Below are 72,089 nucleotides of genomic sequence, written 5' to 3'. Positions count from 1 at the left end.
GTAGACTAGACTGGGCAGCTGTGAGGTTGTCGGTCACGACGATGAATAGTGTCACACTTCTTTGAGGTCTTTGCCTTCTTTAAGGCCTGCACTCGCTCCAACTTGGACCCCTCTGTATCCGAGCAGACTAACATCACTGACAGGTGTTCTGCTGCTGTTGGGAAATGCGCCTCTGCTACAGACTCACCAAGGAAATAAACCGGAGTCTGTGGAGGAAAATTTCATTTCTTCCTCAAATTCTCCCAACATTACCCTGCAGGATTAGAACACAGTCCAATTGCAGTAGATGCCAGTGAGGGCTAATGTTATTTCACTGTGTGTTTCCAGTGGCTGACAGCTAGGACTGACATCTCCCCTAAAGATTTGGTGACCTCCATTCTTGCCCAAACCTGTCTAAACATACTATCTTCACATTGTTCCAGGGGTTAGCAATGTGAAGCAGCTGTTTCCCTGTATATGAGTTCAGTCTGAGCTTCACCCTACAAACACCCCCGCACTCCCCTCTTTTCTCACTCCCTCTCACACACACAGATACAAACACATAAAAACACAGCCCGTCATGCTCTCGTACTCTTTTCAATCAGCAGGCTTTGTCTCCTGACGTATGGCTGCTATGACCACTAACAGAAATCACTGCTTCAAGTCAAACATCATTATGACCTCAACACTGGAGACAGTACAGTTAAATGTAAACGAGTGACACTGAAACAGAACAGACAGTTGAAGTTAAAAACATATCATATGTGAAAAGCGATTGTCTATTTTTATTTATCAATTAATAAAACAAATAAAATGCACGGGTGTAACGGATTTATCATAACATTAATAACAGGTTGTGACACCATGCAGTTAGACTTTTTTCATATTTCCCTTTTCACAGCTTTTATAGCAACAGACTAAATGCTGTAATGTTTTTTTTTCAGGCTTCACATGTTAAAATATCTGCTTCATAATGTTTCACGCCGTGTGGTCCCTCAGGTTCTGTTGCAATCCAGCATGAATTCATATTAAATGTGACTGCATCCATCAGCACCTCCCTGGCAGCACAGTTGTCTGGCTCTCGGTGTTTAATCTGTTAAAGTGCACCCTTGCCTTTTTTCCATGACATTGAGAGTCTGAAACTGGCTTTGAGCTGACATCATATTTGAGGATCAGACTTCCATCGACACGGGCATACTCATATCTCCTTGTTTTATTGATGCTATGACTTTACGGTTACTGAGCTGTTGCTGCTGCTGTTTTTTTGCTTTTTTTAAATCCTCTCTATTAAAATTGTTCTAAGTGGTAAAAGTGAGAGATGTATATGCTAAACTGGACCATAAATATGCAACCGATTGGTTGCATATTTATGGTGATTAATCCATTTTCAGCGAGACAGTTGTTTTTTATTAGCAAAGTTGTATTGATTGGAGATTAGACTAAAATTTAGATCATCTGCGATCGGGCTCATGCATGTAAACAATACAGTTATGTCAACTACAAGTGCACACAGAGTGCAGTCCGCTGTCTTGCAGCCTTTATGAAAGTGATCCAGTTCTGCAGCAAACTGTTTCTTTTTTTTTTCTTAGCCTTGTCTCCACCTCTCCACCAAGTTTCAAGAAATTTGTCTGTAGTTTTTTTTTTTTTTTTATATAATCCTGCTGACAGACAGACAAACGGCTCTGAAAACATCCCTCCCCTCGGCTCAGCCTTGACAGAGGTATTTGCAGTTCAGTATACATCAAATATAAGAGAGTTATAAAAGAACAGGAGAAAATGTTTTTTTCTGACACAGAATACGTAGTTCTCTTCTGGCTTCAAGCCAGTTACTGTAGATGCTTAAAGTAGTTATAACGATGCTAGTATAATATCATTTATTTCCTATGAAGCTATTCCATATTTCTAGTTGATACAATACAGCTGACACTGTACTGGATTTATAAAAAAAAATAGATTTCCATTATTATTTAGAAACTTCCTGTCTCTCTCAGAATGTGATGCAGTTCAAAGTTTAATGCGCCTTAAATGTAACATTCAAAAATGAATACAACGCTGTGACCGTTCATCCTATAAAGTATCCCCAAAATCAAGATAAAGTGGAATCTTGCAGATTGTCCATTTAAGAGTTTGCTAAACTATTTAGGTACAAAGAAAATAAAGTGAAAATGGAAACTCTCCTCAGCAATTCCTCTGTGTTACATTTAGATTCTTTGTATTGACATCTGCAGAAAAAAAGGAGCAACTGCCAGTGACGTGATTAGCCTAAGCAATGCTGTAACAAGGAGAGAAAAGAAAGCGGCAGTAGCTGGTACTTTAAAGTGTCAGAGTCTTTGTAGCAATGACTAGTTTATGATGCTGATGTCAAGCATCACACTCAATGAGGCCTTTGTCCCAGGCTGAGACCAGGGCAGTGGGAAAACTGCCCACTCTTAGTCGGCAGGCCCATCCATCTTTCCATGAGGCCTTGCCGTCCCCTTTGCACCAAAACTCTTGTGTATTAAAGATCTCTTGGGTTAATGCGCTGGAAAATTGGCTTGCATTTTTATTGGTGGAGGCCAGCTAAATGAAAGAAAAACAACTCATGGAGGGTAGAAAAGGACGAGAAAAATATCTGGAGGAATGATTGTAGAGGGCAGGCCCCCAAGACTTGTTTCCTGTGACTTCGATAAAAGAGAACCTTGTGTCTGACATGCCAGAGATGATATTGTGCTCGGGCTGAGTGTAGCTCCATCCATTTATCATTACCGTCATAACCAGTGGTTGTTACTGCTGAAGTATTGACCCTGGCCCAATGTCTGTAATAGGACATTAGAGATAAATCTAAACAGAACAGCGGCAGAAACTACACAAAAAGGCTTTATTTTCATCCTGCTTCACCTCAGTGTTCAAAGATTATAGTTAAATTAATGAGCCTTCTTTTTTCTATCTCGTATGCTGTAAATCTATAAAATTCAGCACCACCCGATCAGAAGTTTACCTCCGAGTGTCTTATTGACACACGCATATTGCTTGTGTCACCCACTCCCTCTCATTCGTTTTGATGAAGCAGCTTAAGTCAGACCTCAGCACGGAACACATCAGTGCGATCAATGAGTGTGGAGTGACTGACCTACTGGACACGTTTATGGGTGTGGGAGGCTAATTAGGAACCACTTCCCAGGCTTGGAAAGACAAGCCCTCAGAACAGCTGCTGGTCAGCACTGGACTCCCATCCCTGGGTCAAATAGGTGGCAGCTCGTCACGGACAGTGACACAGCTATAGGTCTAGAGAGGCCAATTTACTTAATGGCTAGCCCTGGGGCTGGGGACTCCCAGTATTTCTTTACTTGGACACTTGTAGATGACAGTGCAAGAGCCAAAATGATCCACTTTATCACAGCCGGTCTCATAGGAGAGGCATGACCAGAGCCGTTTTGCTGGAGAATCTTTTGTCTTTAAAAGTAAATTTAATGAAGTGCGGTGCTGAAAGTTGTGCTGGAAAATTATTCACAAAATTGTTTACATTGATTTAATGCTACATTAAGCTGTTTAATGTTTAAATGCACTGCAGTAGTTCAAGGCAGATCTTTTTATTTTTGGTCAGACATGGTCACTGACATCAGCAGTCTTCACTGTAGTGCTTTTTTTCCATGATTATGCCCCCGGGGGTCAAAATACTTTAGTCCCAGACGTCTCTTTACACGCAGATGTTACAGTAACACAGGCAGGAAATCATGCCTAAACAACACCTTTGACCCCACATGTCAGCTGATCCACCATCACCTCTTTTGAAATAGACTCTCAACTTCTATAAATTACCAGATTTTCCCACCGTGTCCCCCCATTCATTTCGTCTGGCTCCAGCCATTTTCCACTACAGACCCCGCGGTCAACTAATAGTGATTGCACAGTTGCTGAAAATCTGTCCCCTTGGGTTCACAGAGGTCAAAGGGCTCACACCAGGGTCAGAGCCTGTCTTTATGTCTCTTCCCACCAAAGGCTTTGTGATGAATAGAGAGCCCCAGGAAACAAAAGCTTTCAGCAAAGACAAGCAACTTTGCTCAATACATCAGCACCTCCACTCACTGCCGCCTCCCTGGTAAAAACACACTTTCTAACTGACATAATATGAGATTGAGGGGGAGCAACGTCTACAAAGACGTTTAAAGGCAGCAAAGACGAGAAGTGAAGACAGGAGAAAATGGATCATGCAGCACAAGCCAGTGCAAAAAGAAAACACAGGCATGGAGCTGAATTTCCTCTCATCATAAAATACTTCAAACTTCTTGCAGATATAAATGTATGGGTGCACTATATTTACCATTTCTATAAGCAGTTTGTGTGCATTATTATAGCTTTCCAGCTGAGAGATTTTCCTCTTTTGGAAAGAAAAGTTGCCAGTATCATTTTTTTTAACACCTTTTCTTCCTCAGCTTGTTTTCCCTATATGGCTGCATTTGACCCTTGTAAAACTGTATCAGTGAACTAATAACCAGGCTGCTCTCTAATCTTCTGCCTTTGTTCCCTTCTCCTCTTATAATGTGTTTCAGATTCCAGAGGTTGAAACTGGCAGGGAGATTTTAAGCAAATGGCATCTGGTTAAAGGTCAGATTCGGGGGGCCCAGTGGGTGAAAGGTTGAATAACTCCAAGGAAGGTAGTGACCAAGTCTTTGGGGAGATGTTTTAGATCCTGCGATCACTTTAATCCTTCAAAATCTTAAATAGAGACGTTTTGTAGTGTGGATCATTAAGAGTATTTAGAGAATAATGTGTAAACTTTAAAAGTCAAATAAAGCTTTTGTAAAATGCTTAATTTACTCACTTATATATATACGTATATATATATATATATATCAATTGCTGACAAATGACTAATCAGTCCAGATGCTTTTTTTATATATATATGTGGTCTTTCTTCCTATTGGTTTATTGTTTTTACCCAGCTTTTAAAAATAAGTGAAGGAAGAAGTTTGCTGAAGGGATCACAGTCTGGAGTTCAAACTGCAGGTGTGTAAAATTGAACATGCACTTTTCTTCTAAATTAGGCATTGAGGGCTTGGAGAGAGCGATGGGGAAATTAGTGGAATAACTGGTTGATTCTAACCAGATGATTGCTTCAGTTGGACACCAGAGACTTTTCATTAGGTCTCTAATTTACAAGCCTCCCTCTGCATTCCAGCCCGTGGACCAACTGCCCCAGGTCTTAAAGACCTCCTGTAGCCTTTGCCCCCTGCAAAAGTTGCTGCCAAAGCCGTGCACTTTGAAAATGTACAAATTTCATTATGGTGGAATTTAAACTTTCAGTTTTAAAGGAATCAATATTTTAATTTCTTCACGCAGCAGTATTCTGCATAATGATAATCACCAGGCAGTAAAGACATCTTAATCAGCCAGGTCTGTATGTGACCATTATATACTGTATAAGATGAAGCCATTAAAGCGTCTGTCGTAGGAGTTTACTGCAGAGGTCACCCTAAAGTTCTTTTTAAACAGTTGCACTTTTGATCTTTTGTTCCTGACAAATATAAACACAGAACTGGAGAGATGCAATTATTATTTTTTATAATCCAGCAAAATAAAAGGAAGGTTTGCAGAGAAGACTGACTATCAACCCAAGGTCTGTCACGGTACCTTCACTGACGTCCACATAGCAATGCTAAGCCCACTCCTGTCACCAATGCACATGTTACATACGTTCTATTTATTTATAGACTCTGCTAAAATATTGTGGACCTGCTGTCAGATTTTTCCAAGGGCGCACAGACTGTTCCTCCGACTCGAACATCACCCCGGGTCGCTCTAATGGCTGATGACATAGAAACCTTCAACCGCTGTTCACAATGTTTTCCCCCCGTTAAAAGTTCACTTTGATAAATGAACACGAGTGTCACTGAAACTGCTACACTGAAGGAGACATCCATAAAGTGTGATCTGGTACAAATTAGGCTGCAAAGCTTTCCGAATCCATCCTCTGCAGTTTTTCTAAAATCATTTTCTTTTCTGGAATTCTGGTGTTTGTAAACACAGGGGTGGATGCAGACGGGCCATGTGCCTCCGCTAATGATGTTGTAGGAAGGGAGGGAACACTATGGGAGGCCCCATGCTGCTGCTTAACTCTCTCTTAGCTGGCAGGTCATGTGTGATTAAGAGGTTTGTGTTACCTGGAGCCCTGCTGAGGAACTTTTCCCTGGAGGGGAGTTTGTCCCATCCACCTAATCTGAAGAGGCCACGGATGGATATAGCGCCATTTACCGGTAGTTTTATCACTCTTTTCCCCAAGGGAACTCTCTCAGGCTTCATATTCAATTTAGTAACCAGACAGGAGCTTACTCTCCATCGTAGATTAAATGCGGTTTATATGTTTGACAGGATTTTGCATTAACAGATAAATTTCCTGTGTGAGGTAAGTTTCAATAGGTTGTGTATTAAAAGGAAAGAAAGCACACATTTCACTGGCATGGGAAAATGTAAATATAAGAATTTATTAAGATTTAAGAATGAACAAACTTATTTAAAATATAAAAACGCACAAAATTATGCATGTACACTATTACAACTATCCATCTGCAAACCTGCCAATAGGTTCCAAGTGAACATCCAGAAAATGCTTGTGCTCTGTTTTTTTTATTGACTAAGGATAATAAATAGTCTTCAAATTGTCCCTGAAATTGTGTCCAACAGTGATTACAACTGGCATCACGCTGTGTTTGTGTGCAGTGGAGCAGGGGTGGAGATGAGTGGGGGTGACGTTGGGGGGAGACGGAGCCGAGACAGTAGTGGGTTAGGAGGTGGCACGCAGGACAAAGAAAAAGTATCACAGAGAGAGAAGTATAAGCATGACCATGCTCCTGTCCTTGTTTGTGAGGTGATGAATGAGAGGACTGCGCCGCGCTGGAGGCACTGTGCTGTTTGAAAGTTGTTGTAAAAGAAACAAGCAACAATAGTCCAATCCGACAAAGTCCCAGAACCACCGAGCATACTGTCACTTTCAGAATAATCCATAGTTACTGCTCAGGTTGTGTAACTTATGATTTGTTAATGGTATAGTATATTGACAATCATGTTTAATTTGAGAAGCATACAATAGAAGATGTATGCCTGGAAATGGTTAAAAGAAAAAACATATTGGTCCATTAATGTCACATTGCAAACAAACAAAGCTTGTTTACATTATCTGTTATCTGAGAAATGCAAAAATATAATTTATTTAAAAAAATGCACAATCTTCAGTGCATAAATGTGCGTAAATTTATGTGTTCAAACCTGATTGCCTTAAAGATTGCACCTTTAAAATGTTGTGCAATCTCACCCTTTATTTAGCTTCATCAGCTTGTTTCAAATCCACGTGTTTAAATTCTAAGCACACCTCTTAAATGTATGCTCTCATTTGTTTTACTTGTCTTTTCCAAAGGTTGAACATTCTTACCTGTCTTTTAGGGGCTTCAGTGTTGAACAATGAATTGGTTCAGTGTCACAGGGCTAAAATTTAATGATCACTCCAACCCTGCAGCCAGACCACCTCCGCTAGTGCCAAAGTGGTTGTTGTTCAAATAGAGAGCACTGAGGAGACAACTGATATTGTCAGCATGTTGAGTTGTTGCAGTGTTCTGAGTGGGAGAGGGAGAACCAGGGGAGCCCCAAACAGGACAGGGCCGTGAGTTCCGCCAGCTGCACCCTGTCTTTGAGGAGGGGATGAAGAGCTTCTCATTGAGGTTGGCAAACGCTGGCTCGTAAACTTTCCCCTGTCTCTCCCTTTGATTTTCCTTGGACATCTGCCTGGCCCTCCCATCAGGAATGTGCAGCAGCTGTTTGCTGCAAGTGTCTTCGCCGTGTGAACTCGGGCTTGTGCACGGGTCCTGGCTTAATGAATTGAGCCAATTCAAACTGGGTCGCCTGGGACACTGGGCCCTGGTGCATAACTCTGCTCCTGGGATGACAAGCAAAGCTCAGGGAAGGAGGCTGGGAAATGTATATTATAGAGGTTAACCATTTGCCCTCATACTGTAATTGGCTTAGATTGTCTAGCAACCGGATTTGCAAGGGCAGAACCTGCGCCATGCTGCGGTGCAAAAGTTCAGCTGCAGCCGACACGATTGTCTGATCTTGTGTGTGTGTGTGTGTGAGAGAGAGAGAGAGAGGGAATGTGTAAACACAAGTCAAATGCATGGACAGACAGCAGATACACAGTGAGAGCACAGCAAGGTGTGTGTATGGCTGATTTAGCTTGTTTGACACTGTGCGCGCTACACTGCAGTTTGTTGTAGAAATGGGTGCACGGGTTGCACTAATAAAAGCCGTGAAAGCAGGAGGATGTAATTGTGAAAGGCTGCAACAATGTGTTACTATAAATGCAACACAAAATCAATGTTTAATCCACTGAAGCATCATAAGTGATTTTGTTATGAGTCAGTTATTGTTGATGGTTTTTATTATAACATTACTCGTCTCCGGGCGTAATTGCCATAGGTATCTTTTTCTGCAAACTAATAAACTTTATGCAGTTATACGAGACACAGCATTCCACCGCACAAAAAGGAATTTTCTGCGCCAAAGAAAGGTCCAGACTTTACTCACAATGCTCATCCAGACTTTAAACTAAGAAAGACAAGAGGATTACTGATAATGTGGGCAGTCTTCATTCAGGACGAGCTGGCAAACATGACTGAGCTGACTAATGGGGAGAAGAATCTGATTCTGCTTGTTTGTTTGAGGGATGAGATTAAGGGGAGTGAGAAGACAGAATTCAGCGAGGTAAATAACACCAAGACATTGCCATGTTTGTCAAGCCAGTGAGGCCCTGCCTTAGGAGTATCTGCATCATTTGCTTTATTATAAGCAGAGAATGCTTCACTCAACGCTGGTTGAAAACTCTCGACTGCCAACTTTTAAAAAAAAAAGTACAAACGTGAAATTTCCTGGAAAAAAAAAGAAGCCTGAATAATGATGAGCTCTCCATGTTCATTTGTGTTTAGTCTTGCCATTATGTTTTTTTCCTTGTGTATTCCTGTGTGACTGGCCACGCAGCGCAGTAAGGGGAACTCCATGAGCCATGATGAGTTGTTTAAAATCTAATCAAAAACTAACAAGTCCCTGGTTATTTGTTTCTGCCTCAATACTTGAGAGTTCCCAGATGTTGTGGAAGGTAGGGAGTCGATTGTTTATACAGCGGCGAATCTCTTCCAAACACACACATTCTATCAGCCTTCATGGCTATCTATCAAGGGAGGCACAAGTTACAGTTTTTCTGGAGTCAGGCAGGCACAAAAGCCCTTCAGCAGCAAATTACAACTCCCACCCCACCTGCTGAAGCCAGCGTGCTGGCGGCGCAATGTTCAGACGGTAACCTGCCTCCGATCGATCGGTTGTTGTTGCAGCTGTGCTCTGGTTGATGGTTTATTTAAGCGGCTCCACATGCTTGTTGAGGGGAAGGCAGCTGAATACATAAAACAGCTCTCAGAACCACTTTGTGGTCCGGCTAAGAGTAAATGGAATAATAAAAACCAAATGGTTTCATCCCATGTTGTAGGCTCATAAATCCAGGAAGTTGCTTCTTACCTTTATGATCCAAGGCATGTAGCATGTTAGGTTTAGTGGGATGGGTACTGGGACGACTTAGCAGTATTCAAGCACCTAATATAGATAATAGTCTCTGTTTCATCTGCATGAACCTATAATGTGCTACATTTAAAGGAATCCTTAAAAATGGAGCACACAGTGACATCAACTGATGTGCATCATCTGAAAGAGTTTAAAATAATTTACGATCTCGATGATTTAATAGCATTTCATTTCGGTAAATATTGCAAGCCTCATTTCAGCAGTTGTTTTTAGTTCTTTCTTTCTGTAAAGAAATCATAATAAGCGGGAATATCAGGTCGAAAGAGAACTGTAGTAGCAACCTCCATGTGCAGCCCCGAGTAATTTAAGTCCTCTGTTTAGTCAGCTAGACTTCAAGGTCAAGCCTTGACTCTCTTCAGAGAGGTCAGTGACATCCCCTGTCCATTCACACTGTTTCCTTCCCTTCAGCCAGAGGGGAGGATGTATCCCTAACTTCCTGCTGCCATACACACAGACAGGAAATTAGTAATTTGCTGTGCTATGCCTGACATTTCAAGCGTTCAAAGTTACATGCTGCAGGACTGTAAGGCTTTCTCAGCTTATTCCGCTGATACGATATCAGTATGTTTTTCCTAGTGCAGTTACTGTTAATCATTTAAAATCAAGTGATCCCTTTTAAAATAGTATTTATACCTGCTGATAACTGATGTTGGAGATAAAGCAGTTTATAAACCCGTCAGAGGTTTTGTAAACAGCTGATAGCATTCAGTTCCTACACATTTGAATAAACAGCTCTCTTGCTCTTTGTTTATTTTTGTATTTTTTAGCCAAAAAATGGTCTTATATGACGATAGGAGTTGCAAAATGAACAGAGCTGCAGTGTAACATTTAACTTTGGTTCTGGAAATTACATTTAAGGTGTTACACGATCAACTCTTCATGCTTTTTTAACACTTGGAAGGACACAGGAGTACCTTAGCCGAATAATAGGTTTACATAGGGAGGGAATTGCACTGAAAAAAAATAAGTGGAAAAAGTCAAGGGTAACAGCATCTCAGAGTTCAGTAGAGTAGAGTAAGCCAGAGCTGCAAATCCTCCAAAACCACTGCAGTAAAATTACAAGAACCCTTATAACAGTGACTGTTCTTATATTCCTAATTTGTGACGAGGCTCATGGGTACTCAGGGATTTTTTTTCCCATCCAACTTACCAAACTGACCAGAAAACTTAATTTGTCACGAAACAAGCTGAAACATTTGTAAATGATCGTCAAAACTCAGCCCCGTTGTAAAATATGCTGTAAATTATTCAGATTACTACTATTAGGAAAATTAAGAACACACTCTTTATCTCCAGGTCTGTCAGTCAGCAATGCTTGGACAACTTTCTGCCATTCTTGCATTTTACAGGAGATCTACTGAATACGTAGAATTAGAAATACAGTCCTGACACAGGCAAATCTAATTGTAGTTTTTATGGACCCTTAAATTGAATAAAACCCAGAAACCCACAGTGGACGGTTGTTCATCTCATTTTAAAAGTTACAATCCATAATTTTTTTGCAATGTAGTTCAATATTCTCTACCAGACTATGTATCAAAATCCCTGGAAAATCACCCCAGGCTTTCATGTCAGAGTAGAGAGAAGGGATCGTGTGAATGGGAAGCTTTATTGTGATTTTAAGGTAGATTTAAAACTTTGTGTAAACGGTGTTCATTTTGTGACATCTGGCTGCTTTTACACGCTGCGTGCTATCATTATAGACTCTCTTTGAACTCCCAACACTTAATATACAGCATAGAGTCCCATGAACTGCCTCTAAAATACTGCCAGCACATTGTGTCAAACAAATAGGAAGTGCAAAGTGTGCTGCCAATTTCAAAACCCTGCAAATATGAGGGATTTCATAACCTTTTGTTGTCAGATGTCAAGCAGCTCCAGTTGACTTTTGAGGCCCTTGGAAACAACAAAGGTGAGCCTCAGAAAAAGCCAGCCACTCCGGTATTGTGGATATTTCTGTAAACTCCCAGGGGTCCGAGCTTGCCCCAGAAATGGCTGAGGACTGAAAAATGTTGTCGGAGCAATACTGTTTATGCAGAGCACAGGCTCATTGTGAGGAGACGGGGAATGTTCAGAAAACAGTTTGGCCCTCTTTTACTCCAAGATATTTTGGCCCACGTTTCCCCGAGAATGACCTGAAAAACAGTAACCTAGATTCTAATATGCAATTAAAACAATGCGAGACAATGAGCCCAGGAATAATAATAATAACAATAATAAGAGCTGGTGCCACATTTTTAAATGAGAAGTCGTGCAGCCTTACATACATGCTCATTTGTTTGATGTGTAATATTAAAACATGGATTCAACTCAATCATGCACAGAGTGGATTTTGTGTACTTTTGGTCTATTAATGCATGTTTGTTAAGCTTAAAGTGCATTACACTGTGATAAATCACCGACTGGTCCAATTTAAAACGTCTGCAGACCTAAGTTATATGGTCATTATCTGCACAACATAAGGAATATATCTCGGCAGAAGTTTAAACCCACGTCATTGTGTGTTCAGGTTCACAGAGGAAGTGCTCCATAGATGCTCACATGTATAAACAAAGCAGTACTTCCTCATGTCATTTCAAAGGATTTCAAAGGATTATCATCATGTTTTCTTCATAATGTTTGCATGAAACATTATTATGTAGTCACTGGTCAATTTTGAACATCTTTCCAGCGTGTTGGTTCACATCATAACTCTTCCTGTAAAGTATAAAAGAAAAAGTCCGCAGTCTGTTTGATGAATCTAAAGTGCAGAGAGCATGTGTGACGTACACGCTGTATATATGCATTTGACATTTGCATCTATGTTTAATTTTCTGACAGTTCAACTGCATGATAACACTTCCACATCTGGCTTTGGGTTCAATAACACATCTGGCTTTGAGAAACATTCTTAAAACAGCGAGTAACCAGTAATTACACTCTTAAAGACGATCCAATCATCTGTTCGCCTCTTTAAGGAATTCTACGCAGCACCCCTGGAGAAAACTTCAGGCCATCAGTTATAGAATTGGTGGTGGTTGTTTTTTTGTTTTTTTTCTTACCTGAACAAACAGCAGTTTTCTATTTTGACAGGTTCTCTAATTACCTTTGCTATTTATGGTGCACTAACCATCTGCTGCTGATTCCTTCATTATCTTGAAGACGGTGAAAATGATTAGGGCGCCGTTGCCGAGAGTCATGCTTTTGCCAAGGTTGGACACTTGTCATCACAAAGTGTTAATCAAAAGTTGCCAAACACTCTTAAAAATAATTAAAACCACTAATCACTTTGTTGCTAATCTTTTATAGTGAGATTTGCCCCATTTAAGCATTGCTCACATTTCAGGTACAGAGTGACCCAGATGCTGTGAGATAGACATTAGTTTGCTCATAAATCCCTACCTAGTCCTGTACAGCTATCTTGCAAATGATACCGTTAAAATAAATGTTTTTTTTAATATTAATGATTAGCTAATTGTCATCTTCCTGTCACGGGATGCTTATTATTATACACTGCGTCTGGTTCAAGCCCCTGACCTCTGGACTCCACATGCTTCAAAGGCTCATTTGCAGAAGTTAATAGGAAATAGGAAATGGAAAAAGTGCTCACAAAAGTGAAAATGTGCGAGTGTGTCATTTGCACATAATTGACAGGTTTGGATGCCAGTTCTTTTTCCCTCAAAATGATTCACGGAGTCTTAACTGGCACACAGCACAATGCGTCCTCACACTGACCAGTTTTAAACTGAAAGTCTTGTAGGAATTATTGTAATCTCACAGTAATAATAATGTCATTTAATGATGTCATTCTCATTGTGTCATGCAAATCACGTTTTAATACAGTCACAGAAACAACAGCACAAAAACATGTTTTTTTTAAACTGTCCTAACAAGTGACCTCTCACGGTTGTGTGAATAGTGATTGTTGAAACAAAAACGTGAAGTTGCAGGACACTGTACTGTAACTAAAGCTGTTTGGGAGTAGGCTGCAGTGGATTACTGTATGTATTAAGTGCATAATTTCAACACTAGAGGCTGTAGTTTGCCTCTTGCTTTTACCTGGATGAGAACTCCCTTTAACCACATAGCTGCTCATTATTCCTTTCAATCCTGATCGGCATGTGCTGTCATTGAACGGATTGTTTTATCCATACATAAAAAATGATACTTATATTTGTTTTTACTTTCTTCATTAGTAATGAAATGTATTTGTACACCAACAGGTTGCTTTTGTAGAAACCGGTTTGTCATTCAATATTTAATCAGCTCCCAGTGATTCCGTTTTGTTTGCTTGTTTGTCCTTCTACGTGTGGGTGAACTCTGTTGACCTTTGCTTACATGCTGTACAGTAGCCACTGATTTAGCCGGCGCTACCAATAATTCATTTGTGTGTCATAGTGGGAGACAAATAACCCGAGCCTCGGACTGTATCCAAATATGATCCGCTCAATTATCTTGACATGTTTAAGACCAAATATAAACAGGCCACAAATATTGGAAGAGGTCACACTGACACTACAGTAAGTACATTGTTAGTCAAATGGAAATTCAAAAGGACACTCATGAAATCTGTGGAAAGCATGACCAGCCATCAAACACTGATATGAACACGGCTGTCATCTCTCTTTAATGTTTGAGCATTGTATGCTTTTCAAAAGCCTTTCAGCGTTTTTAATTTAATCCACAATGACGAATGGTTTGACGGTTGTTGTTGTTTTTTTAGTATTACTAGATATAAACAACATGTTTGGTCTTTTTCTCAGAGATGCTATTAGCCATAATTTCACTGTCCTCTCTCGGCGTTGTTGTCAGTATTCACATTTGATTAAATCCCGGTGGCGTAAGTGACCAGCGTCATTGATTTGCTATCCTCCTTGTTGCATTGACTTGCCAAGCCACAAGAGGCTTTTTGAAGGCTGCTGATCCCCAATATATATTTGTAACACATTTGTTTTAATTAAGTGTTCACACAGCATGGAAATTGGATACTTGACTAAATGACTGGAACCAATAGTAATAGGACTAATTGCGGTTACTGTTGCAGCCATTGTGCCTCGCAGATCAATATTTAGAGTAGCCGGGTATTGCATTCTAAAAAGGGGAAAGGAGTGATCAAATAACTTGGTGAAATTTTGTGGCATATTGTTTTTCTAGGACATCTGCAAGAAGTTTTAATAATTATTTTTGCTGTGATAAAAATAGTAAAACTGCAAAAAAAAAAAAAAAATTAAACGTGTCTTTAAATATAAAAATACACAAATATGCCCCTTTTTTAGCCTACAAAAATGTATAGCTGGTACACCCTACAGCTTTAGGTGTCTTGTAGCCAGGCCAAAGCATACGTACAGACCAAAGCAAGGTTTTTAAACTACAAAACTAAATGAAATAAAACACTCAAAGGATTAGAACAATTTAGAAAGCAGACCCCCTTCTTTTCCATTGTGCCTCTACCATGCTGTGGCTATTTCTCTATGCCCAGCATGGGCTCCACTTTGTGGCTTTTAATAGCCTACCCCTTCAAGCTTCTACCCCCTGAGACACATTTTTCCCTACTTTATTTGTGCCGCTCTGTTTCTACCTACCAGCAGCTGCAACGAGGAGCGAGCAGTGGAGGCAGCAGCAGCAAATTTCTTCCAGTTGCTCAACACGCTAATACTCCCCTTTTCTTTGCAGCTCAAGCATTATATTGCAGTTTCATTGACTGGGAGGTGTTGTGTTGCAGTGGAATCAATAGCTGAGGGGATCCCAGCCCAGCGATTAGCTTGTCAGTCAGGCCTCTGTGGTTGAAAGGAGGGGAGGCAGCGTAAATCCCAGAATACCAGGGGCCACCAGCATGGAAAAGCTGGAATGCTGGGAGCCGCCGATCGTGCTGCACCACCTGTTGTAAGAGGCAACATGTGCTGAGTGTATTAACCTTTCTGCTACTGTGGTTTAACCGCTTACTGCTACCACTGGTCCCTCCGTACAGTGCTGGAGACTTTAACCACACCAGTAAGAGCTGCTGCTGCTATCTAATCAAATTAGCTTGAACTCTTTTCACACAAACTGCGCGCTCGTGTTTGGGTTAATTGGGAATTCACTGGAATGAGATCTGCCTATTTTTTTTACACACCGGAGCAGCTTTTTGGTTCACTGCTGACCCACAGTCGGATCATGTAGCATCTGGAAGTAGAGAATGTTTGTGGTTTTAGATATGTTGCAGCAAAGAGCTAAAGTGTTTGTGTTCAGTGAAGAGGTCAGTGAAATGGGAATTTGAGATTTCCATATTGCTTAACGCATCTCATCCAGGACTGTAAAAATTCTAGTGAATAGAAAACCAGTCCACTGATGGGAAAGTGCTTTCCATGGACATCTTAGGATATCCGCAAGTCCTCACATCCCACTTTGAAAGTCACTGACCTGCAGAATGTGAGCGTTGCAGCTAAATCCAGGTTTGTCTAAAAGGTCGATCCCAAAATAAAAATGGCCACTTTGTTAATTCATTTCTTTAGTTTCCACATTCTGCCCTAAAATAAATGTTTCCCCCTTGGCACACACCACAGATTAAATACTGTATAATTCCCCAGAGTGGCTTTCCACCTACAGTAGGCATTGCTTCATTTTTTTTCATTTCCTCAAGCACTGAGACAAAGCAATTGTAAACTGTTTGTATATGAGTCACATTTAGAGAAAATTTAGACAAAGTAAATCTTTGACCTTTTTAGAATTGTTTGGCTCTCGTCCCGGGGTTGCCCCACAGTTCACCATCAATACAAAGCTATGTGATATTAACAGAAGGCTACATACTGTTTTGTGATGTTCCTTTAGCGATTATTCCCCATACGTTTTCTTGTGACCTTTTCCTGTAGCTCAGTTACAGAATGGATACCATCATAAAACCCATTATGTCATCCGAAACCTGGTCATGATGATGAGCACAACTGCGTATTCAGTACTATTAGAGTTGTGTTAGCAAAAAAAAAAAGCACAATGCTACAAACTACAATGGCTTATAAAGACAGAAATTATTGCTATATTAGGTCTATTTCAAATGCATTCAATGATTATTTCACAATTAATATCCACTTTCTTCTATTCTTCTCCTTCTATGAGTGTGTTTCTCCTAAAGCATTTGATTTAATACTTGCTCTGACATCAGTGTTTGATTGCAGAGAGATAATTTCTTCATGGTATTGACTCTTCCATCTGTACAAATGCTTTATGAATGATTGTGTTGTTTTCAGTATTCTGCCGATACACTCCTACTCATAATAGAGTCAACAATGAAGAAAATCCTGACTCATTAGTAGCCGTATTAAAGTTTTTTGTTTAAGTGATTATAGAGAAAATCTGCTCAAATAATGGTTTTTTTTTTTTAATTGGGAAAGACCAAACATTTCATTTCTGTGTAGATGGTGTATAATGTAAAACTTGAGCAAACCAGCCAATATGGAACACTGGAACTGAGAAACTAACTTATACTTATAAAATAATGTCATTTCTTACCTGCAGTTACCTGCTGATCCCAGACTGCAGGACATGTGATGGTGTAAGCAACGGAGGATAGACTAACAAGCCTCCCGCTGGGGGGCGTGCTCTGGTACCGAGACTGGCGATCAGTTGATGCCCCCATCTTCAGATCAGACTTAGCAAAAGGTAGCTTAAGTTTGCGGCTTGGAGACAGACTGTCAACCAGGGGTCACTTCGGGAGAAAACTGGGGCATCGAGCTGCAGCACCAGAGGAGGAGTCAAGGGCAGTTTTGGACTGTTTTTCTTGACAGAGGATGGGAAGGGCTAAGGGTCACTGCAGAAGGATTGAGACCCCATTAGCAGTGTTACACTTACTTCCACTAGCTTAGCTTTTGGCTTAAGGAGCAATTTTCTGGTCGGAAATCATGCCGACTGTCGAGGCTTTTGAGTTCTGACAAATTAAAACTGGCAACTTGTTAAAAAAAAAGCGCATGTGTACGGTAAAGGTTTGAACAGTTACATGTAGAGAAAAAGTAGAACTTCAGAGCCTTTTAAATGTGCTTTTAGATGACATGAAATGATCTAATAAGGAACTGGGACACCCTGGCCTTGTTATGACACACTGATGGTATAGTGAGTGTGGTCAATCAGTGCTTTTTTTGCCACTAGAGTTCAGATTTCACAGATTTTTGCCTTATTTGAAAAAGAAGCATGCTATGAAGGGGGGAAAAAAAGAAACAAGAAAAGAAAAGTTGCTGTGTAATGTTGTGAGGAAGGGGGGCTGTACAAGGGGAGCTGTATTTGTCCCAGAGAGTCCAGAACAGAACATTCAGTTCAGTATGACGCCTCTGTTCGGTACACTTTGTGGTCCAAACAATTACTGTCAGATCCCTTTATGTTGACGTACTCATACTCTGGGAAAGTAGAAGAATAATTTCTTGAGCGCATGTTCCACCTGGGAAGTTTAGTCAGTGCACTAGTTATTATCTGCTATAGCATGCTAGTAGGGTTAGCTGGGCAGACACTACATTTTTTGTTAATCTTATACCTTGTATCAACTCAAGCTGGAAGCTTTAATCGGTCTTCCTGCATGTCCAGAGCTCACGTCTTTTGTATTATGAGGTGCAATCAAAAGCTCTCTCCTTGTCCAGTGCTTCTGCAACACTTATAACCCTTCCTAGAAGCCCCATCATGTAAACATGTCATGTACCATCTGCAGTGGGCGCTGACTCCTCTGAACTGTGTCAAAACGGCAACCCTTCAACTTGAATTAGATTTTTGGGAGGAGTTAGAAGTCACAGGGAGTCAAATCTAGTGAGTAGGTTGGGTGGGGAGGCTGATTGTGTAATCACAGCGCTGTGACCAGTCGCACAGCAAATTGGAGCTCCCACTCTACTGTTTTCCCTCAGACATCTCAAAATATTACATTAAAACTCTGCCATGACTGACTTATTCCACCAGTTTACGGTGCGCTGCCACATGAATGCTGAAGAAAGCAACAAACATCCTCCTGGTGGTCCTGATGTGCCATTTCTGGTTTTAGACACTATGAAAACTGCTGTTTCTTCTTTCTGTGGTAGCCACAGACCCACCGCTCATCACCATGATCCTTGACCAGCTCATACTGGGATGCTGGCTGACACAGGATTACATGTTTTCTTCTCCGTTTCCAGTTTGCAGTCCATGGAGAAATTGCCAATTAGTGCTTATCAGTGGTCACAAAAATGCGTATAACACAGATTTTTCTGTTGATACCACAATGTCAGGTGTTCTTCTGACTCTTCAAACTTCCTGCCACACTCTGTGCACACGCATACATTTCTGATCACACCTCGTATTACATCCATTTGACTAAATGGTTAAATGAAAGCGAACTGCTCTAATTCTCAAGTGGGCCATACATCGCCGTGAACAGTATTTGCAAACTAATTATTTGCTTTTGTTTTTGCATGTGTTTAGCAAGGTGTTAATTTTAAATTATCACATCACAGACAGACAGTTTTAGACAACATGTTAATTAGTGGAACGGCAGGACAGAAAGCAAAGTGGGAAATAAAGGCATGGAAAGCTGTAGCAGGATGTGTTTCTGTTCCCAGTAGAGACATTTGGCTCCTGAAGAAGTAAATGTAACAACTTCAGCCACTACCTCAGCATTAGAAACATAAGTTCGGGTGAGTGCAGCTCCACTGTGATCCTCTGTTCAAAGAAAAACAACAAAAGTTTTATGTAATTAACAAAACATCACTTATTGAGTATTTTCCTAATGAGAGAAACTATATAGCTATTGTTTTAGCCATTGAACCAAAAGTAGTGGTAACTTTGTCACAAATGTGTCGTTTGCCAATAAAAAAAAAACATATTTAAAGACAAAAAGCATCTCTTCACAAGTGTTTCAGACTTCATTTGGAAATGCAGAGTGCACAGACAGGATCACAGATTTATAGCTTAGTTGACAACATATGTAGCGAACTCGCTTCAGCATGATGTTATTTAATAGTTTATAATTATGTCTTGTTTTCTCTGGGACACACTGAGCATGTGTTAGCGTGTGTGTGTGTGTGTGTGTGTGTGAGAGAGAGAGCGAGAGACAGAGGCAGATAAAGAGAGGGAAAGTCTTTGTAAAGAATTTGGCAAGCTCAACAAAGTCCCTCAAGAGTCCTTACCAAAGGATCTGGGGGAATGTTCTAGGTTCCAAGGAGAAAGACCCCTCAAGAGTGAAAACACACTAGCGTTAAGTTATTAGCTCCACTTTGAGCTGTGTATGTGAAACAAGCTCTCACAAGAGCTGGTGAGAATCCCTTAACTCACATTACTCCTCCCCCTGGCTTTGTCTCTTTTTCAGAATCAGACTAGGAGGGTTATTCTCTCCATGTGGATAGGTCCTCGGGCCCAATTATCTGGCTACAATGCTCAATTAGCCATAATCCCTCTTTTGAGGTGATAAAAAGGGGTTTAAGTTTTTACTTATAGAAAAAGAACCACCTTCAGTGAGACGAAATACATAATTCTTCTCTTTCAATATAAGGAGAATTATTTATTTAGCCAGAGAGAAGTTAGCTCAAATTTGCTGCGACACAAATGCTGTAGATTTAAAAAATATGGGTTCAAGACTGTAAGTGCTGCCAAGTAAATTCAATTGGACGCAGATGTGCACGCTGTAAAAGATGAAGCAGCAATTTGAAATTCTTGTGCATTATGATTTTTTTATACATATATTTTAGGTGACCTGTGGTTGGATGGAACTCTTCAGGTAAGTGTCACTGCGAGCAAGGTCATATTCTGTCACCAGGTGCTCAATTAAAAAGAGCATTAACCTTGTTTACAAAATACAAGAGCAATACAGAGTGGGGCAGTAAATTTATTGTCATTAAACAGTAGGAGGCCGCTTTCTCTTGGCTGCTTGCCTGTGAGCCACATGAGCTGGTTAGTGTACACACACACACACACACACACACACACACACACACACACACACACACACACACACACACACACACACACACACACACACACACACACACACACACAGTGCATTTAAGCCAACACAAGGGCTACATCTGGGGCACCCCTCTTCCACAGCCAACTAATGACAAATGTTTTTGCTTTACTTCGGCTCGCATCTCAACAAACGAGTTCAAGCATTCTTGAAAAGTAGATTTAGAGGCAAGAGGTGCCAGAAGTAGGGGAAAATGTCTGCCTCAGCTTTATGATGTGGTAACTAAAGGCACTGAAAAAGGTGACTGCAAAGTAAGCCGAGGCATAAAAAAACCAGTGAAACTCTGGCACCCAAGATGTCATTGTGCCGCTCCCTATGAGGCTACCACTCAGCACCGCTCTGTTTATTTACATGCCAGAAAGTACACATGATAAAACCTCCTTGCGAGGTGAAGTAGAACAGTCTTAACTCTTAATTTTTACAACTTGCTTTAGAAGGTATTTGGCGAGAGGAGACGTAACCTGTGCGGTGCTTTAGTTTTTCCAAAAAGTGGAATTGCATATGTATGTGGAAACAGACCAGACTATCAGCTAGAAGGTGTTGAGCCAAGCCCCCAGAGCCTTCTGTCTTCTACCCAAAAAATCTAAAGTTAATCACCATTATAGACGCTCATACCCAGATGGATCTGGATGCACTGATGACTGGGTCAAATCTGCCAAACAATAACATATTCTTGTTATTGAAGCCTTGCAGTGGGAAGACACCAACTTGCATTGGTAATCTTTTAATTTCTTACATGTCAGATCTCTATTTGAGATCCTGAATCCTGCTTTGTGATTAGAAGCGATCAGACATTTGCTCTTTGAGCCTCTAAATTATGAAAATCAGTCCTGGAAGAACTCTGGTTGGCAAAATTAGTGTTGTTTTTTGTAATACATGAAATGAAAGCTCTGTTTTATCATAAGGCCTTCTATTTATTGATATACGGTTTTATTATTTGTATTTTGTTTTGTTCTTTTATATGTTGCTTTGTTTTTTATGTATACTTTGTTCTGCTTGGTTTTATCCTTGTGCTTACTTTTTAATAGTTCTTTTATATATTTAACCTCATTGTATGCTAGTCTTTAATATTTTTTTTTGAGCAACAGCTTACCTTTTTTTTTAAGAAAAGTGCTATATGAATAGTAACAATAATAATATAGCTGAAAACAAAACTTTTGTTTTTCTTAAGCACTGATTTTAACTTTCTGGAGACACTTTAGAAAAGCAGCCATTAATCAACATGCAAGCTAATTAACCTAATAACCATAATAATAATAATGATAGTATTAACAGTGATAATAATACATAGTAGTAGTAGCAGCAATAGTAGTAGTTGTTGATTTTATCCTATGGAAGGACTGGGTGCTCTTGCCCCCTCTCCCTGCACTTCTGTAACAATACCTGATTCTATGCCAAATTTGATACCAAGTGTTACTCCTAAGCTCTGTCAGATATTCCTGCCAATCTAGGTATTACAACTGTCTCTGTTATTCTTGGAGGAGTGGCTCTCAGTTAACCTCAAATCAAGGGCTGTAATTTGTGGTTGATGGCACACTTTGAGATCTGTCTGATCTCTGTGCCTCAGGCTTCGAGGCGCAGGACTTGATTAGAGACAGTTACATGTGGGAACTACTGCGCTAACCACAACTCGGAGCGAATGTCAGCCGCATGCATGTCACATGTCTTTCGCTAAGATATATTGAGGTGAGATCTGCTTGTAAAACTGCAGGATCTTTGTAGTTCGAGCTGCACGGATAAAAGAGACTTTCTCTCTTTTTTGACTTTCTTTTGATCTAAGAATGCGTTTTCTGAGTATTACATAAAAAAGATTCATTCCCTTCAAAGGTTCTCTTCCTCTTTTTTTAAACAAAACATTAAGTTAGTTGTTAATATAGAGAAATACATTTAGACTTTTTTTAAATTTATGTTTCTGGAAAAAGCTACGTAATTTACACGACAGATTTAAAAAAATAAATAAATGCAAGGTCATTTAAAGTTCTGCTGTTGGAAATTACTCCACAAATACTAAAACCTGTCATTCACTCCTAAGACATTCATGTTTTTTTTTTCTTTAGAGTTAGTAAAATTTTAATTGATTAAATTTTAAAATCCTGCAAGCTCTGATCTCAGCTGTCTGAAGACACTTCTACAGAAGTTCTCATTAATCAACTTGCAAGTAGCCCTAATTAACCAAATGTTCCAAATCAGCATTTCTTAAATATGGCACCAAATTTCATTATTAACATTTGCTCCCTCTACCACACACACATGCACACGAATCCAGATTTGAACCGCTTCATTCTGGGGTCATGGCCACCGCCGCTGCCCCACCCTCCCCCCACTCCACACTACACAGGAATAGATGCTGAAAGGGTGAAAAGAAAAGAGAGAGGCTCAAGGAGAATAAAACACAGCCACACCTTTCAGCGCCTGTGCTCTTGAGGAATTTGATGAGCGACGCAAGCGGTGAACAACGCTATTTACGCTGCAGCACAGCCGTGGCGTTGCCTATGGATTCATTAGCCTCTTTGCCCCCCCACTCGGTCTCCACCAGCTCTCTCTCCCTCTGTCTCTCGCCCGTTCTCTCTCTCTCTCCAACGCCCTCAAACGCCTCACTCTTTGCCTTTCTTTCTTTCTTTGCTGTCTATAAGAGGTTTTTAAGCCTAGCCAGTGTTTGTAATTAGCTCCCAATGCTGGAATGGAACATGTTGAGGTGGGTGTTAATGGGCTGGCCAGGCCCTTACTCGCACAGCAGGCTGAGAGCAGAAACAGAAACCAGTCTTTGTTCCTTGGATAGGGAGATGACAAAACGTGAGCATTAAAAGTGTGTAGAAGGACCTCTGGAAAATATTAACTGGCATTCATATTTTAAAAGAACTCTTGGACTCAAGCACAAGGCCCTCATAATGACTGTCACCTCTCTGTGCTAGTATGTGCTCAGCTGGAAACTCTTTGGCAGCTTCATGTGTACAATTTCACTACTCCTTATTATTCTTTTTGAAATATTTTCCAAGAGAACATTTTTTTTAAATGTTAGCTTTTTATTCTGTTTTTTGTTACCTGAAATCCTCTAATCCTTTAAAAAAATAAATGTAAATATCAAACAGATCATAGGTATAGGCACTGGAACAATCTCTGTTAATGTGGACGGGACCAGAGACCAGGGCTGTACAGTCACTTTCAAAGGAGAGCGAGCAAAAATTGTAGCTTTGTATGTTTGGACTCTCAGGTCAGAGTTCAAATGCACTGGGAAAGCAGTGGGCGTTTTTCTGAAACCTTTCAAGATCTTCCCCTCTCCCATTTTTCTGGCATCTTCGCATTAAACTGTGTGGCTGCTGGAGCAATCCATTACTGTGTCAAAGTTCTTATTCTGCTTCGGCCTGGAAGCATAGTGAAACAGCTTGTTTTCATTTCAGTAGGGGAAAGGCAGGACTGCGTTTCAAGTCCCCTGCCCCTCCAGATGTGCCTTGATCAAGGGAAGTTGGCTATGTGCTTTGTGTTCTTTAAGACACTAATGTGATTATGTCACATATTTTCAGCTGATTCCCATTGCTATTAGTCGTGGTGTGGGGTCTGCGATTCAATGGGCTCTATCAGGATGGGAGTAGGAGGGATTTTTCTTTCAGCAACGCCTGATTCCTAGCCAACCGGAGAACACAGAGGATTGTGTGTGTATAAATCCCCCTGTCTGTGCAGTATAGTGTAATAAGTATAATATTTAAGCTCTTTAAGTTCAGTTTAAATAATTAATTTGGGTTCTTGTGCTCTACATCTTCTTCTTACCAAAACGGAGTAAATTACAATTTAATTCTTTGCTTTCTTGTGAGTCCTTAGACATTTTCTTTGTTTGCTTGTGATGTATTTGCCTCCAAAAAACAGTCTGACCATTTGGTATTCAGGCTTTTTGCCTTTATCCTGATACCCTTGTATCCCTGATACATCTTATTATCACAATCACATGTATTATAAAAGCCAAGAAGAACAGTTTCTGATCTTTGAAATGTAAATAGAAGCTTAAAGCCCCTGTTACAACAGTATTTATCACGAGTTGAAATAAATAAATCACTGTCAGTGGAATTGACACCATCAGTTGATTTCTACCTGAAGAAAAGCTAAACTTGTCCTGTGCTTTTCCTTACAGTTTAGCTTTAGCGAGCTTTAAACAAAACTCCAAATGACCAGGACCAGAATCTGCAAAATTAAAGTTTCATAAACAGTTGGCTGTATCTTCTAACATGGTCTCTGTTTCTGGTAGAAGTCACCCTATTAGTGCTGGACTGATAGTTTTTGAACATGTTAAGATGCCACTAGGGTCTAAGGTCATACTGCTGTCCACACTACGGCTCATCAGCCCTACAGAGAGACACCTTTGCTCTCTCCGCTGTCAATCAGTCCAGACACTGAAAGGATGAAAAGGGCCTAAAAGGGCTTGCCACAAACTACAGATAGTGTATGTAGCTAGGTTACGGTCCTGCTTCATGTGTACTGTTCATTACCACGTCTGCTAAAAAGTACACCTGATGGTACGTGGAGACAACATCCACGCAGACATTACATTTATGTGCCCATCCATTCGCTGTATGTCGGGACGACTGCATATTATGGTGAATGGCAGCATAGCTACACAGTGCATCCTCACCCACCGCTAGATTAGAGGCCAGCTGGGAAGACAGCTCCATCATCTGCGAATCCAAATGGTGGACCCCACTCTCCTTTAAGCTGCCAGCCTGGGTAAAAACAGGATTATGCCTCCTGCTCACCGACTGGGCCTAGATTTGGTCCATGATGGCTGCCAAACAATTTTGTGACAGGCCACTGTCATAAGCGACTCCATTCTCCAAACAAAAAATTTGGGAATGGGGCCTTTAACTACAAGTTTCCGCCAGGAGTATTATGGTTAATATGATAAAACACAGTAAGAAGAACTCCTAATGTCAGCTTTAGTCACTGTACCCGCTCTGGCTAACCACAGCAGGGAGAGGAGAACTGCTCATTTGTGAGGCATCGTCTTTGTCGGAGTACAATGCTATGAAGGGTGCGGTTTGGGACAGTTACAGCCATACTTGGCCATGTTTTCATTACAGTAAAGCTCCACGGACTGCACCATGCGCAGTACTGAGGCACTGCCATGGAGAATCAACTGTCGCAACCAAGTCAGGGCAGGAACAGCACAGTTTTGAACACTCCCCTGATTGAGACATTATTGGCTACATTCTCGTTGGCTGTTGATTGACAACCATGATTGACAATTCACTCTCCTGCTGTTCTCCACAATTAATGAACTCACCCTGTCTCGGAATTTTGGAGCTTCTGTGTAAAGGTTTTTCTCCAAACACGTGGTTCTACTGCTTTTGTAGTTAAGCGACTGACTTGATGCTGTCACGCAGTATTTCTGTAGTTTAGCGTTCGTACATGAAGATGATATCCGCCTTGTTAGCAGAGTGTAGCTGAAGAAGTTAGAGTTAGCCCATGTGTGGAATAGTTGGTGTTTCCAGGAAGCTAGTGTTCGCATTCCTTTCTTGGACGGTTCGTCTTCAAACCGACTCTACTACCAACCAATGGAAGATTTATCACGCTGATATGTCCAGCTTAATGTATCATCCCGGATGCACACACAAAAATGATCTCACAAAGTGACAAAGCTCCTCTTCTTGGACCAACATGTTGAGTTGTCCATTAGCTTTAACCAATTACTTTACCATTTTACGTTTTCTTTTGTTGTTGTTGTTGCTCTGTCTGTGACATGCATGATCATGGCTCTTTTCTTCTTTTTTTAAAACTTAGATACAAGGTAATGTTTTATAAAATCGTTTATGCTCTAGTGTTTTTCTGTTTGTAGGTTCAAGGCCAAGGCAGCAACAAAATACATTTTCTGAGGCAATTTATTTTGTTTTTATTCATTTATTTGCTGTTTTTGTAAAGGCTCATTGTTTTCTTCTAAAAACAAGAACTGCTTTTGACCCTAACCGGCTGCCTTTGTGGGCTCTACCATCTTAACCGGTAGAGTGTGAGCATGTCTGGGTGTGTCGGTCAAATACCTCATCCATGTTTATGCATTTCAAACTTACACACAGCGCCTTTAGTTGTTTATTAGTTTGTGTATAAGGTCAAGTTAATATTGATGAGTCTTACTCAAGTGAGGTTGAGGTTTTTCTTTATTTCTAAGGAAGACATTATTGGAAAATAAAAGGAAAAAACTTTGTAGGTTAATCTTTGTGTCGGGTTTTCTCTTTTCATGTCCCAGACTCATCCTTGAATTACACATTTGGGAGATAATAAAAGTATAGAAAATGATGTGCTCTTAGTTCATGTCAAACACTGCAATGTCAACATATCTGATACTAATTAAAACTATTTCTCACTGCTCTAATAGGGGATAATGTCATGAGCAAAATTACATACTTAATCCTTTGAGAAATCTCAATTTAATGGTGCTGTTGTGTACACGCAGTAGAACCTCCACCTACTGTGTTTGCAGTGTTTAAATAAAATGTGCAGTTGGTATTGTTTCAGTGGTAATGAGAGCAAGGCAGTAGTTAGACTTTCTGGGATAATGTTACTAATATTTATTGTTTTGAAGATTAAAACTGTAGAAGAACAACAGTGGCAAAAGATTAATAATAAAAAAAATCATTCTGCCAATTCTGGCCCACTTAAAAATTTTTGCACTTGAGAGGGAATTGAAGCACGAAGAAAGAAACCCAACACTGTGTAGCTGAGATGAGATGCTTCTTTGTTTGCCATGTTGAGCAGAAATACCAGAAAAATAGCCTTCAGATAAGTCACTACCCTTACAGTTTTGTAGAATTCTGAATGAAGCCCGACTGTAGAAAAATCGTGGTCTTTTAAGCTATAAATGATACATCTGTTATTGTTCCACAGAGTGATCAGCAGATCACCAAATGAGCTTAAGTGCTATTGGTATAATTGTAACTTGGAAAAATGTAACTGTTCACTGTAGGTTTTTTGGGGGAAGAAATTACAAGTTTACATCAAAAGACATGCACTTATTGTGGGATTTCTGATGTTACATTGCCACAAACTGGATAATCCTGCTGTCAACAGTTTGTTAAATGCAAGAGCCACTTTCTGGGGTCATCACTGTTTGGAGCAGATTAGTAGAGGGTAGTGGATCTCATATGGCCTGGTCAGAGGCCATCATTGAAGGGCTTAAAGGATTAATGCTGTCTCGCACTCTCACTCTGTCTCTCCAATATTCAATCAAACTCTGTGCTGTGAGAACTCATACAGCACAAACATGTCTTATCACTGTAGTTTAACAGTACACAGCTATTTGCCAAACTAGGTTCGAGAGCACTTTACATATTTCTGCCAGATGGTTTGCTTAAGGATTTCCCTGACTCCTGTTTTGCAGCCAGACGTGCTGGTATTACAGCATAGTGTGTTGCAGTGCAGCGTAAAGCTATCTATTGCAACTGAGTCATGATGTAGTAGTGTCCATGGGCTCGAGGAAGACGGGTCAGAGGCTAAATCCCTGCTTAAAGACACCGTAGTGAGCCTTTTCTATCAACAGACAGGCCATTTCAGTATGTGTTGGATAAGATGTAATTTCCCATCTGCTTTATGGCTATTTCTGATCCCTGGGCTCTTGTCAGCAAACTCCTCAGGACAGATATCATCAGTAATATAAGGAGGACTCTGGCAATACTTAGGGCCTTAAAAGGCCCTTCACTTCCCTCAGTCATGTGGTTGGCTTAAGGGGTTTGAGAGCGCAGGTCACAAGTAAATGTTTCACAAACACTATCAAATAGCTCAGATGTAAGTGGCTTAGGACAGCTTCTTCACTCAGTGGTGTGTGTGTGTGTGGTTGGGGATGGCAGGCAGTGGTTTGAGTCAAACTTTTTAGGAAATTGAACTGTTGCTGCTTTCAAACACTTTTTTTCTTCATATAGCGTTGCATAAATAATAAACCCTCATTCACTCCTAGAAAATATGTTTCCATGCTTCTGTTTTTTGTTGTTGTTTTGGTTGTGTGGATTATGTCAGTGTCAACTTTTTTACAATGAAGTTTTTCTATCTTGTAACTCAAAAAAGTGTGAAAGAAATTCTGTTGATCTGGAACAAATTTGATTGACTGTTTTGTTGACAGAGTTCCTGCAAGTCGTCAGCTTTCAGAATTAACGGCAACAACGTGAAGATCTTAATTAAATATTTAGATCATTACGGGACAGTACAGTACGTGGGGTAATTTAACACTATGGGGCTTTGTCCTAAATGCTAATCTTGCTGATGTTTAGCAGGTATAATGTTCGCTGTAGTTTCCATCTTATTTTAACATTATAACTCCCCTATATTTTTGAATTAGCACTTAATCATTTGACCATAAATCATATATAATGCGAACTGAAATTTTGATCTCATGACCATAAATGAGTCAGACATTTCATAATAATCACTAAAGTCAGTTGGGTTTGTCACCTGGGAACCATGGATATTTGTACAGTCATGACAGTCCAGTGCCGAGATATTTTAATTTGGACCAAATTGGTGGAGCGATTGACTTATATTCCATTTCTACACCCGCACTGTTAAAAACACAACTCGGGTGCCATTTCTCACATATCTACTGTTAAATTAGCGGTGTATATTCCTACAAATAAGTCAGTAAAATCTGGTTTGCTGACTTAGCATATACTACATGGAGTAGGTAATCAGGTAATGGAGAGGCCATAAATAGGAACACTTTTTTTCAGATCGCGTGGTCAAAAGGCAACTACAGGCTGGTCATAAATGACAGTGAGCGAAAATGCTCATTAGAGGCAAATTTGGGGGAAACACTAGTTCACCGTTCAACTAAAGCACTGCTGTAAAATGGAATTCCTTTTTTCTGCCTCATTATAGGCAAACAGAATCTTGGCATGTGAAATGAGTTATGAACACACTCTTGAGAGGAATACAAAACAGCATGAGCCTTAGTCTGGCCAGGAGTGCTGTAGTTATATATAAAACATTAACTTGGCTCTGCTGCATCATCCCAACACATGTTATTGTGGCTGCCAAATGCCAAATTTGAGTTAAAATAATTGTCAGACAAGTTGATAACATATGCTTAAATCCCATGTAATTGTGAGGTATAAAGAGGTGATTTCATTTTCTCCAGACTAATTTATGTTTTTCGTATTGTTCCCACATACCGCTTCTGAACTCACTGTGACCTGTTATCAAAGATGACATCTTTCATCCAAATGAGCTGCTGCTGATTGTTTCACAAGCCGATGCATCCCACAATTTGCAGAGGAAACATGTACGTTTCTCTCATCTTTTTTTTTTTTTTTTTGCACCAACGTGGTTTATGTAAGTCGCATTCCTTTTCTTTGCAGTCACATCCTAATCCCTCTGTCCTGCATTTACAACCCTTGGACTACTGTTTTATCCTCCACTCCCACCACAGCACCACGGAGATGTGCCTTTGTGACCCAACCGCCAACCACACTGCTTTAAAAATCCAGCTGTTTCCCTTCGCCACTTTAATTCCCTCTTTGCTTCATTCATGAGCGCGTATTCCCCTCGCTTTGAGAGAACTGTTTGTGGGTGGATAGCATTTAAGACAATGAATTGTTTTCTCTGAGTCACTCAATGCACAGGACCCATATCCAGCTGTGTTTCCTCAAGCATGATACACTTCAGTTGTTAAACACGGTCATTAGTTAGTCAACACTTCTTGGGCTGCCTGACAAGGAATTAGTGATGACAGTCTCTCCTTCATGCTCCCTCCCACACAGCCAGAGCCTCCCACCATGACTTTTCTCTGTTCTCTCGCTGCTCCGTTCATGGGAAAGTCCCAGTGCTGCTGAAGTTATGACCAGGCTGAATGATTATGTAGAAACAGCAAAATTTTGTTTTGGTTTTTTATACGCATAACTCAGAGGGAAGACTAAACTACTTTCCTAACTAAAATCTGTACCGTGCATCGAAAGTGCAATTATATGCATATATAAATATTCTGATAGCGTTATAATGTTCTTTCCTGGAAGGTGTGGAGGCCACTTCATTGCTATTTTCACCCACTGCTCCTTCGAAACAGTTGCTAATGGGAGGAAAAATCAGATCAGGATTTGACGATAAATCCAAATGCACATTTTCCCTGTCAAGCCCACTTTTGTCTTAACTGTCTGTTCTGAGGACATGAAAATCAGATGTGGAGTGCTGTGATCCCAGAAGGGGAGTGTCCTTCCTTGTGGCATTGAGACAACCCAGGACTCCATAGATCAAACATGGTCTGCCTAAAATAAGCCATGTGTAGGTGACCCGTCCACCATTTATTTTAGCATGCACAGCCAAGGAGTGCTTGTTATCAAAATTACCCCCAATTGCCTGGGTTGATTATTTCATTTGTGATAAATGCTGAAACCCACCTGGAGCCGTTGTCACCTGGTAACAGTCGTTTTGACTTTATTAGAACTGAGCAAAGGATTTCTAGTCATCTTCAGTGTGGTGACGTATTGTGGTAGTATGTTCTACCATAGAGCTGCTAGGAAGAAAAATATCTTGTCTCCGTGTCTCTTCCTCCCACACGCAAACACACGTCACATGTACATACACTGTATACATTTTATTTAAAGTCACTGAAGCTCGGTACGCGGCCGTGTTTCTCCTTGGAGTTTCATTTCAGGAATGCAAATGCCTTGGGCCCAGACACTCCGTGATTTATCTCCTCATTTATCTTTCCACACATCTGCCTGTGCCCTTGTGTCTGCCTGTTGCTCATTCCTCCTTTCTTTCAGCCAGTGTGTCTCCCATGGGACCTGGGACTCCCCCACTTGCCCTGCTCTGCCCCTCGCACACACATGCTCGTGTGCATACATATACACAAAGTACATGCAGTCAGAGGAGGAGAACATTCAGCTGCACTCACTGCTGCAATGCTTGATGCTACCCTCACCTCGCTACTGTCAGCTTTGCTGGGGCTCGATAATCCAGTCTGTTCACGACCAAGCACAGAGGTCTCTGCACTTAGAGCATCAACAATCTGCACGCTGTCTCTGCTGGATTCAGAACACTGTGGTGGTGCATTACTGGAAGCCATAGAAAGTGACCTGATACCCACACTTGCTTTCTGTCAACAAAGATTACACTCAGACAAGCGCAATGGGAGTCCCGGGCAGACCAACCTGCTGCTTTATGTCTCATGCGGACAAATAGAGAATGTGCAGGACGGGTTGGAGCTTTGTTTTTCTTGTCAGAAACAAGTATGAATAACAGCGGGGCCTGCCACAACACCCCCGAGTGAAGTTTCATATCTTCACAGCATTGCCATAAAGTAAACACCAGTAGTGCAATTGCACTATGTTTCTTGACATGTCTTGCTGCTCATTCAGACGTCCCCTGTCCTCTCGTGCTATGCCCTACACCCTTCTCCTAAAGTGCCCCACATTCTGCCTTGATTTCACATTTCCTCGTGCAGGCTTGTCTCGGGCCCTGCAGAGAAACCACCGCCTGGTGTGAGGTCAGGTGTTATTTATCACAGCCGTCTGTGCAGGGAGTTGACATTCGCACAGGCGTTCTGCTCTGCCATTGTAATTGACTCTCCTTGTCTTTTCGAGGACACCAGCAGATATAACTATGTCAGGACACCTCTCAGCTATATATTACCCATCTCACTGAGGAAGACAACCGGTGAGTTATCATTCTGCATCAGCTAAACACAAGATGGACAACACGGCTGGTCGCTGGGAAATGGCAGGATTTCACAAAACCGATGTGTAATTCTCAGCCCGAATAAAATTTTTCTTTCTGTCTTTCTTTCTTTATTTATTTATTTATTTATTTCTTAGCAATTAGTGGAGAACTAGATCCATAAATTTAGGTTTTTATCGTACTGGCCCACTTGAATTATTATGGTCGCATTTAAAGAAAAACGGGCCAACTTGTACAATAGCGCTGACATTTGTGGGGCAAAGGCGGCATGCACATTTCAGAGGTCATCTGGAAGTAAACACTTATTAATGGTTACCTGCATGACAATCAGATAAACAGGTCATGGTAATGATTAAGCCAAGGTTGGCCGGGTTATAGGCCATGTGTGCACAAAAGCATGTTGGATGAAAGCAGGTTCGAGCTGGTGCTAAAGGAGCCAATGTAATTGTTCTATGACAGCGATCTTTGACCTGTAATGTGTGAACGCAGTACAGAAAAACCTACTGGATCCCTTTTGTAGAACAGCAGACGCACACAACGCACACCTGAGATCCAAATAGTTGAATGCGATCCAAATTGTAATGCAGGTACTGTAAAGAGAGCGAGCTGCTGACTGAGTGAAAGAAAAAGAGAAGAGAAGGAGCAGAAAAAAAAACATTCAACCCAACTTAAGTTCACAAGGTCATTTCCAGCTCAGGGATTAAGTAAACTAAACAAAACTACACAAGCTGCAACTTATCAGGTTGCTTGCATGCCAGGACTTTTTTTTTAATCTCCCCCTCATGTTTGTGAGCGCGACAGAGAACGCTCACAGTCCTCAGCAGTGTCAAACACTGGAAAGACCTTCAGTATGTTAAGAATTCATATTCTTTCCTTTAAAAAAGAACATTAAAGTAACTGTGGATTGTAAAGACTGCCAGAAAACTGCAATAGAAGAGGTCATTCTATGTGTCAGAGCTGTGGCTGAGAATTTTTTTTTTTTGCACAATCATATGTTGCTAGAATCACTTCTTTCCAGTACATTCATGTCCTTTGTCGACCTAATCAGTAATTGATTACCTTTAAGATTTCTCATTTTTCTGAAAGCGATGCGTTGAACCCGAGTTAGCTGGTTATTCAGTGTCAGAATGAGTAACAGTAACACCGTCTCTAATCACAGCTTTGGTCAGGCAGGAAATAGCACTTTAATTCTCTGCCTCGACAGAACATCACTGAGGCTTTCGCCAGGATCATTTTGTTTATTTAGAAGAAATTCAGAGAAGTATTTTTATTGCTTTCTCACATTCCTCTGGTAAGAAAACGAAGTACTTTTGGAGAACTTTCTTCCCTGTGAATCACTTCAACATGTGATCACTCAAAACCACCAGGGTACTTCAAACATGAATCCTGAATATTTTTGCAGCTTTTTAAAATACAGCAAGTCAGTGGTTGTTTGACCCTTGGACTTCTTGACATGTTTATTTATGAAATCTTTTGACTGCTTTCAAATTTCTCGATAGGCATTGTTTAGAGAACAAGTTTTCAAACTTAATAATCACGGTTGCTGAATAAAATGTTTAAAAGATTGCTCTGAATTATCTGTCATAAATAAATAATCTGGCATACATTTCTGAAAGATAATACACCACATTATAAGTTATGAACAACAGTTGTAGATGTCTGTGGCTTTTGGTTTGCTAATGTTATATTTGGTGAAAGAATCATTTTCTTTCATTTTTATGACAGCAACTCCACAGACATTGAACTTTGACACCCATTGAGAACAAAATTTATGTAGAACTTTTCATATTCTTAATATTATCAATGAGACAGAATTGATTCAGAATACCAACAATGTTTACCTAATATACTGTGTGACTTCTTTTACATGTAATCTGACTGAAAATATGTAAAACAAGTAGTTGCCATTGGCTTTCTGTTTTCTTTTGTTCTCATAAAAACTTCCAACATAACTCACCACTAAAATATTTCCAGAATAATTTATCATGAAGAACAAATACCACACTTCATTGGCTCAAGCATATTTGTCAAAGTTCTGACTGGGACAGAAATTAGTTTTTTGTAAAGATTACTAATAAGTAATTTTTCAAATGCTAATGGTGCTGATTTTGTTTGATAAAACTATCAAAAATATCTGTCGTCTACACTGAACATGTCAGAATATCCAGACAAAATAGAGCTGTGACTTACTTTGAGACCTCAAATAAAGTTGCTTTCCATTTATTTAAATTAATCATGATTTGTATGAGCACATAATCTTTAAAGTAGGTGATCTGTCAGACATGTAAGCTAAGACATATGCTTTGTTCCGAGGCTTACACAGTGTCAGAATCACTGGCCAAAGCCAAAATAAGAAAGGTGAAATGAAGCTGCCAAAAACCACGGCATAAATTACATAAGTGAAGGAATACTCTGAGTCAGTATCACCTCAAGAAAAACTTCAACATTAAAAAGGGAGGGGAAAAAAGAAAAGAAAGGTCATCTGGTTTCCATTAAGAAGATAAAATGTTTCACTCTGAGCCTTTTACTGGCCGCTTTGTTACTGGGAGGCGTCCATGCTGCTCTCTCCATCATCATCCAGTTGACACAACATTAAAGGCTTCAAACAGCCGCACAGGGTTCCTTAATCAAAAACTAATTGTAATAGATATTGAGGAGTGCTAACACTCTGACCGCTCAGCTGGTATCAGTGGTCCAAGGCTGGAGATACCATTAAACACAACAAAGGCATGATAGCTGAGACAGGGCAATGCAAGTGTGAAATACAACATGTGGCTGAAAAGGCACAGATACCCTGATACTATAAAGCACTGGTCTAAGGCGAGCCTGTCAAGCCCGGTTATTTAGAAACAAAACAATGGATCTGGAAAGTTCCTGAAAGTGGATACAGCAGGAAGATTTAAAATCACTAAAAGCTACGGCAAAGATACAGTGGCATAGTGCCAGACTTAGAAAATTAGGAACATGTCAGTCGTGATAACGTTTTGAGGGGTTTTTTTTGCGTGTGTGTGTGACTGTGTTATAGTAAGTGTGTATGCACTGTGGACCTGCGACACAATATCTAATTTTGCAAATTAATTCTCATTAATTTAATTAGTTATTATCATCAACAATAACTCATGTCCAATCACAGGCCTTGTCGCATATATATTAACCTTCAAGACACACTCCCACTTAGCATATTAAAATTTGAGTCCAAATTCACGAACAAGGTGAGCGGAGCTTCTTCTTCAGAATGATACATGGTGTAATTCTCGTCCTCCTGGATGACTGAGTAACGAAATAAGGCTACCCATAGACTCATCTCCTTCATCGTGCCACTCCTTTTGACAAGGCTCATTCTTTTCCTGTTAGTGAAGGAACTGTTTGATAAACCTGTCCTCAAATGAATCTTAACAGACTTGTGGAGGTCAGCGCTGTAACAGTGGACAGACTGTTAATAGGGCCAACTTTTTAAAGGCATCTAAGCTGCTCTCCGAGTTTAGAAAGTGGTGATAATTCAGCTCAGTATCCACAGGAATTACTTTCGTAGTGGATGATTTCACACCTAATAATTTATATTCAGTGCCAGAGTTCATCGCCAGTACAGGAAGTGGTGTTCTGAGTAAGTTAAGAGGTACATGTACACTGAACATTTCTGACTTTCAAGCAGATGATTGAGGTTTGTGTCATCTCAAACCCACAACTTCATCTTTTGATTAACTGTAACTACAGTCAGTCCCTGTTCTTAACCGTGTGTTTTAATTCCCTAAACTCAATCATAGCTTAATCATAGTTTAAATGCCGTAATGCTAAACTAAACACACCAGCTCAATAACCACCCCCACGTTTACACCCCCTGTCAAAGGTTTTGAGACACTTTCTCATTCAAATAAATTAGAGCCTGTCTCAAAACTTTTGACAGGGGGTGTATGTTCTCTTGTGCGTCGTATGTTTGTTTTCTGTCTACTCTTCTGTTCTCAGTCTCCTTTACTCTAACCCTGGTCTGACTCACTGGATTTAGATTACAGGTGTATACTTACCATTGGCCAAGCACTTCATGCAGCTTTTTCTTCCCCTCCATTATCTCAGTGTTACCATTTTCAAAGTCCCAACAAAAACAACATTAATTTAATGACAGCGTTCTCCTCCCTGCATGCAGATGTTCCACCAAAACAATTCCCCTGGCACTATATTGAGTGATCACCTTCGGTGCATCCTGTTCTTAACCCAGCTCAAGATGACTGTTGAGCAGGGTTTAAAAATGTACAAGCACAGCAGAGCATTTTTTCTCTATAGCTGAATGATAATGAGGTGCAGTCAGACCATTCTACTCAGCACTGGGCTAATTATACTACTCTTCAAAAGTTTGGGGTCACCCAGGCAATTTCAAGTTTTTCTTGAAAACTCACTTTTTATTCATGTGCTAACGTAACTGCACAAGGGTTTTCTAATCATCAATGAGCCTTTCAACACCATTAGCTAACACAATGCAGCATTAGAACACAGGAGTGATGGTTGCTGGAAATGTTCCTCTGTACCCCTATGTAGTGTAGATATTCTATTAAAATCAGTTGTTTCCAGCTAGAACAGTCATTTACCACATTAGCAATGTCTAGACTGTATTTCTGATTAACTTAATGTTATCTAATTGGAAAAAAAACTTGCTGTTCTTTCAAAAATAAGTGAACAGTAGTGAATATATTCTATGTAATCATACACAATGTTATTAAATGTAAAGAGTCAGACCTTACAGTGGGATTTATGATGTGAATTTATGACACTATATTAAAATATTACTGTTAAAACTGCACAGAGATTTATACAATACTATATAAAATACTAGTGTTGCACCTCATCATTCTGCTATAGCAGTATAATGATGTTTGTATTTTTTTAAACCAAGCTCAGTCATATTGAGTGGAGCTCAAAATGTCTCCTCAAAATAGAGACTGGGAAGTTGTTTTGGTGAAACATTTGCATGCAGGAAGACAAGTACTGTCAATGAAATGGGTAATTCAGCCTCAAAAACTAGCATTGCTGCCTTACTGCATGGTGCAGATCCTCTGCAAAAGTAGAAATGTTCCACATGGCAGGCTGCTGACTGGGAATTTGTTGTTGTAGTTTCCCGCAATGAAGGTGTCTGAAACCATAACACATAGAGAGCATGTGGTAAGTGAGACTAATAAAATACAAACTCACCTAACGAAATTAAATTGTAGGTTAAGACCCTACTTTATTTTTTATAATGGAGATTTACCTCGCTAATTAATATAGTAATGAAAACCCAACAAATCCAGAGTTCCTCCATGAACAAGCATATTTTCCACTCACTATGTAAAATTTTGCTGAACTATAAGTGCCACACATTGACATTATCAAAAGAAAAAGATTTAAAAACTCCAAAGTATACTTGAAAATTTACAGCAACATTACCAATGACTATTCTGGAGTTTTGCAATTTATTTATTTATTTTTTCATTTTTTGCAGAACATGCAAGAGTTTCACTATGACAATGTGTGAATTTACACCACCAGGAGACAAACACACATGAGTGACAATGTATGCACAGGCACACTTGCAGATCATGCACAGGTGTGTGTGTGTGTGTGCTCATGTGTGTCGGTTTTCCTCCTACTCTGTTGATATTGGAGGGAAGGATATTCACAGTCTATATTGCATGTCACTTTGGCTTTAGCATAGTCAGTTTTCTCTGACCATAAATGTATGCCTATGCACGGTAATTGTGTGGAAAATGCATGCAGCCTCCACCTAGCATAACCACCCCTGCTGCACTCCCCTGTGGATAACAAATGGCCCTTTTCTCTGGGAATTGAGGCTAAACGATGGTTTCACTTAGAGAGCAAAGTGACTGTCCATCTTCATAACAGTGCTCTCCATCAAAGAGCAATGAATCCCATCCCATCCCACTGGCTCTGATTAAACACAGGCAATGGATATCCCCTTTATGAAGGCCTGCAAAGCTGGCCCTCATGTCAGCCTTGCACCTGCAACTATCAGCTTCTCCTTTAATAAAAAAAACAGCCCCACACATCTGGTCCGGGGAGCAGTGTGCTGCTCCAGCAGGCCTGTTCAGCCGAGTCTGTTTGAAAGTGACACACCTCCACTTGATTCAAATTACCTAAGGCATTTCTTATTGGTGGGGTCACATGCAAAGCCCATAGGTCACAAAGTTCACTGGCTCAGGGACTTTCACTTTTGGTTGTGCTTTGAACTCTCCCTCTGGTCTTTTTCCCTAAATTTTGTGTGATAATATCATGTTGAAGTAGTGCCCTTCCTCATTCCTGTAAGGGTGTGAAGTGGAATTTCACTTTTTCATTTTTGTCCATTTCCGCTGAACAAAACCATTAGGAGGCTAATGTGCTCTATGAAGCCATGAGATGTGTCCACTTCTCATCAAGATCCAAAGCTGGTACTGATTCTTTGCTGTTGCCTAGCTGAATATGTCAAAATGCCTACTAAATGACCTGAACAGATTCAAGTCCTCATGCAGAGCAAAATACTGTAAGACGTGGCTCTCATTCATAAGCATTTTGGATGCAAATGGAGCCCCCTTTGATTAAATCTAAAACACAGTGCAGCTCACTTCAATATTTGCCATAAAAGCACTTCTTGTGAAAATAACCTTTTTTAAAGAATTCAAACCACCAAAGTCCACTATTTGCCCCGCTTTATTAGAGTTGCACACAATGTAATCACTGGCTCATGTAGTCTGCACATGGTTGGGGAGGGGGGGCTGTCATATCACATCTTGTCTTCGACCACTTGCCATAAATGGTCCTCCATGGAATTCAGTGGGTCACATCCCAGCAACATCTTGAGGCTATTTTGGCTGATCTTCATGTAGAAAAAACACACAGGTTTAGTTCAAGGAATCCAACAAACTGGAGGTGAAAGAGCTACTAGCATGTGATTATTCCTGGATTGTCAGGTTGACCTCTATTTACAGGCTACAGTGTTAAACCACTTGTGCATCAGGTATGACCTTCTAATAGCACACACTGTACGTGATGAGAATCGCTCACTGTGATGAGGACTTTGAGGAAATTCAAGCGACAAAACAGACCAGTCTCCTGCTAACACAGTACAGAAGACAACCAAGCTTTTGTTTTTAGTTTTTTTCCAGACTAACAGGTTGCATATTAGACAGAAAGACCATGAAGGCTTTAAGATGATCAGGTGGAGAACTCAAAGTAAATGGTCGGATCCAGAACAAAGTGCTAGTGTGTCTCTTCGTGAGATATCAGAATGCACACAGAGGTATTCTATTGTTCATACATTAGCTAATGCCATTATCTTGTCTGTGAAGTCAAAAGGACTAATCTCATGTTATAGGATTTTCAGCCACCTAGACTGATCTCATTGGGTAAACGTTTGGCACGGTGACAAAGGAACAGGCTGAACATCCAAGTTCTGTAAGTAGTATCGATATACCAGCAGCAACCTGACCCTGCAACTGGTCGGACTGGAACACATGCAGATATGGCCATTTTTACATTTCATTTTGCACTTGTGTTTGGCCTGTGAAATGACACGAATGCCTTTTGGGGTTGTTTTCTTGGGCTTTTCACCAAGGTTTATTCAGACACATTTAAAACCATCACATAAGTCATATTCACTGCGATCCAGGGGTTAAACTTAGATGCCGGAGGGAACACTTGTGGAAGGGGAGAGTGTCTTACCTCAGAGTGACTGCCAAACTGGTTGCAACACTGGGCTCGTAAATTATCAGCTGTTAGATGGATTGTACAAATGGGAAGCCTCTTCAGCACAGTATTTAAACTTGAGTTTGGCAACGTCTCGTCATTGCTGGAGTTCATATTGATGACTTCTATCTTGGCCTGATGTCATTTGCAGCAGTGACCATGATCAATACATCCATTCTAAAGGCTATGATATGATTGTGTTGATTTAGTGCATTGTATTAATATGTGCACTGAAGTCAAGTCAAGTCAATTTTATTTATGTAGTCCAATATCACAGATTTGCCTCCAGGGGGTTTTGCAGGTGTAATAATCTGCACAGCACACAACACCCTCCATTATTAGACTCTTGATTCAGATGAGGTTAAGGAAAGAAACCTCAGGAAGAGCAGTTGAGGACGGTACAGATCTGTGTGGACGGAAAACCAAAGAAGGGATAATCTTAATCTTACTTAAAAATATAATCTTTCTTGTAATAAAGGCAGGGGATGTTTCCCAAGTACAAGCAAATGTCAAGATGTGAGAACTGAAATCAAATTCTGGATTTTTTGATTGTTTTTAATGAGATGTAAAAAAAAATCGTGAATATTTTTTTTGCTTTTGCTTTCTAAGAGATATGTTTTTAAAAAAGTTGATACCACTCTTATTTCTTAGCAGTTATGAACCTAAAGCTGGGAAGCGATCAGTCTGGCTTTAGGTAACTACTGGAAACGGGGCAACCGCTAGCCTGGCTTCTTCCAAAGTTAAATACGCCTACCGGCATCTCAGCAACACAAATGCAAACAAAACTCTGCGGTTTTTGGGCGAGTTACATGCCACAGCAACGTCTTAACAAACCACTTCTATGGGAGCTACACGGGCTATTATGGTTGCAGCCTCGTTACGAATGCACATTATCTCGTCAGAAATGTTTCTGGGGCTAAACTGGCGCAGTAGTTTTCATGCACTGACATTGAACTGAATTTTTGTTTTAATGGTTTCTGCAGATATACAGATGAGGTCTATACACAAAAAAAACAAAACCTTCCTTTGTCTACTTTGCTGTAATGAAATTATAGCCCAATATTTGTTTAAAGTTGCATTCTCACATGATTGCAAATACATGCTAACCAACACTAAACCACAAAACTCAAACAGGAAAGAAAGACTTAGTCACAAATTTTCTCAGAATTCTGATTTAATAGGGTTAAGATTTTGAATCAAACGTGGCAATAAATCGGTTGCCTACTGTTTTGATAATCATAATCGGACCCAAATAAAGGATACCAGACACACTAACAAACCAAATCTAAGAGGCTTTGTTATGAAGCGTGTATGACACTCCATTTGTAACACTTCATCCCCAGTCATCTTCCGCTACTGTGGGAAAGCGAGGTCACAATAGTTGAGAATACTTCCTTAAACCGGCCTTAAGATGTTTATCTTTTCTGGCAATCCTTAGATGGCCCTCGCTATTATGTTGATCTTTCCCCAGAGCTTCTTTTGAATTCATTGGTCCCATAATGCCCATTTGCCATATTTGTTAACATGCCGGGTCACCTGTCTCACAGCTGTCCATGTTGACTAGATCTGCCTTTTCATCGTTGAGAGCTACCTGCCATAATGACCCCGTAATAAAGTGTCATTATCTATCCACCCAGTCTAGTGTGGCGTTCACAAAGCCACCAGAGGAATCCAGGCCCTGTCTAATTCATTTCTGCTGGGTATAAATGTCAGCTCCCTTTTGTGAGGATTACAGACATTCCCACATTAGGGCCGGACTGATTGTTCTATATGGAACGGTGGGAGTGGAATAGAGCGTTTGATTTCAGATAATGTTGTATGAGACAAATGTCACTGGACCGGATGGGGTTTTTGTCTAAACTTGGCTGCAGACTTGAATCTGAGACTATGACTGTGTCAGGGAGCGCTTGAAGAGATGAGAATGACAGTGGTGTGGATTACACAGTCTGTTATTACAATTTGTCAGGTTTTATGATGTCATGGGCGGCTGGAATTTATCTCTTCAACCTTTTATATCCCACCTCATTGTGACATCCAAAGCCATCTAAGATCCTAATTTGTCACTTTGTGTATCCGTCATTGTGAGCTCTGTTGAAAGGCATAAATAAATTTGGACACAAACTCAGGCTCGTTCTTGAATCACAAATAGTCCTTTGTTTTTGACTACACAGCCGAATGTGAGTGGGACACTTTGTTCAGCTAAGTCTTGTTAGAAAAAAAGCAAAAAAAAACTACACAATTTTAGACTTTGGATTGGCATTTTACTTTTTTTCTTTCCAGCAATTTGTTAAAAACTGTCATTTTTTTAGCATGAATATTGTAAAATCTTGTAAATCGACAACGTGCTTCTGATTTACACAAAACTTCAAATATCCTCTAAGTGTACACTATATAGTGTGTATAGATCATTGCTTTGCAGAACATGTTTAATATCTTGTTCGGTAATTGGTATATTGATTGCTAATGTCATCATGATTTAGTAGAGAAGCAGTCATGTGGCAGCTTCAACAATTCAAGGGCCCCTTTGTCCATTCATCAGCACCCCTGATTGGGCCCATGTCATGGTTAGCTGCAGGCCCACCAGATAAAGATCGGTGGATGATTGGGCACACACATTCTTAACATGGCTGACCCGTGACATCTCAGGGGCAGTCAGGGAGCCTGTCATTATGTGTACAATGCAGCGCTTTCTTCCCTCTTATCTTTGCTGATGACATTGAGAGTTTTTGCATTAACTCATTAATGAAAAGACTCATCATTAAAGGCATCACGGGGCAACGTGCGGCGGTGGTGACACTGCACCGCCACTGCGAAAAGGAATGTGTCCGAGGCTCTGCGGTAGCACGATGACAGCATGAGAGCCTCTCGGTGCTTTTTGTTGAAGATGTAAAGCTGTCATATCTGCCCGACAGGTTCCCCTTGTTGTCTTGTGCAGTGGACTTGAATGTAACGTGATATATTATGTCTCAGGAGCACTTTCTGATAAGGCAAAATTTCTGAATTGAACTTATTGCTTTATCAATGTTTTGATCGGGTTGTGAAAAAAGTTTGCAAAGTGGCTACATGGACGTTAGCACCTGCAAAAGTCATGGTCCTGTAATGGAGTTTTATGGCTTATTGGTAAACTAGTGATTTACAAGCCTTAATTTTGTACAACCTGATCATACAAAATTTCTCATTAATGACTTATCATGGATCAGTAAACTAGTAGATTATATAATAGCGGTTAATAATGATCATTTTAAGCCATTAGTTGTGATATAAACCTTTTAAAGATGATGTTTTATCAAATATTTCTTATGTTGTATCTGAGTCTACATCGCCCCAAAACTGTTAATTTGGAATTTTTGCATTACTTTGAGTCAGACTGGTGAATTTGATTAACAGTTCTTGATAAAGCTGCCTCTTGTGTACAGTGCCTGCACGCTGCAGTGTGTGTGTGTGTGTGTGTGTGTGTGTGTGTGTGTGTGTGTGTGTGTGTGTGTGTGTGTGTGTGTGTGTGTGTGTGTGTGTGTGTGTGTGTGTGTGTGTGTGTGTGTGTTGGATGGGAGTGCTTATGTGCAGCTCATGTGTTCAGATCAGTCACAGCAGCCTTTTCTCTGTTGTTTATGGTTATGTCACCACAATTACAAGAGAGAAGGGGGGCAGAAATAAAGTGTCTGTGAAAGATTGATAGCTTTGGTCTTTAGTTCAATTGTAAATTAGAATAGCAAGTCCCTCTGGGATACAAGGGCTCTATTTATGATTAAGAAAGAGCCTCCATAATAGAGTGGTGGTAGAAAAGTTTGCTCCCTCTCACAAACAGGCAATTAGCTTGATGAAATGGGCCTTACTTTTTTTTTCTTCACAGTCCGGTTATGTGAACCCGTATTATTATGGGCAGCCTTATAGTTTATGGTATTATTTTCACCTTGAGCTGCAAACAATATGGTGTTTAAATAAACTGTGGCATTTTTCTTGTACACCGGCATTTTATCACTGCCGCTGAATTTGGCCAGAGCAAGTTCAGAATAAACAGAGGTGTTTATATCATGTGAGGAAGGTGACAAATATCACACCACTGCTAGTTTTTAGACCGGCTGAGAACCTGCATGGAAGGGAGCATAAATAACACGAGTGCCGACTTATAGATGTGGAATTTCATCGATTATTATTGATTTAAATTCATCCCTGCATTCATTCCACACCAAGGCTTCATTGTAATCTCACTTATTTACACTGAGTACACTAATGTACTTGTTTGCTAATGTTTTTAATTGAAAAGCAGAATCTAACAGTATGTGTCTGTACACACTGGCCCAACTGTAAAGCTTCAGACCCATATTTCAACAATCATGAGGAGTTTTCCTAAGTGATACAAACCTGCAATCCGAGCCAGTTTACACAATGATTCCATCTTTCTCCAGAGTTTTCCTTTATAGCGCCTAATCCTTGCATTGTGGGCTCATTGCCATGCCAGTTATTCAACCTGACTGTGCAGATTTGTCCCCTACTGTACGTTTCCTGGAAAAGATCAGTCACACCCTTTTTAACAGGCTAAGCTTTTCTAATGTTTCATTCATACAGGAAAATCTGGATCAAAAAAGGGGGCCAGGAGTTAGTATTAGTTAACACACTGGAGCAGTCTATCTGAAAAGCTATAAATCCTCCTGTGAAATAAGCTGCGTAAAAGATTATTACCAAAACCATTATGGTTAATGGCATTATGGCCAAAAAAAGACTGCAGAGGAGGCTGCAGATAGTTGAAGCAGCAGAACTTCACTGCTTGTATTGTGGTGACTGAGCAAGTAAATATGTGAGCCGGTGTGTGTCAAAGGGCACATAGCAGGAGTTATGAGGTTATTGTCTGTTGGGGGCTCAACAGTCATTAAAAAGTGATTAAACAACAATCATCGACATGTATTAGCCCATACCTGGTCAAAATGTGAATTAACATTAATTATTATGTTAATTGAAAAGCATGGTTAGATGATGTAGTTGTTATATTTTCCACAGCCACCACTAGAAACCAGGGAAACCTTGCTGTTGTTGCAGGGAATAAATCTACAAAAGCAACCCAGCTATTATAAAGTTACACAAAAATGGACAAACTAGTCGGGTTGTGTTGTGTTTGTATGTACTTATTAATGAGGCAAATCTATGTCAAATATATTAAATCTCTATGAAATTATAGGACAATTACCTTTTAGGCAACAGGAGAAATAAGATGAATTTTTAAGCTATTAGAGAACAGAAGGCTGTAACACAATACCATGACTGTTCCCTGCTCTCCACTATGTGCTGTACCTTACATCTCAGCACCAGCACTGCACTGCCCTGAGCCCTTCTTTACTCAATTAGTAATTTAATGGGCACCGACTGAAGGTTTGTCTTGTTGGCTGCGAGACACATCTCTGTTGTTTTTTTTTCTGCTTATACATCTCCTTTGCAAGCCAGATGAGGCTTCCCAACTTCAGACAACATGAGACATGTGTGGCCACCCTTTTTTTAAATTTTTTTTGATAGTTCTGCCCGAGGGCACACACTCCTGTGCCAGCTGTTGTCATGGAAATTACACCAGTTTATACCGTTTTTGTTTAGTTTTTTTTAGTACAAAGGCGGTGGTTATCATCCAGTATCTATTGTCGTTTTCGGTGTTTACACTTTGCTAATAAGTTCATTTTTGTTCTCTGTTTGCTTTAATGCCTTCCAGTTTCTCTATGCCAGACGTTATGGCTGCACAGACAGACTCGGCAGCCACCATTGTTGTTTACAGCTCTGTTACGCCTGTCGATTGATCCACAAACACATGTAACTCTGACTGTGATTCACCAGAGCTGATTAAGTCACAAGCGTTGTCTGTGGGTTCGCAGCATTTTTAATCTTCTTGGTGGTTAGCGTGTCTTTTTCTAAATTTGTCTCTGTGTAATTATTTTCTATACCTGTTGAACCACACATTCTGCTTCATCTACAAGTCAGTGTGTAAAATACACTAAGATCTCAATGCGATGAAATGAGCAGTTTATAGCTACTTTATCTCTGTGCAAAAAATGCTGTTCAGCTGTAATGTAAATGGTTGCATGAGCTGCCTGTGGAGAAAGTATAAAGATGTTCTCATGCAGTGTGAATAAAAACTAAATAACAAAATGCAGGGTTGTGTTAGCCTAAGGATATGAAATAATCAATTTGTCACACTGGCAGTTATCTAAATGTTTCCCTCATAAATCATTACAATTCAGGCCATGCAGCTGAAGCAACGCTATTGTCTGTGGTGCCACCTCATTTAAACGTCCAGTAATCTGGGATCTTGAGGTAACCGAGGGCCATCTTAGTAAAAAAAAAAAATTGGCTTGGATTAAATCTTGCAATCTTTAAATAACTAGATTGGCCTAAATAACAGCCGTCAGCGGATGTGACAGAGGGAGCTGTCAGCATCAGGTGTTTTATTTTGTTCCAGTGCAACATGCCAGTGAGCACCGATGGTTACACCTCCTCTTCATGTTCTTACAGTTTTACATACACCGACACAGATCCCTTATCGATGATGAAAACCCAAAGCCATGACTGTAATCTGTGATATCCTCCGGCTTGTAGGTGTAGAGCAGCTAAAGATTTTTGCATTCAAGTTAGTTTGACGTCATAATGGTGCGGCATTTTAATTGAACAGTTCCAAGAATGTACCTTTATCTTTGAAACCCATCCTGCTACAGCAAGAACGCTCTATATGTGTTTACTCATTTCTAACTTCTGGTATGATTACTAGTACTTCATCGTACCATTTTGGCAAAATGTTTTGGTAATGGCTCATCCTTGTTTTGTTTTTTTCAAATGTATTAAATCAAAAATCATATTGGCAACTTTTCTTTAAAAATGGACGTGAAGTGTGGCTACAAAATATGAGGATTCTAGCCACTGGAGTGTTGTTTGGTGTGCACTTACTGAGATAGTCTCGGCATAAATAGAAAAAAGCGCAAAACTGCGCACTGTGAAAAAGTTGAGTTTTATATGACAGCCTGGCAAGCTATTACAGTTCATTAGCAGATGATAAACTGGAACACTGCAAATAAATGCTGTCTATTTGTAAGAATAATATCTGAGAACATGCTGACTTCTCAAACCATCAAATGTCCACAGTTCTCTATATATTGGTCTAATATTCAACTCTGACATTATAAAGGGCGTATCGACTCTCACGTTCTAAGCTGAAGCCAAAAGAAGCTCCTGCATGCCCTGATATGAAGATAAAGTAACCAAGCTCCTGTAAATATGTGCTTTCACTTTTGTTATGGCTTTTCCCCCTGAGGGCAACCTCACACCAAGAAATTCTTCTCTCTTTTTTTTTTTTCATATGTAGTCAATGCCATTGTGGAGGTTTAAGCAAATCCCATTCACATTCCATCTCGCTTTTACTCCGTCCATGAGTTTGCAAGGACCATTGATCAAATGTGGATTTGTGTGATTGAAAAACCTCAAATGGAAATATTTGCTGTTATACAGCATGCTCTATTACCAAATGTTGAATCAGTGCCTGTGGAAGCGGAGATGTAGTTAACAGTGTCAATATTCATGGACTGCTGCTTTTGTTCATAGTTATGAAATTAATGTCTGCAGCATTTCCGCAAAGAAATGCATTCTTGTGGCAAAATCTTGAAGCTAGGTTGTTTTCTCAGCCTGCAGTGTGCGAGTTCGGAAGTGGTTCAAGTTTAAGCCGCCGTGGTTTTTGTTTAACTCTGAGAGATCTGCATTTTCTTCAGTTTAGGTTCAGAGCTGACATCCATTTCTCCATCCTGAAGCTGAAAGTAAAAACTCCAGACACTCCGCAAATAATTCACATTTGTACGCAGCCAGTTATTCTGAAACTTCTATATTATCCAGTATTGCGGTGAGATGTTTTTCAGACTTTCTCATTCTCCACATTTGCACCACAGAATATTTTTTATAGAATATTGAAGGTCATACAATCCTATTTTCAATGAAGAGGAAAGTGCCGAAGCTTGCACCGTACATGCTTTTACTAAACCTCCAGAAACACCACAGACAGGCAGCATGTTTTAGACATTCTACAGAATCAGGAAAAGCCAGACATTGACCAAGAACATCATTTGAAAATAGCGAGCCGCACTCTTGTTGCTTCCAACCTTTCATTCTACGTTTTAACAGCATGTTGTCTTACATAGTCGAAACAGTAATTCCAGTGAAACCCTTCATTTACATTTTACAGTAAACTATCAGACTTGATTGTTAAAGTGGAATGTACATTAGTTATTTTGTGGAGAGAAAACCAGTCAAAACACAGCTCATAGATTAAAACTTTATTTGTCATAGGTGTGGCACTCTGCAAATTAAAATCACACATATGGGCTACTTCATCAGCTACTTAAGTAACAATGCAAACACTAATACTTGAGCAGTCATGTCATAGTTGTACGCACCACATTAGCACCTAAACATCCCAAATCTTCAAAAAGTATTAAATACAGCTATTATTCTATTAGAAGTTTACCAGCATGCATTAACAAGTCCTCTCTGAGTGCTATAAACATAATTATTCAGTAGAAATGAACACATAAAAATAACTGAACCTGGTGACACAATGCTGTTGAAACAATAGCAGTTTGATATAAGTAGCTGAATGCCACTATAAGAAATATGGCTTCCATTAGAACAAATACATGATTCAATGTTTAGTTTAAGAAAATAAACCGTCTGAATAGCTGTAATGCGAAGCTGAAGCAAGCCTCTACTACATCCGTTTGTGTAGTTTTTACATATCCCCCACTGCTACCACATTACACCTTGAGTTACAGTAACTCAATACACTGTCTGCTGCCTTTGGGGCCACATGTGAGCCATGTCTGGCTCAGGACTGAATGCTGCCACGGCTTTCTCTCTTGTGTCTTCTCCCAAACTTTTTCACTCTGAGCACATGAAAAAAAAAAGAGAGTGTGAAGCGAGTGGACTGCCCACTCTTCCCCTTTTTAAAGAGAAAAGAGAGGGCTCAAAGAGACACATATCACAAGTGGCTGGTACAACTGCAGTGTTGTGCTGATGGTCGCTGTGCAGCTCCACTGGGACAGATGGGATTTAAGCTGCTTTGCCGAAGGGCACTTCAGCAGTAGTTTTCTAGGGGTTAGAGAGCACTTATCACACAATTCCCCCCACCCAGACTTTCCCAGCGAGTCCTTAGAGTTAAACCGTTGACCCCTCTGGTCATTGCTGCTACAATGCTGCTGCCTGAAGTAATCATCATGTACGCTCCATCTATGCAGTCTTTAGCAGCCAAAACAACACAGCGTTTACACCACTCATCTTTCTCTCTGCAGTTTTTGATCACTTTAAACCTAACAGCAATGATTCAAACAATAAGCATTTACAAATACATTAAGAGTGCGCTGGCAGTCAGCCTAAAGAGTGATCATTGAGACAAATTGATCCCTATCTGTTTAAATTGGCACTATAATCTGTCATTGGCAAATTGAACACAGTGAGCTATCTGGGATCTATTGCCTTTTTAGATAGCGGCCCTTGGGGCACGCAGACACAGAGAAAGTGATCTACACCGCTGAATGAACTGTAGGAAACGGGCTCAACTAAAACATGCATGTATGTCTACTTATGGGAAAAAAAATAATAATTTCTACGCCTTTTCCTTCACAGCCTACATACCGTCAAATCCCTTCCACACGCACCACATTTACCATAAGGGGGTGTTAATTAAGATAATGGAATTCAATTTTTTGTAATGACATTATTAGGAGGCCAAAATGACAGAAACATAATTTAAAGGACAGGTCATACGTTTGTCATTAAGGTGTGTAAAAACCACGCTTCAGAGCAAACAACTCAACCATTAAGAAAGAATTCAAAAGAAACTGCAAGCTGGAAGAGTAAGAACTAATTATCAGGATGAAACGTGTAAAATGAAATAAAAACTCTTTCTCTGCCCACACAGTTGACAATTCTTGTTTTTAACATCCTGAAATTGTAAACATTAAAATATCCTTACATTAGAATATTTTGCTTATCTTAAGCTTTCCTCCTATTTCTTCCTTTGATTAGGAGTCGCTTCTGGAAACTTTAATTATGTTTTGTCAGCAAATATTCTTTACCTAAATGGAGCCAAATGTACAAGCAGACATTTGACTAATTGGTCTAGTTTTTTTTTCTTCATCTTTGCATAGAAGCAACATCACAACATCACAACGAGGCACTGCTGTAAAGAGACGAGATAACGCCTTTACTGCACAGTTAAATTGTACTGGCTGGTATTATGCAATGCAACAGATAAAAATGCCATGACATATGGGGCACAGACACCATCAATCAAATGATCTTTATCAAGCAGGAAAAACAATTTGTAGGTGTTTAAAAAGTTTTTGAACACTGACAGTGAGCTGAAGGTGTTTCATTTTTACCTGTTGCCAATTAACAAGAAAATAATCTCTCCTATTATGCAGATTTAAATCCTGTTTCTTTTACTGATTTAAATTGTGTGAATTGTTAAAAGTGACTGAGGGTGTTTTTTAAAAGTGAGACAGTTTAGTTTCTGTCTTGATTCCACAGTCATCTAATTCAATCAGACTCTTGAAGTTGATTAGCCTGGTTAACCTTTGCTCCTGCGCGGGTCTGGAAGGGTTAATCAGGCCGGGAACTTGGGGACCTTCGGGTCAGTATCCCTCTATCTGCGTGAAGGACTTGGTGAAGGCACAGATAAGATTAAAGTCAACTTTTTTTTCCTCCTTTAATTTTGACTTTAACACAAGCGTGAGAGGACTCTTCACCCGTCAGCAGCACAATCCTCTTTTTTTTAGAGTGCGTTTTAAAAGCCAGATTTATAGGATTGAAATATTTAGCCGAATTCTTTTGTTTAGTTTGAGTCCTGTAATCGGTTGACTTTGCGCTGAATAATTACCGCACGTGTGGCTTTAACCTGCCACAGGAGTGAAAGCTGCTTCCCCTCCTCCTTCTTTACGCGCGTAAATCTCAACTATTATCTATCTCACTATCGATTAATTTAACTGCAATCATCCCAATCAGCACATCTCCACTCCTGCGTTCCGGGAGTGTGTGCTTTGTTTTACTAACAATAATAAAGTGATTTAGTCCCCTCTCCCAGCCGGAGCATGGGAAATCGTTAAAGATCCAGCTATTTGTGTGTGATCAGTAAATATTTAGTGCAGGCGACATCCTCTGTCTCTTCTTAATCGATACTGATCCCGTTGGGCAGCGCTATTGTTGTGTGTATGGAGGCTTGCTGAGCATATAGTGCTTTTATCCTCCTGCTTGAAGGGAGAACGGGCACAAATCACACAGAGCAAACTTTTAAACGCATAGAATAATAATGATGGTAATAATAAAAATAAGCAGAAGAGTTTTTGGAGGGGGGGGGGGTTAATAGCTGATCAATTGTGTTGGTTTGGAAACGTTTGTGCGTAAAAATGGTGCGTAAATTTCTACCCAATATAGATTTACACGAGGTTAATTGGCCTATTGTTTCACATATATAGTGGCGTTCTTACTTTCTGGATTACGTGTAATTGCAAGAGGTGTAACTGCAAAAAATAATAAATAAAATGTGTTACTTAATAGCTTCATATTTTATTAAAAATATTACAAAATATAATAATAATAATAATAATAATAATAATAATAATAATAATAATGTAGGAGCCTCCAGTTGGGCATAGATTACTAAATATTTATTTTGCCAATTAATTTTCATTTTTAATTCCAGCCCGGCTCATATTACGTCTTCGCTCCCTGCCTCCATATATAATTTCGAATATGCAGAGACTCATAATACTTGCTCGCCACACTTAAAGACAGGTGTCTGTTCTGACTTCACCCCCTCCCTCTCTCCTCAATAGCCCACACAAAGCAGCGGCGTGCAAGCGCGCTTTGGCCATATTACTGTAGGAGAGAAAAAGGCGCACAGGATCTCTGCTTGCTGTAAAGCTCCACTTATCATTTCCAGAGGCAGTCAAATTGATATTCTGCTCGGACGACACGTCAACTTATATCTTCAGTTCCTCGCTCCTCATCATCATCATCAGCAACAACAACCAACACATGACGTGAATCAGTTGTTTGTTTCGGCTCTCCAAAGTTTTTGCATGATCAGACATTGCAATTTTCCAATAAACAGCGTGCGTCTTTTTTTTGTGTTTGATCCCGTCCCGTTGGAGAGAGAGAGAGGGGAAGCTTTGCCCGTTTCCAATCTGAGCACAAAAAGAGAAGACTAAATATATTCTGAATAAGAGAGAAGATGCATCCCGCTACGGACGAATCAGCAACATATGCATTTGGTAGGTTTGTTACTATAAGAATACAGCCTCCTGCCTCACTATCACTATCAAATAACTTCATGAGTGGGTGTTTGCAAAGTATTTTGGCTTTGTTGTGGTCATCCTATAAATTAACACTTAATAATAAGCGAAAATGACTTGCCAGAGTGCTCCGTGTTCAATGCGCTCTGTGGAAATCTCGTATATGTTGTGGTCTGTGTGCAGCAGGACGCGTCTTTTTATTTGCACAGATAAAGGCTGTCCGCTTAATTTAACACAATGATTTAATTCAGAGCAGAGGAATAAAGCGTTGCTACTTTAGTGCTTTATCACAATAAAGAATGCAAAAGCTATACTTACCATTTTGAAGCAAAAACTGGCTCCTCGATAAGTCGATACCTTGCGGGGTGTTTTATTTACAGACTCTCCATGTTCGCGGGATCTGTAAATAAAACCGACAAAATAGTAATGCAGACAAAATATAATCGGCTAATTTGTTTTAGAATAAACACACAATTGGTCTAAATACCACCGCTGGGACTGCCCGAAGTGGCAAAAAAGTAAATCCAACTTTGGCAACTCTCGAAGCTTTGCCGTCCAAGTCATGTAAAACAGAATTTAAACAAACAGTCATCAGTTTAAAATGGTGCTCGTTAGTTTGGTCGATGCGAGCGACGAGACTGAAGCAGTTTCCGTGTCTGGCTCATGGCTCCTCTAAATTGAATCTTATTCTGAAGCAGGGAAAAATCATACGCTAGGGGGCACCAATATACTGTAATACATCCTGGGACAATGCATGCTGCTGCTTGTGTTTCTGCTGCTGGCTGATCTCTGCAGGCTCTGACCAGGCTGGAGCTTCATCTGTGTGGCTTCTGTCAAGTTTTACCTGCAGTTCAAGTTTTAAAATGCCCTTTGGCCATGGTGGAAGTAAAGCAGATTAAATTCAAGTCTACAAATTATGAACCCACTGGAGAAATAATTTAAAAAGCCCTATCTGACTCCTCTATTCCATGCTCGGCATCCTTCACTTTGCTTCACATCATCATAATCTGCAGATATTTATTTATTTGGTGACATCTGACCCATCTCAATTACCCCAAACTGCTTTTTTTTATCCAGTGCTGTTTATCAAGCTCTACTTTCATCCCAGCCTTAATGTGAAGGGCATGGCCTTTTGACCTCCAGTGTCATTTTGAAAATGTAGTTCCTATTTAAAGCTAGAGTCATTTCACGTTTTTGACCACAGAGGCTGCAGACAAAGCTCTGACTTTTGAGACCCAGATCTGGCCTTGCTGACCCTGTGGATTAGGGACATTTGCTGCCAGTGGGATTTTCAAGCTTCAGCGGGCGCACAGATGATTTCAGTAGCCTGCCACAACAGTTTTTTTTATTCATTTTTTGTGGATTGTGATGAATAGCACTTGGTGTGATTAGAAGCACTAATAGGGATAACCTATCAACTGGTGAGAATAATTGCACAGAGGGGATATTAAAAAAAAGAAGAAATCCAGTCAACAGGCATCATTATTATTATCATTATTATTATTGTCTTGTTCACCTGGCGGGGGAATCCTTACAATGTCTGGCTTTGCTGTGCATATGTATAGACAAATGGCAGTGTTAACATACTGGTATATTTACAGTGATGTTGATTTAAAGCATCATGCAGGCAAGGAGAATTATTTTCCTCCCTTTTTCTATGTGTGTGTGTGTTTTTTAATTTCTTTCGCATGTGTCGACTGTCTTTATATCCACATACCTAAAAGGATCAAGACTGTAATGAACACAGATCATGCCCAGAAGGTGCATGTGTGTCTCAGGGACAAAATCTCCTTCAGCTTGTTCTTCGAGCCAGTGGATATACTACTTTAGCGCAATATGAGGCAAAAGGAATTTAATTATTTATTTTTTATTTTCCCCTTTATTCTTCTTCTTCTTCTCTCCGTGAAATTGCTGAAGCTTTACCGGGGCTGCATGTGAGTGAATATAGCTTATGGGTTGATTTGAGTGAGTAGGAATGATTCCTCTCCTCTTTTTTTTTTTTTAGAATAAACCAAACGCGTCTCTTTTTAGGACCAAGCGGCCCTCTCGACCTCCATGCTGGCTCTGGCAAGGTACCAAGTAGCACAAGTGCCGACTAGCCAATGGGGTTCAGGGGGAGGTCCCTGAGCTCTGACCAGTCAAAGACACTCTCTTTCCTTATATGGCAGCTCATCTCCATGGTAACGTGTGCTAAGTTGCAGCAGTCGTGTCAAAGTTCACTATATAGAGAGCTCAGTGAGCTGATCAGAGAGAAAGCATTCTGCCAGCCCGGCTCCTACCAATCGCAAATCACTTCCTAACCTCCGCCTTTTTAACATATTTGATCACTTTGATTCCCTACTCCTTTTTCCTATTATTTTCCAGCGCACGGAGGAGGTTTGCAGGTTGTGATCTTTGTTTTTTTTTTAGTTGTTTTGTTTTTTTTTGCTGCTTTCGCTTCTTTCCTTTTTTTCTTCTACTTCTTTTTTTTTTTTTTTTTTTGCTTTTCCAAAAAGGAGGGAGAGAGTTTGTCTTCATATTCCAAGCTCTGAAAACACTCGGCTGTGCGCTTTTGCTGGCGCTATACCTCACAAGGAGAAAAAGGAAGAAGACGCGATTTTTTTTCTTCCTCCCTTTCTCCTGTGCGTGCGTTTGAGTGTGTGTGTAAACCCCAGTTGGTGATTTTCTCCAAGACTTGTGCTGGAACTTGATAGTAGCTGCTACAGTGTGCTCACCGATTGTTTTGTGCTGCTGCTGCTGCGGGCACGGTCTCACCAACCTGCTCCATCCCTCCACTGAACACTCCATGCTACCTCGGCTGGTGATTTTTGAGTCTTTAGCCCACCTTTTCCCATTGATGGGTGTGCTGGATGGCTGACTGTAAGCGCCCCTGGACTTGGCCTTTAAGCGCAAGGCAGCGACTCAGCTCGCCACCGCATCAGTTTTGAAAACCGTCTCTCCAACAGCAATAAAGCGACAGTTTTTTCTTCTTCTTCTCCGGGAGACTCCAAGAGTGGATTCAACGTAGGCTAGATTTGACATTTTTCCTCCTCCCGTGTGTGCGCGCGTGTGTGCGTGTGTGTCCGGCTGTTAATCACAGTTTCCACCGAGACAATTTTCTCCACCGCGACAGCAAAACGGCAGACAAAAAGTTTCTTTACGTTGACTGATAGATATGGCAATGGTAGTGTGGAGAGGCTCCCAGGACGATGTGGCTGACACCCAAGGCACCCTTTCCTCGCAGACCCAAGGAGGACTATCTCTTCCCACCCCTCAACCAGGCCAGTTGAATCTGACAGCCTCTCAGGTCGCCCCTCCGACCCCTCAGACTCCGGTCCAAGGACCCCCGAACAACACACAGTCCACGCCGACGAACCAGACGACGCAGCAGGCGGAGAAGCAGCCGCAGCACATCGAGTGCGTGGTCTGTGGGGATAAATCGAGTGGCAAACACTATGGCCAGTTTACTTGCGAGGGGTGCAAGAGCTTCTTCAAACGGAGCGTACGACGGAACCTCACTTACACATGCCGTGCCAACAGGAATTGTCCAATCGACCAACACCACCGCAATCAGTGTCAGTACTGCCGCCTCAAAAAATGCCTTAAAGTCGGCATGAGACGGGAAGGTATTGGGACTTTTTGTTTTCCTATTCGTGTTGTGTGTTTTGTGCGTCTCTAGGCTCCTCCAACCTTCCCCCCAGACACGAGGAAAAAAGCACATTATGTCGCCCCCCTTGTGTAGCTTCTCTCCCGATTATTCCCTCCAAGGTTGTGCGGCTGGAGCTCGCCATGGAGCCGCTGTGGTCGAGACGGTCGGCTCGCTTGGATCTCTGCTTTGAGCTCCAGCGCATTTCCCCCTCTCTCTCCTCGCCCTGCTTCCCTTTTAGCACAAATAATAACCGATCGCCACGTTCAGGCTGCCAAATTTTATATTTAGATAAAGCTACATGGGCGTATTAGATACATGTGTGTCGGATAGATGATACAATATAGCCTCCTGCGCTATTATGGCGAGTGTCGAATTAAGAGAGAGCGTGTTTCTGGCTGCACCTCCAACATGTATCCCGCTTGTTCTTGTTGTCTGTGTCCAGAGCTGGACAAGCAGGGGCTCGGATTGTGCATCAGAAACCCCCCGATTAAACCTCGACAATTTCTCTGTTAAAATAGGGCCTGCATGTGTGGGTAAAACGAGATGAATTGCTAAGTAGGTTAAGGGTTAAACATGCAAGGTCTCCCTTGCCCTCTTTGTGTTCCTTCACAGCCAGCTCATGTTGCTGTTGCTGAATAACATCATTTTAAAGCTAGACATGTGCAGGGCTTGTGTTAAATGTGTCTCAAAGCGCATCTCTACATGATTTGTCACACTCCCAGCTTCGCTATTATCAACCCAGAATGTCTTTATTTTTTTAAAACTGCTCCAATATATGTGCATGTGTGTGTGTTTTGATCCTACACTGTAAACACGCGGTGTGGTATTTGTTATTATTTTAAGCTGCTTAATCTGTGTTTTTAAAATGCACTGTAATATTTAGCATGCTCACAGTGATTGTGTGATGATTTGTAGAATTCAGGCTTCAATATCTGTAGTTTCTCTTTTTACTGCAGCCGTGCAAAGGGGACGGGTGCCACCCACACAGCCACACCACGGTCAGTTCGCCTTGACAAATGGAGACCCACTCCACTGCCATTCCTACTTATCCGGATATATCTCTCTTCTGTTGAGAGCGGAGCCCTACCCGACGTCCCGGTATGGCAGTCAGTGCATGCAGCCCAACAACATAATGGGCATCGAGAACATTTGTGAACTAGCAGCCAGGATGCTCTTCAGTGCCGTGGAGTGGGCCAGGAATATTCCCTTCTTTCCAGACCTTCAGATCACCGACCAGGTGGCTCTGCTGAGGTTGACGTGGAGTGAGTTATTTGTGCTCAACGCCGCGCAGTGCTCCATGCCCCTGCATGTGGCTCCTCTCCTGGCGGCGGCTGGCCTTCACGCCTCCCCCATGTCTGCGGACAGAGTGGTGGCCTTTATGGACCACATTAGGATCTTCCAAGAACAAGTGGAAAAGCTGAAAGCTTTGCACGTTGACTCTGCTGAATATAGCTGCTTAAAGGCAATTGTGCTCTTCACCACAGGTAAGACAATAGACTGGCACACTCAAGTTCAGTGTGTGTGAATGTCACTAACCTGCACCCTGACATCAGCTAAATCAGCGCTGACCTAAATATATCTGCACTGGCTGGAGGCTATTGCACCTATTAACACAACATTCTACTTTAAATGTTCGCCTATATGTGCTGCCTTCATGGTCAGGGGCTGGTGGATAGGCCTGAGGCTACTAAATTATAAATAAAAAAAACATTTGATTAATCAAGTGATTTATCAGACACGGCTAGAACTGGAAATAGTGGCACGATCACATAAGAATTTATTTTTTATTTTTTGAAAATTAAATTGACAGCAAATAGAGATGACAGTGCAGCCTGAGTGAATCATTAGAAAATAAGCTCCAGTTAAATACAGCTCCACATTAATTGCCTTAAGCATCATAAAATCTCGCTCTTAGCACACTTTTGGAGAAGCAAATAGCCTGCAGATGAATTTCCACACTTGGACTTTTTTTCCAGCCATTTATCACCGTGTGTATACCCCACGTCTTGTTTGTAGGAAATGACAGATATAAATGATGTCAGGCTCCGAGGGGGAGGGGAATAGGGAAAAAAAAAAGGAAAGAAAGACAAGCCTAATGTCCCATTTGCACACAGTAAAAGCAAAGCGCATGTTTCAACGCTCTCTTGTCATTTAGTGGACAGACGTGTGCGTAGAAACGCGTATAGGAGCCCAATAGTCGCCCTGTAATTGCAAATATGCCACTATATGTATAGAAGAGTACTGTGGGATATTTGTGCAGTGACAGGAGGGGCGGCTTTAATTTTTATTTGCAGAAATATTCTCTCAGCCTCGTACAATTCAAGGCGTCTCTGGATTTGCTCCAGAACTGGGTCATGACCCGAACTTCCCAGATATTTGGTTACATTAGCCGCACCATTACAGGCGCAAATAATAATAAAAGAAACACACGTATGGAAGATATTTACAAGGTTTCACCGATGACTGAGTCTTTGAAATGATACCTGCAAAAGCACCAGCTTCTGGATTACATTTAGCCCCAGCAGCTTGCTATTGTTCTGGCTCTTTTATTTATAAGAGAGAGGAGAAGGAAAACAGAAAAATCACATTTCAGGTCATTGAATTTTATTAATAAGGCTTATTGGCTTAATTTGTCTCCTCCATACCTGAGTCCCGGAGGCTTGAACATGAGCTGCTGTGTTGTTGGGAGCTTTGACTGACACGCCTTTGCTACTTTGGTGGTTTTGGTTGTTGTCATGCGTAAACTTTACAAACTTAACCAATGCGCGTACAAGCGTTTTTGGCACATTATCAGCTGCCGCCCACATGCAGCAGCACAGATAGTGATTATGCGTCTCTGATGGTATAGTATGACGGCAGCTCCGTAGGCTATGGGCCCTTTTTTCCGAGCTAAATCTCTGCTCACTAAAGGTCAGCAGGTCTCCCATGCCTTTCCCTCTCTCTCCCTCCCTCCCTCCCCCCTTCCTCCCTTCTCCTCCTCGCTCTGCCTCTGACTGGCCCATCAGAAACGCAGTCTTCAGCTATGAATATGCTTAATTATTGAGTTTGCTTTTAAATGCACTTTAACGGGAAGAAATAGTTAGAATGGCGGAGCTGAGGCAGTGGAATGAGGCGATGCTGCCATTTTCACTCGCAATTTATTTTTTAAAAAATGCATTCATAATTTTAAAAGACAAACATAATATGATAGTTGAATTATTCCGAGTTGCCATCGTTGTGTTGCTTTTATTTTTAACTCGCTGTGGCAGTATTATTGCACTGATTGCAAGTTGTTCAATTATTCCTACACGCTAGCAAACCGCAAAATTTACACAAACAAACCTCCACTTCTTTACATTTAGAATAATTTCCTCAAAATGTTGCAATTGTTTTTCTATTCTTTTTTCCCCAACAATGACAGGCCATCAATTCTCGCTGTAATACATCAGCACAGTGGGGGGAAAAAAGGGGGCTCCTAGTGAGAGAAACACATTAGGTTACACTTTATTAATGTTTATTTGCTTTCCCCCCCTCCTCCTCCTCAGATGCTTGTGGCCTCTCAGATGTGGCCCATGTGGAAAGTTTGCAGGAGAAGTCCCAGTGCGCCCTGGAGGAATATGTCCGGAGCCAGTATCCCAACCAGCCCACACGGTTTGGGAAGTTGTTACTCCGCTTGCCTTCCCTCCGCACAGTCTCTTCCTCGGTCATAGAACAATTATTTTTCGTCCGATTGGTAGGTAAAACCCCAATTGAAACTCTCATCAGGGATATGTTGCTTTCGGGGAGCAGTTTTAACTGGCCTTACATGTCAATTCAGTAAACCAAGAAGGAGACGAACAAACAAAAGGTGGGGTTGGATGGTTGGTTGGATGGATGGTTGGTTGGTGGTGGAGGGAGGTGTGTGGGGGGGGGGGGGGGGGCTGCGAGACTACAATGATTATAGCTGCTTTTGTGGAAGGAATAAAAAACCAACCGGCTGTTACACGGGGCTGGCTTTCATGAAGAAAGACATTGACGTAAATGACTGTGAATTCCCCCCCTTCTACTCTCCCCCAAAAAAGAGAAAAAATTGAGACATCCACTGAACTTTCAAAATGGCAGATACAAGCTCCCAGTGTTCACGCAGAACAACCTGCTTCGATCCATTTTTTTGTTTGTTTTTGTAATGAAAGAAGAAAAATGAGGAAAAAAAAGGAAAAGGGATTTTTTTTGTTGATCCTTATGAGGAAATTTTAAGTATTAAGTGCATTTAAAAATGAAAATTTGGGTAAAAAAAAAAGAAGAAGAAAAAAACTGGAGAAAGGGGGAAAAATACGAAACGTGAATTTTTTTCTTTTTCTCAAATGACTTTGTCCTGTGTCCATGTATAGCTGTGTTTTGTACTTTCTTTGTTCCTCCTTTCTGGTTCCAAACCGGCCTATGTGATTTCTGTAGTACAGGTGGTGTTATTTTCTAACACGATGATTTATTTTGAAAAAAAAAAGGTGAAATAATGTTTAAAAAAAAGACAAAAAAAAGTTCTAAAAAGAATTAAAACCACAGCAATAGGAGTTATAGGCTTATGATCTAGGCTTAATGCTGCAAGCGCACTTATATTCTTAGGATGACCAATAACATCTGGGGAAAAAGGGAGCTATTTGGAGTTCATGTTCAACTTTATGACCCAGCGGAGCATTCTTTATTATTATTATTTTTTAACACTATGAAGCTATAGGATTTGTTTTCCACTACTGTTTCTGACACAAGCTCTCTTAAAATTTCAATTAATTTGTTTTGACGCTCGCAGATTTGAAACGATTTGGCGAATCATCCCCCCCACCCCCAATTTCACTCACCTCTGAATATTTGGCACCAGTTCCCCCAATTGGATATTAAATCTACAAGTTGCCTATAGAGCTGCTCTTATAAAGATATTAGAGGCTAATATGTGCAGTGGCTCAGACTGCACTGAAAAGTATAACTGGCTCGTTTAAAAAAAAAAAAAGTTGGAGAGGTCAAGGGGTCATAAAAGTTTGAAGCCTAGCCAGAGTAGTGTTTAATAGCAGTATTATTAAAGCGTCCCTGAAATGTCACCCTTTATTCACTTCAAGCATTAAGTGCCTGACAAGCATGATGTGATTTCTTATCCAAACGTTGTTAAAGTAGGCCTACAACATTTTTTGGGGGGAACACAAATTAGAAAAACTTCAGTCTCTCTCTTTTTTTGTTTTGGAAAAACACTGATTAGAGGCAGTATTCTTGTAAATATAGGTCAATTCATTTCAACGAGTTTTTCCTTTATACAAAGTATATGTGATTAAGAAAAAAAAATCTGTGGTTGCCATTTTTTTTCTCTCTCTCTCTCGGTAATACAACGTCTTCAAAATTGAGTGGCAGACTTAGCTAGTAGCACTGAAAGTTCTGTTTTTAATGTATATACATATTACTACAAAAAATGTTTTCTTTTTCATGTATATTTAGACTGTGAATGCATGGCCACAGGTCGCTAACCTATTTTACCTTTGATATATAAATGTAAATGTTTTCTCTCTCTCTCTCTATCTCTCTTTCCTTTTTTTTTTTGGTTTTTTGACTGTATAGATATAATCTGTGCATTCAGTACACTAGCCCTTGTATTTAAAGAAACAGAAAAGAAAAAAAGACAAAGAAACGACGTTCATTATTAGGCTACAGACTTAAACAGGGTGAGCAGGTTTGGAGAAGGAGCTGATATTTTAACTTTAGTGTTATTTGCTCCTCTTTTTTTTTTCTTTTTTTGGTCTTTGACAGGTGCCGTGGTGCGCGTGTGTGTGTGTGTCTGTGTGTGTGTGCGCGCGCGTGTGTGCGAGAGCGTGTGTGTGTATTTGGAAGCTAGCAATTTTGTCCTTGTTTTGAGGCTTTTCTTCAACACACACACAAAAAAGAACACCATGTTGTGGTTGAATTAAAAGGGATCACTGATTGAACACTGATCTTTGGCTGTTCGTGGCCACATATGGACCAGAGAATGATACATGATTGTAATTATGAACAGTTTAAACTGACCCACGTTTTTATATAAATATATAAAAATATATGACTGCAGGGTATTGATAACGTATAGATACTTTTTTTATGATTATTATTATTATTATTATTATTAATTGCAAGTGATATATGTGAGTGTGTGTGAAAGTTTATAGTTGAACACAATTCTTGTTTGTTTGTGTTAGCTTATTGTAAACAAGCATTCTGCTGTAAATTTGTTCTTGGTATTAAATTATAATTTATGAATTTGAAAACACAACTTTTTCCATGTTTTTTTTCTCCTTATTTTATTGGGGGTGGGGTGGGGGGTGGGTTTTTTTTTTTTGAAAGAAACTCTTCCGTGTGCCTTTTTTTGTTGTTGCGTGTGTGTGTGTGTGGTCGGTTGGTGGGACTGGAGTCAATTTGCTGTAGCAGGATGTTGCCCTTTTGCCCCATGAAAGTGATTAATGAATTAGAAAATAATTAATCAATCAGGCAACAGGAGCCGCTCGACGCCTCCACTTCTCGCCACAAGGTTATGATGTTTCCTATTTCACTAAAAAGAAAAAAAAGCCAGAAAGAAAACACCGATGTGTGATTTCCTGCACTGCGTAATAATGGATTCGAGGTTTTTGCTTGTCTGTTAAACTTCAGAAATAGGATCCTTCTTGTAATAAGGCGCAGTGGCTCAACAGATAATAACATTTCATAACAGGAGAGCCCCCCCTCTCCTCTCCCTCACACGGGACAAAGACCACAGTGCAGGATAAAATAAAAATAAAAAAAAAACTCAGCTTCCCCACCGCTTTATTTGCGGAATAAAGTTTCACCTTTGGACGCTCGCATTAATATTAATGGACGGAATTTATATCCATCATGAATGGTGGCATCAGAATATAACGTACTGAAAGGGAAAATGTTTGAAATCATCTCATGAAAACTGCTCTATTGCTGGTTGTTCTCGTGCTATTTTTTTCTCATTTCCAACTGCAGCCTCATCAGCACTTATAATGGAACTTGTTGAGCGCCAAACACTTTAATGCATTTCTGATTTTTACATCTATATGAGGAGTGGATGTGGTGCTTTCCAATGCCAGATATTTCCACGCGTGCTATTGTGATGCTATAAACCTTTGGCCTATCAGTAATTATTAGCAGCATTGGCTTAGTTAGAGAGTTGGGCCTGAAGTAGGGCTAGAATTAGCTCTGTTGTATAGAGGCTTAATCAGGATCGGTGTGGAAGCCAACTTTACCACAGTTTCTGCTGCTGCTGCTGCTGCTGCTGCTGCTGCTGTGCGTGAGCGAGTGTTTGTGCTTCTGATGCTGCTGATAAATGATGAAAATGATGATTATGATGTGGTGCTGATGGTCATTTTATCAGTGGCTTCTTGCTGGAAGCGCTATTTATCCGCTTTCCTCCTGCGTGTCTAAAACCAAACTGTCCCTGAGGTGCAGCCCAGACTCTTGATAATTAAAGGTGGACGCCATGGCCAGTTAATTGGAGCAAGTATTTACAAAAGTGCACCACACTCCACTGTATAATAAAACATAATAGAAAACACACCAGTGAAGGGGACCCTCCAGCGTTCAGAGCTGGGTGTCCGTGGGTCACATCTCCGCTCTGACCGCTTCTGATTTTACTTGACAGAACGTGATTTATACGCTGGAGTCCATAATTTGTGCTTCTGTTCATTTATTAGGATTGTACCAAAAAGCTAACGAGGTGTAACTCGCTGCGACGTCACTTTTATTTACGTCTGCGTGACGTGAGAACTTTTTGACACTCGAGCTGCTGGGCTTTCTAACCTAATGGAGAGAGAAAAGAGAATCAAACGTGCAGGCTGCGGGAGATGCTGCGGGGCGCACAGAGCTGCTGGTTGGGGAGCTGGGAACTTCTTTAGGGGCTCGCAGGCTTTTTAGTCGGACTATTTGTTTAATAAGATAAGGAGATGGTTTGCAGCTCCCCCCTCTCCCCCTCTGTCTCCTTTACGCACGCACACACGCACAGTTAAGCGACAAATATGCACATTATTTGCACCTTGGCACTATCACTATGACAAATTAGCCCATCCAGCATGCGCTATATTGCATATATATAGGTTCAGGCACCGCAGCTCATTTACAACGTATCCTATAAGTCAAACGCTTAGCAAGGTAGGACACCTGCTCCTTCTGTTAACACGCAGCCTCTAAAGAAAATGCCTTCTTAGTATTATTATCAAAGCAAATTGGCCGTAAAGTGTTGCTAAAGCCGGAATCTTTCACGTTGGAATTTGTGCCCATTTTAAATCTATTATTTCTTTTATTTTCTGACCATTTCTCCACTTTATCTTTTCTCCATTAAAATAAATTGCCTTTCACTTCTACTTAGTGCACGAGGCTTCCCAGCATTCCGCCTATAAATGTAAGAAAATTGTGCCATCTACCCGCTGTCCCTGGAACTGTAGCTTCCCCAAGACCTCGGAGACCTCAGCTCACTTTTAACACAAATAGGGGAGAAAAAAAGAAACGACCAGAGGCTGCACACGCAGGCGCCTTCCTGCGCGTCCACGACAGCAGCTGCCGGCTGCTATTAGGCTGTAACTTTACAAGTAATGTGTGCTTTAAGCACCTGTCATCCACCCTGTATCCCACTGCGTCTGTCTGTGTCAATGGAGAAGGAAGGTAGAATACGGCCGCTGGTCACCTCTGCCTGGAGGAGATTCATGTGATCAGAAGGAGCAGGGATTTAGGAGAGCTAAAGTCATCTATCTGGGAGGTTTGTGTTAAAATAAAACAGCCTCACATCAGGGCAGAGCTCTGGATTTTTAAAAAAATGTAAATTGTTGCACATCAAAAGTGACCTATGGCTTTAATTTACAACGCTGTAAAAAAATTCTCATCACGTTGTTGACAGCATCAACGCCTTTGGTCCCCAGATATTTACAGAGTTTAAGCGGGTTAGTTGCAGAAAAAATATATTCTAGTTGCAACTCTCGACCTCCCGAGTTCACGTAGTGCGTAAAGACGTGCACACATATGAAAACCACTGATTATATTATCCACAAAAATAATATTCTAACACTGGGTTTGTCCTTTTTAGCCAGACCGTTGTGGAGTTTTCTTATAGTTAGTGGGAACACTGAGGGAAATTCAGGAAAAAAAAGGGCCAGTCACCTCCAACCTGACAAAGTTCATTTGGGAAAAAAAAGAGGTGGGGGGGGGGGGGGGGGAGCGAGCACTGCCAGACTTTCAAAAGGGGCGCAGCGCTTTGTGGCGATTAAACAGGGGAGGTAAAGACAATTGCAGCTGATGTAGACCAGGAGTGTGAAAATACCCCCATGTTGAATTTTCCCCCCCGTTTTGTGGAGGCTATTTGAGTTTTCTTTTAACCCAAGCGCGCTCACAGCGAGCCTATCTCAATGCCAGTGGAACAGCCAGCATTGCTCCTGGTACTTTGAGTATTTGCATGCCAAATAAATCAAATTGCGAGCCACTATTTGGCTACTGAGTAAGCATGACTGGCGCGTACAATCCCCTATATTAAAAAAAAAATGCATTTACGGCATGAAAGAGGGCGAAACTTTCATGGAGAAGCAGGCCAGTGGAGGGAAATCAAATCACGGTGTGCTCGGTGCTATAAAGCAGGAGTGTTTTTTAAAAGCATGCGGTGTGATTTGTCTTAATATCCACGATCACACACAGAGGGGAGGACCAAGACGAGCGGTGAGCCAGAGGGATGATTTGAAGAGACCGCAAACACTCTGCTGGACATTAGACAGCCCCCCCCTCAGCCTCCCAAAACCCAAACGCATTACTTCATCAGGGCTACTTCATAGGTATTGATCGATATAGGCCTACATCTTGTATCGATTTGTTACTTGGGGTACATAGATACTTTATTAAGATCCCCATTAGGCGCACCGCAGCGGTTGTCAGTCTTCCAGGGGTCTCACTATCACACTGCTCTGGAGTAGTTTGGCGCAGGAGCTTGAATGTGGCCACAACTCCGCTTTTACGCACAGGTTAACTTGGAGATCACGTGCAGCACCTCTTGTTTTGGAGGCCTCTCCGTTGTGCGCGTGCGTGTGTGTGTTTGTGTGTAGTTCTACGAGAGGGCTGATTAAGTCAACCTAATTGACAATGTCTTTTGTGCAGGTTTGTTAACTCAAGTCGTTCCTCCTTTTGCGCACTCATGGCTACCCGCTTGCGCACAACTCTCGCCACGTGATGATAAAAGATGATGATTCTCGCCTCCGTGGTAATGCTCCACGGATGATACTGGACATTGGATTATGCGGACATAAAATGCCGCATAAATTGCTCAAATAAGAGCTAAATGTTTAATCAATTGTGCATTAATTAGGCCTGACCAGTCTCGCTCGTGTCACTCCACGCACGGCTCTGTCTCACCCGCCGGTGATGGAGATGTTTTCTGTTTCCCCTCCCTGTAAATGCTCTTTCTAGAGAGCAGTGTGTTTCTCTCTGTGTGTGTGTACGTGGGTGGGCGGGTTGCGCGTATTTGCCGAAAACTTCAAACACGCACTTGGCAAAGCTCTCTCAAACTGTGAAATTAATTTGGCGTAATTCTGCTCGATGCTGGTGGTAGACTGAAGGTGCTTTAACAATAAAACTCACACCCTGCGCGTTGTCTCCCGTCCAGTCTTCATCCTCATCATCATGACTGTTATTACCATCATCATCACCATCATCACCAGCACAAACCATCAGCAACCTACACGTTCACAAATTCCACAGGTGAAAACAAAAAGGCGAATAAAAAACTGAATGTTGCCCCAAAAATGTAAATGAACAGGCTTCTGGTGCACCTCTAATGTAGGAACCCTTGATAAGTTACACAGGAAAACGTTCACTCCTTAGAGCTGTTTCCATCCAGAGCTCAGTCTGCTGGAGTTGTGTTTATTTTTCTCCATGTCTACACGTCGTTGTGCTCCTCGGTGCAGGCAGCCACACAGCAGCTTTTTATTTAAATGGCACTGATGTTTCTGTGGAACGAAGCTTATTGGGCATCTCGCTGCTACTGAACACCAGAAGACGTGGTGGAAATAAGGAAGAGGGAAAAAAAAAACACACAATATAAGAATAAACACAAAGGCCCGCGTACAGTGAAGCATCTCTTCTTACATTACTTTGTGTTTTTACGCATTATTTAGCTGCGTTTGTCTGACCTGGAGGCCTGGATAGCGGTGGAAGGGAGAGGTTTCCTTTCTATATCAGGTGTTGCCTGAAAAAAAAAATCTCAGAATTTTAAAGGTAAAACAAACACATGAATAAATACAGGAAAACTTTATTTCTGATTTTACTTTTAACCTCCATCCACTGACAGGCTGGATTTGATTTCTGATTTTTATCCTCCTTTATTGTGAAATCTATCTATTGTTGCAGCTGTGGTCTCAATATTAAATCTCTTTATATATTTTTTCTCTCTTATGTTTAAGCCACTAAAAAAGGACAAAATATCCTTAAGACAGTAATTGTGTGAAGCAGCTCTTCTGTCGCCATAAGGTTCGGACTCATTCTCCACCAATTCATGGGCTCCAGACCTTTTCATGTCAACAACACCCCGCGCAGATCCGCCTTACAGCAGCCCGGATCCCCGCTTGATAAGATTTTGTCACAGGGACCCACATCTGACATTTTCTGCGGCTTGATGGGATTTTTTTTCCCTTTTCTTTCTTTTTTTTTATACAAAACTGTCCATGTGCTGCAGACGAGCAGATAGCAGCGGGGAAGCAGAAATCCAGGATCAGCATCAACAAATGTACACATCCTGTAAATGTGCAACTCCAATCCAAACGTGACCCACGAGAGAAATCAAATTATTTCTCTGATTTTCTCAGGACCTCGGGTTTTTCTTTTTTTCTTTATCTCCCTCTGTGACCAGAGCAGCGTCCCGGGACCCTCAGTTTGGGAAAGCGGCCTATATGTTGGACTGTGATCATTTTTGCCGAATTAGATTACAGTGAAATGACAGCACTTCTGAAATAGCTGAGGACGCGCTCCACCCCCCTCAGTGACCCCCGCAGGTCCCGGGACTCGCTCCGGGACCCCCTGCACTAATGAACAGCGATAACACGGAGAGCCGCTGGCCGCCAAAAGACGGCAGCATGCGGGCTGTTGTCAGAGCTGGCGGTGCGCACAGAAACCGGTCAACCTTATGAGAGGACAAATCTTCACGGAGAGTCTCTGCAGAAAAGGAAGAGAGAGAAAAAAAGAGAAAGAAAAATCGTGGAGGAGTGTCCCGCTGCAGCAGCGAGATGGCGCTGTTCTGCACGTTTAACCTCCGCTCTGCTCCACTGAACCCACTGCCTCCTGTATGTTGCATGTCTGCGTGGGTATCTTTGCTTCTTTTTTTTTCCTGCAAAATGTTTCCATTAAAAGTCCTAAAATAATATATATGTATAGATTTAGAAACTGCCACAGCAGCGCGGAGCTCCAGTAAAGAGGAATTCCACTCATTTTTTTCCGTTACATTTTTCCTCAAATTGTGAGACATTTATTCAAGAAAATCACTTCTTTAATGTGTCATTTAATTAAAAATGAAGAATGTTTTAGCAGTGAAGATTAAATCACAGATTTGACACACAATAGTGAAGATAAAGTTCAGATTCTTTGTGTTTTGTGCAATAAGCTCTAAAATAATTCAAATATCTACAAGCTCCAGCCGTCTTTATTAGTGAGAATTCGATTTATTTTCATTTTTATTTCATTTTATTTTGTACAAAATGGGCTTTTCTTGCCACCACTTTTGTGATAAGAGTCTGATCTCTCACATGAGGCTGTTTCTCCTGAATCACATGTTTTTAAGGCCACAGATCACACGAAGTCGAACTTTTTGCTCCCGGATGTTCATGTTTTTACTCCTTAAAAAAATCTAACCTGTTCTACTGTCGCCGCTCTTTGACAGGCTGCTCTCAGCGCTGATTTATTCTGAAATGAATGTTTGTATTTCTGTGAGTAAATCCCGGTTGTGTTTTCGTGGTGATGCTGTTCAGTGTGTTGGAGGTGATAAAGAGCAGCGGCCTGAGAGACAAAAAGCAAAAGAACACGATGCTGTTGATAATTCAATCTTATAACGTCTCTCTTTTTTAATTACTAAAAATAAAATCAGGTCATTTTGACGTAATTTCCGCTTTTAATTCGCTTTTTTTTCGTGCAGCTTTAACTCCCTCTGCTTTTAAATGCATCAAGCGAACCGCATTATTTGTTTATTTATTTTAATTTCAACCTTTTTTATATATTTTTTATTTGTATTTATTTTGTTCACAGCAGCAACATTTCTTCTCAACCAAACCTTCGAAATCCGGAACTGGCTCATTAACGACAAACAGTAAATAAAAAAATCATGAACTTTTCTTCCAGTGTCGATATGGTTGATAAAAACAGGTGCAATATCAATTAATTAACAATATTAGTTGGAATTAATGTGCTACTGTGTTATTTGTGCACTTAATTTAATTTTACTTGCGTGTTTTATGTTACAAAAAATACTTTCAAAATAAAATCAGTCGCTTCAAGTAAAACTCGCTCATTTTCTTTCTGATTTTCTGTTGTGCGCAGGAGGTGAGTAATAAGAAGGACTGAACTGGAGCCATTTCATGATGTGGACTCAGTGATCAAGCTCCCTGAAGCCTTGGCCAGTCCTCTGAACTTTACAATTATATGTAAACAAGTTGTCAGTTTGGGAATAATCTTCTTTACTTTTTATTGGAATGAAAATTCAATCTCCCAGAGCTTAGATTAGGCAGACGAGTTTTTCTTCTTCTTCTCCTCTCTTTTCTCTCTTCTTCTTCTCCTTTTTTTTTGGTTCCTTGTCATTGGTGGGGCTGGACTTTGGTGGACAATAATGCGGCAATTGTTGATGGTTTGTGACCCATAAAATTTGAGGGTGGCTATTCTGGCTTTGGTATGTAATTATGCAAAACAGTTTGCATAAAGACTTGCCATCCGATCTAATGATAGAGCCTGCAGTCTCATTTCCAGAGAGGGAGGCACCAGCAAAACCCTGCACTCCGTGGAAAAGCAGCCACAATAAAAAAAAAAAACCCAAGACAAGTGCACATGAGAACACATGCCATTGTTCAGGTAATTTTGTTGTGATGTGGACATTTATAATCTAGCAAATTGGAGAGCCCATTTCAATGTAATTGCTGCTTATAGCGTGTATTTTTGGCCAGATTCATGTTATTGTATACAGTAAAACATTAAGATATAGCTCCCTGTTGTGTTCTTTGTGAAGCTGTAGGAATTTTCACTGTATTTTTTCTAAAATTTTGACTGTAAAATAAAGAAATAGACTGGAAAAAAAGAGAGGAAAGTATTCAGCTTTAGGCTCAGTGTGATATTTGAGAAGCCTCTTTCGTGTTTCTGTGGCAACATTTACTCCTTTTTATTGTTGCAAGAAAAAAAAAATAAAGATGTTAAAGATTCTTGGTGCAGCAAATGTGTGACAAGACAAGCAACGTAAATTAGTGCACTGCATGTATTTTGTGTCAGAATTTCAAGGATGTTTATTAAAAGACTGCAGCCCGTGTGCCTTTGAGGTGTGCACTATATGGGATGTTCTGTGTGTATGCACATAATAAACACTTGTGCTGCCTGACAGAGGTGTGAATCTGAGAGCTTTTCTACCAAATGAAGTGCCAGCAGAGAGAGAAATAAAGAGATCTGCAGCTGTCAGGGGTCAGTCAGGCAGAGATTGCTTCTAGAGATCTTTTGAAAAAATCACACGTTTGAAGGCTTAGTGCTTTGCTGTCTTCGCATTTCAAGCTCAGATCAGTGGAATCAGGGAGGGAAAAAAAAGGAGAACATGGTTTGGAGAATTCTGATGTTGGGATGGACAAGTGCTTTTTGGAAGGCAGGAGACGAGTCTTTTACCTGATCCTTTAGAGGGAAGAGGAGAACCCAAGTTTTTATGTGTGTGTGGGTTTTTTTTTGTTCAAACATTAAAACATGTATCACACAGTTACAGCAACAGTGTCTCTAATGTCTGCGTGTGTAAAAGGAAATTTAATGTACAAAACCTGCTCTGCTCTCTCCTCTAATTTGCCAAGCGTGTCGACAAAGGAGAGGAGGAAAAACAACCCTGAAGTGTTTCATGATTCTCTCATGGATTCAGTTTGTTGCCGTTAGAGAACCTTTCTAGTTAAAATGTGGAGCCCTCTTTTTACAGCGTGGAACACTTATGAATAATTCTGGCACTGTTTAGGCACCAGAAACCCAATAAATTAAATTAGGAGTCTCTCAGTCTTCATTATTTATTATTTTTAGGATATAACCCACTGTATTTACTCTTACTTTGCTGTGCTTTGGAGCAACTTTTGATCCTTTTTCTGATGCCTGAGCCAACCAGGAGCTCTTGCTGCTACTTTGCGGTGATCATTTGCTAATTTGGGGTCTTGGTTAAACGATCAAACGTTTTATTTTCCTGCAAAAATTTCAGATGATTCAACAAACACTGAGGCTGCGTGTAGAAACATGGTTTGAAGTGATGAAGTTGAGGAAAGAAGGTGAGTGGGTAAAGAGACACAGATTCTTTCACATTTATTTGTATTTTAAGCACACAAGAAAATGGGATTTGCACAGATTTAATATGAGGGCTGCACTGGGGGAAGTTTGGGAGCTGCATGCTGCAAATGAAATTAGATAAAGGATGTGAAACGGGTATTGATTTTAACTTTTAACCCACTTACAAGCAGCAGAAATGTAGCTTTTCACAGGAGACTCTCACACACACCTTCCCTCTGTCTCCAACACACACACACACACACACACACACACACACACACACACACACACACACACACACACACACACACACACACACACACACACACACACACACACACACACACACACACACACACACACACAGACAGACAGACAGAGCAGAGTGTGCTGCAAAGCAAAGCCCCAGTAGGCAGTTGTAGTAAATTTTGCCAAAAGTGTTGAGTCAAGCTCTTTCAGCCAATCACAGCTCAGGACTAAAACCAACAGCGTGAACTCTTCTTTAACTTCACACTTTTATAGGGGCCTGTTGAGAAATAGACTTTGTTGTTAAATAAGAGTTGTTGTTTTTTTCTCTTCCACATAACCTCTGTGTTTTCAGCCCAGAAAAAAAACAAAAAAAAAAACTACCGGATCTTTAAAAACTTTTCCTTTTGGGACAAATTATGGAAAAATTCACTAAAGTTTTCTGGCTTCTTCCTGTCCATGATGCACACTGCTAATACACCACCAGCATGAATCACCTCAGCAAATTGACAACAAATCTGACAGCTTTTTCTTTAAACGCACAACAATCCCTCTATGCAAATCTTTAAACTCCCACCATAGCAGCCAGATT

At 40.7% G+C, this 72,089-nt stretch overlaps 1 protein-coding gene and 2 long non-coding RNA genes across 5 annotated transcripts; 2 read left to right on the top strand and 1 right to left on the bottom strand.

Moving 5' to 3' along the window:
* Positions 1 to 48,123: 48,123 nt before the first annotated feature.
* Positions 48,124 to 52,908, bottom strand: LOC110949346 (uncharacterized). The gene is made up of 3 exons (XR_002595580.2): positions 52,640 to 52,908; positions 52,471 to 52,552; positions 48,124 to 48,744 (listed from the first exon to the last, which is right to left on the bottom strand). It is a non-coding gene; the product is annotated as an uncharacterized LOC110949346 (long non-coding RNA).
* On the top strand, positions 51,743 to 62,024 carry nr2f2 (nuclear receptor subfamily 2, group F, member 2). 3 transcript variants are annotated; one of them, XM_022191329.2, is made up of 3 exons: positions 51,743 to 52,131; positions 56,737 to 57,264; positions 59,305 to 62,024. In XM_022191329.2, the coding sequence occupies exons 1-3, from the start codon at positions 52,092 to 52,094 to the stop codon at positions 59,577 to 59,579; spliced, it is 843 nt and encodes a 280-aa protein (XP_022047021.1). In that variant the 5' UTR covers positions 51,743 to 52,091; the 3' UTR covers positions 59,580 to 62,024. The 3 variants fall into 3 exon arrangements, with proteins under 3 accessions (XP_022047021.1, XP_022047018.1, XP_022047019.1); XM_022191326.2 differs by lacking the exon at positions 51,743 to 52,131 and adding an exon at positions 54,617 to 55,757 and having other exon boundaries at positions 56,719 to 57,264; XM_022191327.2 differs by lacking the exon at positions 51,743 to 52,131 and adding an exon at positions 54,620 to 55,757.
* Positions 62,025 to 62,086: 62 nt separating this feature from the next.
* On the top strand, positions 62,087 to 70,346 carry LOC110949343 (uncharacterized). Its single transcript, XR_007943788.1, has 2 exons — positions 62,087 to 68,058; positions 69,014 to 70,346. It is a non-coding gene; the product is annotated as an uncharacterized LOC110949343 (long non-coding RNA).
* The last annotated feature ends 1,743 nt before the right edge of the window (positions 70,347 to 72,089 follow it).

This window comes from Acanthochromis polyacanthus, chromosome 8, assembly GCF_021347895.1.
Source record: "Acanthochromis polyacanthus isolate Apoly-LR-REF ecotype Palm Island chromosome 8, KAUST_Apoly_ChrSc, whole genome shotgun sequence".
Lineage (NCBI taxonomy): Eukaryota > Metazoa > Chordata > Actinopteri > Pomacentridae > Acanthochromis > Acanthochromis polyacanthus.
Note: the sequence above shows the minus strand (reverse complement) of the source record. Positions and strands in the feature narration are given on the sequence as shown.

Excerpts from the sequence above, each read along its gene's own strand:
- nr2f2 (XM_022191326.2), top strand. The coding sequence starts at position 55,307 with ATGGCAATGGTAGTGTGGAGAGGCTCCCAGGACGATGTGGCTGACACC. Across the intron at positions 55,758-56,718 it reads AGTCGGCATGAGACGGGAAG|TTTCTCTTTTTACTGCAGCC; the intron begins GTATTGGGACTT and ends CAATATCTGTAG. Across the intron at positions 57,265-59,304 it reads AATTGTGCTCTTCACCACAG|ATGCTTGTGGCCTCTCAGAT; the intron begins GTAAGACAATAG and ends CCTCCTCCTCAG.